Source organism: Seriola dumerili, unplaced genomic scaffold, assembly GCF_002260705.1.
Source record: "Seriola dumerili isolate Sdu_G_001 unplaced genomic scaffold, Sdu_1.0 BDQW01000149.1, whole genome shotgun sequence".
NCBI lineage: Eukaryota > Metazoa > Chordata > Actinopteri > Carangiformes > Carangidae > Seriola > Seriola dumerili.
In genome coordinates this window covers 9273371-9335045 of record NW_019174404.1, presented here as the reverse complement: position 1 = coordinate 9335045, position 61675 = coordinate 9273371, and the positions used below count along the sequence as shown (strand labels likewise).

Here is a 61675-nt window from a genome sequence, read left to right as displayed (position 1 = left end):
CATAGTATAGTAAGGCATAAAAAGTCACTAAAACGTCATAGTATAGTAAGGTATAAAAACGGCCTAGTATAGTAAGGCATAAAAAATCATAAAAACGTCATACTACAGTCAGGCATAAAAAGTCATCAAAACGACATAGTATAGTAAGGTATAAAAACGGCCTAGTATAGTAAGGCATAAAAAATCATAAAAACGTCATACTACAGTCAGGCATAAAAAGTCATCAAAACGACATAGTATAGTAAGGCATAAAAATGGCATAGTATAGTATGGCATAAAAAGTTACGAAAACGTCATAAAAAGTCATTAAAATGACAGTGTAGTAAGGCATTAAAAGTCATCAAAACGACATAGTATAATATAGTAAGGCATAAAAAATCATAAAAACGTCATACTACAGTCAGGCATAAAAAGTCATCAAAACGACATAGTATAGTAAGGCATAAAAATGGCATAGTATAGTATGGCATAAAAAGTTACGAAAACGTCATAAAAAGTCATTAAAATGACAGTGTAGTAAGGCATTAAAAGTCATCAAAACGACATAGTATAATAAGTCATAAAAAGTCACTAAAACGTCATAGTATGGTATGGCATAAAAGTCATCAGAACGACATAGTATAGTATGACATAGTATAGTATGGCATAAAAAGTCATAAAAACGGCATAGTATAGTAAGGCATATAAAGTCATAAAAACGGCATAGTATAGTATGGCATAAAAAGTCATAAAAACGGCATAGTATAGTAAGGCATGAAAAGTCATAAAAACGGCATAGTATAGTAAGGCATAAAAAGTCATCAGAACGACATAGTATAGTATGGCATAAAAAGTCATTAAAACGGCATAGTATAGTAAGGCATAAAAAGTCATAAAAACGGCATAGTATAGTATGGCATAAAAAGTCATAAAAACGGCATAGTATAGTAAGGTATAAAAAGTCATCAGAACGACATATTATAGTATGGCATAAAAAGTCATTAAAACGTCATAGTATACTAAGGCCTAAAAAGTCACAAAAACGGCATAGTTTAGTAAGGCATAAAAATGTCACAGTATAGTAAGGCATAAAAAGTCACTAAAACGATATAGTATAGTAAGGTACAAAAACGGCATAGTATAGTCAGGCACAAAAAGTTACGAAAACATAATACTACAGCAAGGCATAAAAAGTCATTAAAATGACATAGTATAGTAAGGCATAAAAAGTCATGAGAACGACATAGTATAGTAAGGCATAAAAACGGCATAGTATAGTAATGAATAAAAACGGCATAGTATAGTATGGCATAAAAAGTCACTAAAACATCATAGTATAGTAAGGCATAAAAACGGCATAGTATAGTAAGGCATAAAAACGGCATAGTATAGTAAGGCATAAAAACGGCATAGTATAGTAAGGCATAAAAACGGCATAGTATAGTAAGGCATAAAAACGGCATAGTATAGTAAGGCATAAAAACGGCATAGTATAGTAAGGCATAAAAACGGCATAGTATAGTAAGGCATAAAAACGGCATAGTATAGTAAGGCATAAAAACGGCATAGTATAGTAAGGCATAAAAACGGCATAGTATAGTAAGGCATAAAAACGGCATAGTATAGTAAGGCATAAAAACGGCATAGTATAGTAAGGCATAAAAACGGCATAGTATAGTAAGGCATAAAAACGGCATAGTATAGTAAGGCATAAAAACGGCATAGTATAGTAAGGCATAAAAACGGCATAGTATAGTAAGGCATAAAAACGGCATAGTATAGTAAGGCATAAAAACGGCATAGTATAGTAAGGCATAAAAACGGCATAGTATAGTAAGGCATAAAAAGCCATGAGAACGACATAGTATAGTAAGGCATGTGAAGTCATTAAAACGTAATAGCGTAGTAAGGCAGAAAAAGTCATCAAAACGACATAGTATAGTAAGGCATGTAAAGTCATTAAAACGTAATAGCGTAGTAAGGCATAAAAAGTCATCAAAACGACATAGTATAGTAAGGCATAAAAACAGCATAGTATAGTGAGGTATAAAAACGGCATAGTATAGTAAGGCATAAAAACATCATAGTATAAAAAATGTCACAGTAAAGTAAGCCATTAAAAGTCATTAAAAAAGTCATAGTATACTAAGGTATAAAAAGTCAAATAAAAAACGACACAGTATAGTAAGGCATAAAAAGCTATCAAAACAACTTAGTATAGATGTGGTTGAAATTCAATAAAGTTGGTTGAGACCAAGTTATCTTTGGTGGGTTTTATTAAAAGCCTTTGCAAAGGGGTGTCTGAGTAGTAAGACACTGAGCAGGAAAAACATACACAATCCAACCAGTTACATGTGGTCTATAAGGAGTTGTCTATCCCCATTTCACTCAAGTGAACACATTATAGCACAAGCATATGTGACAAGATATACATTTTCCACTACAATATTAAGGCATAAAAAGTCATAAAAACACCATAGTATAGTAAGGTATAAAAAGTCATAAAAACGACATAAGGTATAAGGTATAAAAACTGCATAGTATAGTCAGGCATAAAAAGTCACTGAAACGTCATACTACAGTATTGCATAAAAAGTCATCAAAACGACATAGTATAGTAAGGCATAAAAACGGCATAGTATAGTAAGGCATAAAAACGGCATAGTATAGTAAGGCATAAAAATTAATAAAACAGTCATAGTATAGTAAGGCATAAAAAGTCATAAAAACGACATAGTATAGTAAGGCATAAAAACGTTATAGTATAGTAAGGTATAAAAATCTCATAGTACTGTATTGGATAAAAAAGTTATAGTACAGTAAGGGATAAGATAAGATATTTCTTCATTAGTCCAACATTGGGGAAATTTGCAGTATTACAGCAGTGACACCACAGGAAAGAAAAAACTGTGAAATGTCAGTACCAAGTACAAAAAAAAGATAAATAATATAATAGTGTAATATGTACAATCACACAATAAATGTAACACAACCCAAGACAATAGCAGCAGATAAGTGATTTTGCACATGGTGATTTGTCAGTCTTTGGTATGTTTGTGTATGGTCTACTGTGTGCAGTGTTTGTTGTACAGTCCGACAGTAGCAGGAAGGAAAGAACTGCGGTACTTCTTCTACACACACCGCGGGTGCAGCATCCTGATGCTGAAGGAGTTGCTCAGTGCTGTCAGAGTGCCCTGCCCCATGTTTTCCAACAGGGATGATAGATTAGCCATCATCCTCCTGTCACCCACTACATCCACTGGGTTAAGGGAGCATACCAGGAGGTGCTGGCCTTCCTGATCAGTCTGTTCAGTCTCTTCCCATCAGCAGTGACGACGCTGCTGCCGCCCCAGCAGACCACACCGTAGAAAATGGCTGATGCCACCACAAAGTCATAAAAGGTCCTCAGGAGTACCCCCTGCACTCCAAAAGACCTGAGTCTCCATAGCAGATACAGCCTGTCTGTCCTTTTTTGTAGTGTACACTAGTGTGAGTTCAGTCCAGTTTATTGTTCAGTTGAACACCCAGATATCTGTAAGAGTGGTCCACTATCTCAATGTCCAGTCTCTGGATGTTCACCGGTGTGAGAGGACCATGTTTCGGCCTGCAGAAGTCAACCACCAGCTCCTTGGTCTTCCCAGTGTTGATCTGGAGGCAGTTCCGCTGGTACCAGGCCACAAAGTCCTGGGTCAGTTCTCTGTACTCCCTGTTGTCCTCATCAGTAATGAGGCCAATGATAGCAGAGTCATCAGAGAACTTTTGCAGGTGGCAGTTAGGGGAGTAAAATGTCATAAAAATGTCAGCATAGTAAGGCAAAAAAGATCATATTATAGTAAGGCATAAAAACATCATAGTATAGTAAGGCTTAAAAAGTCATAGTATAGTGATGTATAAAAAAGTCATAGTATAGTAAGACAAAAAAAAAGTCATAGCAAGACATAAAAAGTCATAGTATAGCAAGACATAAAAAGTCATAGTATAGTAAGACATAAAAAGTCATAATATAGCAAAACATAAAAAGTCATAGTATAGTAAGTCATAAAAAGTCATAGTTTAGTAAGTCATAAAAACATCATAGTTTAGTAAGTCTTAAAAATGTAATAGTATAGTAAGGCATAACTTCCAGTCATACTATTCATGGTGATATTTTCATGGGATTTTTTGACAGGAATTCATCTAATACTTTGATATAACAAACATTTTATGTTTTCTTCTGCTAGCAACCTGACTGCTAGCGTACAGAAGCCAGAAGCCAGGGTTAACTTGCTAGTTAATGCTAGCTAACATGGTTAAATAACATCAGTTGACATTTTTCTGGTGACGTTAGCTACCACTGTGATATTCTCACAGCTAGCATTTCAGTCAATCAAATGCTAGCATGCCTAAATCGGTTGTCTTTTAGACGTAGCTTCTTGGAGGGCACATTGGAATTATCTAATATGACTTCACTCCTAACATAATGTGCACGAGTTCACTCAAATATTGGTAGGGACAATTCTGTCCTCCCAAAATCCTGCTAGGGACATGTCCCTACTGTCCATATGCAAATATGAGTCCCCACGAATATAGTAGTAATAGAAGGATGTGTGTTTGTGTGTGTGTGTGAGCCTATTTGAGTGAACTGTGTGTTACTTCACACTCTGATCATATCACTTCTGCAATGCAGCCACAGAACAAGTCAATATTTGTCATCAGACTGAACAGATAAATTTAGCTGTTAGTGTAGTAGGTTTTACAGCAACCAGAAGAAGAAGAAAAAAATCAACCCATTATATCATGATGATGTAACTTCAGATCAGTCAAATGTGATCGAGACTGGTCGCTAGAAACTGGGGTTCAGATTAAATGTTTCAGCATGGCATTGAGGAGGTGACTGAACATGTGAAGACAGGCTAACCTGTTCTCATCCACAGAAAGCTGCAAAACAGGTGGCGGTGCAATTTTCAGGACTTAATTTTCAGTACAAGGTATTTAGATTCAGGATTAGACACATCACAACAGCTTTGATTCAAATTGTACTCCTGACAGACCGTGTGAGTGTGAAGCTCTCCTTTTCACTTCTCTCCATCCAAATGCTGCTTAAATGACAATTTTGGAAAGGATGTTTAGATAATTTGATTCACATTAACTCTTTTTTTAAACGAATTGTTAAATAGAAAATAAAACAATAAATTAATACACCAATATTGAAATAATTTGAGAAATTAGAGGACTGTTTCTACAAATTCCACATCATTGGTTATTGGGCTTTTTCCATACAGTATAAATACCACTAAGCCTAGTATGATTTCTTGGTACAACACTAGTGTACTTCTAAATGGTGTGAATATAATTTTCAATTGATCAGGTTTACAACATTTAAAACACTCATTTCCCCTCCTTTTTCTTGTTGCCAATAGATTGAGTTTTAATGCTTTCCACAGTCTGAAATATGTACATGTAGATGTTACATGTAGAAATTACGAGTTTTTTGTGTTATTAAAGTGAATCCAAATGTGCATGTGTGTGGGACCTCCTGATTATTTGTATGTTTTTGGATATGTGTTTGTCTGTGTGCAACAATGGTACTTACATAGTTTGTAGGACAGCTGTGAGCTGTCAAATAGGTCAAAAGAGGGAGGAGATGTGGGGGAGAATGGGTGCCTGGAAATGGTGATAATGCTGAGCAGCAAGGTGATAAAGGGAGAGAGAAATTGGAGCATCACCCCTCCCCTCCTGCTTTTGCCATCTGATGTTGAGGTTGTGTTGCTAGGGGCAACCATCCGAACAAGAGAAAGGGAGAAAGAGGGAAATGGCAAGACTAGCTGGTAGGAGGGATGGCAACAGAAAGGCTGGGAGAATGGAAAATGAGCCAAATGGCATCAGCCAGGAGGAGAGAGACATGATACTCCTGCATCTCTTGCCTCACTCTGCCTCGCTTGACTGAGCAGAGCTGATCCAAGCAGAGCTCCAGATGATGACGACGGCGACGAAGCAAAACAGTCAAGCAGAGGACACGACAGCCTGCCAGCATCAGCAGCACAGAGGCTAGGCTGCCCAATCATCAGCTGACATGCTCACGATTTCAGCAGCCAATGAGCTGCCAGAAGGCTCCTCCCCAGCCCAACCACTCAGATGCAGAGACAGCACAAGCCTGGGTCGGATCTGCTATTAATGAATGGAACAGTTCCCAGGCTGCATCACTGCACATCTCTGCACTCTCTGCTCGGCTGCTCTCTGCTCTGATAGAGGAAGACAGAGGAAAAACATCAATAGCGACAGGGACAGCAGCATAACAGGAAGAGCTAAACACTGGCCATGAAGGGACGACAAAGAAACACAGACTCCCATGATGAGGACACAACCGAGGATATGGCAGCAGCTATTAAAAACACCGACCCACATCCTGATCTCCACATGCCGGGTTCACCTTCTCCATCATCATCTTCACCCCCTCTTCCATTGACCATGCCACCTTCTACATCTGCCTCTACTCTCCTGGCTCTGGCATCACCTGCCACCAGGCGCTCCATTTCCATGGGAGACTTCCGCAGGGTGACAGGGGCTCTGCTAACTGGTTCTGAGCCTCCATCCACCTCAGCCACGGCCCCCTCCTCCAAGCTCGTCACCCCCAGCTCCAGCATGGAGTTTGAGGCAGCTCGACGGCGCCTCCTGGAGGTGGAAGAACGACAGCGGGTCATCAGAGAGATGGAGCGGCGGCTGGAGGAACTCAGGGAGGTGTTTGTGCGCTCAGAACAGGAGGTGGTGGTTCACGGGGAGCTGGTTTCCAGGATATCTAACGCAGCCCAGCAGGGGGAGCTGTACGTGGCTGAGAACAGCCAACGCCTGAAGAAGGGCCTGAGGTTCAAGAAACACCGACCCACCATCGTCTTCTCCTCCATGCTAGGACTCCGCACGTGCCTCCCCTGGCCTGTGAAGCTCAAATAGGAACAATGAGGCTTGCATTTCCAGCTTTGCTTTAGAAATGTGCTTTACATAAACAGGAGGATTCTTTAGCTATCACTCATTGACACAGCTGCTCTCCAGTTTCAACCTTTCTGCTATTGTATCCTGAGGCTGGTCCTCCAGGTCTTTAGAGTGCCTACAATAATCACAAATGCTAGTAAGGAGTTTCCTGTTGAGTGTGTTTCTGAGGAAATCCTCTGGCTAGAAAACCAGTCAAGCCAGGACCAGTGCAATGTGTACAGGATGTCATTATGTTTTTATTGTTTTCACTGATACTTTGCTGCTTGCAGTTTGCCGTGGTGTTGGACAGAGATAGTTTATTGATATAGAATCCTTGGATGCTAAATGGATGAGTAATAGGTGATGTGGGAGTAGAGGTTCAGACTGTGAGGTAACAGGAGATTTGCTATACTTTACTGTATCTCTTGGCTAATGCAGCAATAGAGAAAAAGCCAATAGGGATTGTGTAATGTGAAACTTTCCAATGGAGAAAAACAGGGAGAAAGAAGGTAAGACAAAAGAGATGAGGACAAAGAGGACAGCGTTGAAACATCTGCCTCTCCTGCCCATTAGAAGAGAAGAGAAGGGCAGTGAATGAGGATGAGAGGTGAAGCTGTGACAGGGATTGCTGCACTGTTACATAAAACCAAGGATGCGGTAAAGAGGCAGGGGATGGAAAAGAGGAGAAGTCTGAAACAGAGAAGATGCACAAATTAATGTATAATTTAGATTTAGCTGAGACATTAACAGAAAACGTGCCTTGGCTTCTTCCATGACAACTCGTCCACTACCACAGCCCCTGTTTTTTTTTGCAGCATTTAACAAGCAAAGAGAGCAGGAGAGGAGTTCACACTGGGACAATTCCACCTGTGGCCTCTTTTCATCCAGTCACCTAGCAACCACTCATTTCTCGGTCCTAAATCTGCTTCGACAAACCTACAGAATGTATCCAGCAGAGCACTGTAACTACAACACTACTAGACAGCTGTAGAGGTCCTCTGAAGGATTTAGGAACTGCTGCATTTATTTAAAAATAAATTAGAACTGGCGGTGTAGTCAAACATATTACTGATACAAGCTTGTTGAACCTGCTCATTTATTTGAAGATTTAGGGTTGCACTTAAAATTAAGCCATGCATGCACAAGTATCACTGGTATCGTCATTCTAATCAGCTTTTTTAGAGACGTGGAAGTTTTCATTCAGGGTTTGTATGTCAAAGCTAAAACAGATTGCTTGGTTAATTTGATAGATCAGTTGATAACTATGTTCGTGCACAAAAGTATCTTTGTCCCATATGCAGTGGATGACCTAATTTCTACATATAGATTACTCTAATTTTTCTGGCCTATATTCTTCTTTTCTTTTCTCTTTGGATTAGGCAATGACGAAGTATCTCTTGTATTCATCTATTCCACCAATCCCTTGCTTCAGCTATATATATGTGTGTGTGTGTGTGTGTGTGTGTGTAGAAGGTACAGCCAATACAACAGAGATATCTATTTTTGGCATTCAAAGGTTATGGTAGAGAGACAGGCATTCAATCTCAAGCATGTATAGCGATGTGAGTGCAAGTTAGTATCCATCTGTGTGTGCCACTTTCCAAGAGAATGAAAAGGGATTTCTGCAAATGCAGAATCCCTGATGGTGCTTCGCTTGCTCTCCTATCATAAATGACCTCACTGAAGAACAAAGGAGCAAGACTGTTTACAAGAGAGGCATGTGCTTTGTCTGTATAACTGCTCACTGTAGGTTTCCATTAAGTCATACTGTGCACTTAGATATTGCAATTTTAATTGCTCCCTAGTTGCAAAGATAGGCATGATCCGGACATGTTACGGCATCATTTGGGATGCATTAGAGATGTCTCTTTGTTTCTGTAAAGGGACCATGCAGGCAAAGTGAGAAGAAAAACATGCATGTGAAATTAGATGTGAAGATTAAAATGCACAGGTTTGGTGATGTACAGTTGGTTGATCCAAATTAGTTAGGGCGAGGCCACAGGTTAGCTTTGGTTATTTTCTAATTTTGATTATAAGGGCTTAAATGATTGTTTTGTCTCAGCTTATTGGGATCACAGTTAAACGGGCACTCCACCGGTTTTACACACAAAGCTCAGTGCAAATAATAATAATAATAATAATGATAATAATAACAATAATAATAATAATAATAATAATAATAATAATAATAATAATAATACAGATGATCTCACAGTGCTGTTGTATCAGCTTGAGCTCAAGGCGCATCATTTTAAACAGAACCCCTACATTACAACTGAGCATGTGTGGTTTAATAGAAGTAGCTATTTAGGACGGATATCTGGAGCTTGACCCCATACAGGTAGTAAAAAAAAATCTGTTGCTTCGATTCAGACCATTCTTTTTAACCATTTAATCTGTTCCCCACTTTTATTGAGGTTCAGTACTAAATCGTTGGAGTACCCCTTTAAGCAACGATAATGTTAGAAATTCAATGTTACTGTTGATGTTCTCAGCTTTCAGATTTCTGACAGCCATGATGACTTTATCACTGAATGTTGACTCACTATAGAAGCATTCCACATAGCCAAGGGAACTACTGCTTTTTGTCTTTGTGCACATCTATACCAAACAATATTCAGCTAAGGTCTTTGTTAGCAGAATGCTTGTGCAGAATAAATAAAGGGGTCTAGTAGGCCTTAAATATGTATTTATGATCCTATGTAAACAGCTAGAGTTATAACTGAATATACAGCTGGCCTATATATTGCTTTTTAATATGCCTTATGCAGTGTTTGTGCATTGGCAGTTACAATTCTGATGGTGATAATACCAATGATGAGGGTGATGGCAAAACAGGTGAACTCATGACCATCACAGCCGTCATCCAGAAACATTGTTATCCGGACAGAAGAAGAAGAAGAAGAAAAAAAAAATCAAAGTCAAACACTGTTGTGGGATTGCACTTTTTGTTTTTCTATGAATGAAAAAGAAGACTACGTTTCCCAAAGATCTGTGGGCCCACTTGCAGAATGAATGTAATGTTAGTTGTTACACAAGTGTTTCTGTTTTTTCCTGAAGACTAAATATTCAGTATAATCACAACTGTTTGAACCTGTGGTTAGCAACAAATTCACTTCCTGTCTACGGAATCATAATTATTCAGACGACTGGTGCGCTGGGAACTCATTACAACTACAGCTCCCACATCTCTTTACTGACACGAATGCTGGTCAACCGCAGGTCCAAAACCACTTTCTGATGTTTATTTATCCTTGTGAATGTTTTAATATGTTGTGTTAGTTTATGTGACGTGTGGTACAGAATGCATTTCTGTTCTGGTGAACAAAGCACAGAACTTTTTGTTTTCCTTAAATCAGGTGTTTCTTACCTTTTATTCACAGTACAATGATATTTTTGTTGATTTGAGAGCTGTATATTCTACTTTAGTATAAATGTTAAGTCGAATTTTACTCAGAAAATGTTATATGCTTAACAGTAACAGCAGGTTTGGAGTCAAATTGCTTTCAATTCTAAATCTGAAATGAAACATCCATTTGCATAATTACATAGCCTTAATGCCAAATCATTTTTTGACAGATTAATGGGTATGAGACCAATGAGACTAATTGAAAATCAGCTGGATAGAAAGTTATTTGTCCCCAAACCTTTCTGATGTGCTAGCACTGTTTCTGAAAAAAGGTTTTTGCTTTCTGCAGTGAAAGAATGTATGTTCTGCTATGTTTTATGCTTAAATTTGCTACGACTTAGTTCATTTTCTTGACATTATCATTTACTTGAGCACAGAGCTACAATGTTTAAGACTAGTAATTATCTAAAAAAATAGATTTCATTTTAAGCATCATCAGGTTTTGTAAGATAAGCTATTATTAGAATAAATGGACTAAATGACTAAAATGTTGCAGAGAACTGATTATTGTTTTTCCTCATCTCAAGCTGGAGAGAAAATCCTAAATAGGCTGCAGGCTCTGTTTTGCTATTCTGTTGGAAACTGCTTGCATTAAGTATTCATTTCTCAGGTGGGATCTCTAGATATTACATCCTTTGCAGTTATGGTGGAGGTCTAGGATCTATTAGGGTCACCTTGCAGCAGCCAACAGCTGCATAGTGCCCAATCAGTAAACTGCTCAGCCACACTGGGCTTATACATTTGGCGTGCATTATTTTCCATCCAGTCATACAGTGTCATTTAGTCATTTGCTTGTCCATTAGAGCCCTTTCTCAGCTGATTATTTAGTCAAATGGAGGTTAGATAACCCTGTGTTCAGATGGAAAGGGCAGAATTACTGGAAATATATCCCATTTCCAAGTCCTCATTATTGCAAGCCAGGATTTGTGAAGTTACATTAAGCTGATGCTTTTGCTGTTGCTCACTTAATGAAAGGCATTACCCATGTAGATGGGTTTTAGATAGGCGGATCTCAGTATCTGGGGTATTAGAAAGTTAGAACATCCTCTATAATATTTTATTTTTAGAGATTAAAGACCCTGATGCAAACAAAGTTGACATACTTGCACAAAAAAAATGGTAATAACGCACCAAAACCACACTTCTCTTCCACCCAGGAATGATATAAATCTAGAGATTAGTGCAGGCTTTACTCTGCATTTCATGGTTTACTATTATATTCCACAGTGTGCTCATTGCATTATTATTTTTGTGCACAGTGTCGGTCTGTGTGTGTATGTGTATGAATACACATAAAATGGATGACAGCATTAGTGAATGAATACATTAACTATACAGTATGTTTTAAAAATAACATTTCACAAAGTGCTTCTTGTATACGCTGTATGCATTAGTACAGGCAGATGGGCCTAATGGGAGGAAGTGTTTGTATGTATGGGCTACTCAGTTGGCAAAGGAGAATAGGCCGTGGCATGCAGCATCATTATCTTGGCTGTTAGAGGTGGCCGGTTATGTAAGTGACAGGTTGGAATTTCATCATCCTGGCTTCGGGACGGAGGGTCAGGGCTAAGTAACATCCGGATGGAGGCGAAATGAGGCTGGAAGGATGGAGAGGTGCAGGGAAGACTGCCAAGAGAGACGGACGGAGAGATTTAGCTTTAGGGAGGCATAAAGGGTAGGAGTTTAAAATAAATGATGTCAGAAATGACAGGGAGAAGTGAAAATGCAACTGTCAAATAAGTTCAATTCCAGAAAGGCCATTTAGCCAGCAAGCCAGCAAGACAGCAATGCTCTTTTTAGCAATCCCCCGTTCAAACTCACATACTTTTAGAATTGAACCAATATATACAGATGGTATAGATGCTATGACTTGGAAAGTCTCTTTTAATTTAATTAAAGCTTGTGAATTAGTTTGAGTCTATGGATTTTGAATTATTGAACTCCAGGTATTAAACACTAGGCAAACTCATCATCATCAATTATCATACAATGCAGCTAAATTTGTCATCCAGAAGTGACAATATTCAGCCATTTGTTTTTCAACATACTGTGCTATACAAGTGTGCAGAAGGAAGTAATAGCCAGTAAACCCCTGTCACATTAGGTGTTACATAACACATTACTAGGAAATAGGTTTTATATGTGCTGACACTGGCTAAATAATTTAAGACTGGTGTGGTTGTATAAAGGACTCAGTACCTTTGGTCTGCATTAGCTCTCTGGCTTAGACACTACATTACTCCATTCAACTCACAACAGAAGTAACGATATCACCTAGTTTACACTATAGAAGACTCTATGACACTTTATCAGACATGTTTAATGTGTATGTTAAAATATACTCACTAAAATGAGCTACGGTACTGTTTACATTTGACTGAGTTCCTACTTACAGTTGTAGTCTAATGCAGTCATCCACTGCCTCACACATCAGACGACTGTCTTGTGATTCCATTTGCTTAATGGTCAACACTGTGACAAGACAATATCAGCAGAAACAGTGACGGGCAAAGAGACTCCTCACCAGTTGGTTTAAACTCAGGAATGATTCAAAGGAAGTGAACGCCTGCTGCCTGACTGCCTTTACTTCTCCCTGTCAGTGTTTGTTTTCAGTTTGGCGAGACTGGATCCTTTCTTAACACCGATTATGCAACTGTGTCCATTCCCTTCTCTTGCTCTGACAGTCATTTAGTTAACTGATTAAACAGAACAGAGGACACATGGCATCAAGTTAGCAACATGAAGTAACACTATCTGTAATGATACAATTGTTTATAATGCATAACAGATTAAAAAACATGATATACACTGTACACATTAGAGGACATTTTTAGACAAGTATGTACAACAAATTGTGTGGAATAGCTGTGAAATGTGTTACACTTGGGTATTTGTTACTGGGTTTTAAAAAGTGGAGCAGTTGCACCTCTCCCACTCCCAACTCTCTTACCTAAAGGTTCCTCACTCCTGGAAGATAATCTGTGTGTACACTAAGTGCAAGTGAGCTTGTGTATATCTGATGTGATACACACGTGCCTACAGTAACTAACTGTGAGTTCAGTGAACAAATGACTGCAGTGGGGTGGTGCTACTAACAAGCCCTCTTTAAGTGCCATTTCCTGGTAGAACAGAGAGTCTTTTTTTTTTCCCTAACACACCGTTGTTATACCAGGTTCTCCAGAGACAGATGCCTGGAGCCAGAAGAAACTGGATCCTCCTCTTTCTTTGTGCAGGCGGTAAGCCTTGCCCAGAGTCAAGATGGCTGAGCTAAAGTTTCAGATCTCTACTCTGGCTGCCCAGACGCCTGGCGTTTTATTGGAGACAGGCTGGCAGGCACAAAGCCATTTTCAGATTCCCAGGGCAGGTTGCAACAGACACTGGGCAGGTTTGAAGCTCACATCCCATCTCTCAGTGTACTGTGATTTAAAAGACTGAACGGTTTCCGTTCAGAACAAAAAGCAGCTATATCCGTATACAGCAGCTGGCTAGGTACACGCTTACAGCTCTGCCAACTCCTCTCAGTGAGTTTAAAGTGCCTTATAGGGTTTTCCCCTGCAGGTAAGTTTTGCCTCTAGGTACTGATCTAGACACCACATTTGCAATATACTGTGTAATTAATGGTTATATGGACATTAGAGCCGTTTCCCAAACCACAAATGAATGTGTACTTAATAATTGTGGTTCTATAGAAACATGTAGCAGTTAGAAAACCAAGGATAGGCCAACGGGATAAAACACTGTCTTTGGAATAAAAGGCTTTATGAACCTTCCCTTGTTAGTTCCCAGGATGATTAAATGTTAACAGGTACAATCCCTAAAACAGTGTCATTTATATCCTCAGGTATCCCATGGCTTCTCTCATCCTCATGAGGAGTTATTCTCAGTTTGCTCAAAAGCTCGAGTTTGAGTTGGATCCAGGAGAATAACACTGTCCTCTCCTGTAGATAAAATCCACTGTGTGATGATAAAGTTCCAGTAAGCATCCGATGCTGGTTCAGTTCCTCTAGTATGTTACTATACAGTACTTTCATATTTCCACGTCCTTCAGTCTGTCAGTTTGTGTACATAGTTGACGGGAAAGGTCCCACTCCTGGATGGTTCCCCCTCTATGTGACCAACCTGTTAGGATAAGGAATAACATATTTATGAAGTGAACACATTTTATATATATATATCTCACTTTACAGGTTCATTTGGAACCCTTCAAATTGCAACTCAGATGGCAAGTGACAGGGGACAGAAATGAAATTAAGTTGTAGTTGCACTTACCCACCAGTGGATGTCATTAGTGGCTGTGACCACTATGATCTCATCCTTGAAAAAAGCAAGCTGCTCTGAACTGACTGCTCGGCAGTCCACCAAAGCCTTGACACGCTTCTGATGTGGCCTGCTGCCAGAAACCTGGAGGAGACATGTAATATATTTCTCAGTGTGCCCCCAGCAAATTTATATTGACTGTGAAATCTCACAGGCCTTTTCTGATTCTCCAGAGAAAAGAAAAAGTCCTCTGAAATGGAAGACTCTGACATGGAGGACTTAAACTGGCTGAATGTAATACAAAGAGGATTCTATGTGGCCGTACCATAGCGTTCCTGCGGGGTCGAGGGGCACAGGTCACGGTAGGTGATGATGACGGGGCTGGAGCAGGAGCAGGAGCAGGGGTGAGGGCCGAACTATTCCCCAATAAACTGCAGTACAGCTCCTCCTGGCTGCCCACACAGCTCTGAGACAACACACTACATTTCCCCTGGTTACCTCCGCCACTGCTGGTCCGACGATACGATGTGGTCTTCTCTGAACTGGAAAATGACGCAGAAGTATAATGAAATTACACTGATCAAAGAAGTTATCATGTGGAGTTATTTAAATAAACGGATAGATCAAAACTGAGCAGAGTTGGATAATCATTTTCATCTGCATAGTATTAAAGCTTGTCCTACAGATACAAGATAGTTTTATTTCAAGTATTATTTTTAGACATTTAGCCTTATCTTGAATTGCATCCTCTCAGTGGCCCTATTTAAACCCAACACTATCATGTTTAAAAAAAATGTGTCAAGACAAATGTGTAAACCGGTTGTAGCAGTGCTGTCTTACCTGACAGGTCCTATGTGATTCTGAGAGGATGTTGACGTGACACTGCTTTGAGACCCAGAACTAGCACCAGCTTGGTTCTCGCAGGTCTGCCTCTGTCCCCTGAGCAGACCTCCATGTCCGAGGGGAGACCTAGGGGGTCTCCCACCTTGGCCTAGGTTCTCTGTGTTGGGTGAGGGAGGGCTGTGTCTCGCCTGTGTCTGGGGACTTGAGGAGTGGGAGGGTGGGTTAGAGCAACGTCTTGGAATGGGGTTTCCTTCCTGTGTTGTGACCGAAATCTGGGGGTCTGAGCGACCTGTGGAGGGGAAGAAAATGAAGTCAAAAAGTAGAACAAGAGGAACACTGTCCATTTAATCTGTTTATGAAACCAACGATAATTAAGTTATACATTCATTCAAAAACAAGTGTGGTATGCTGCCAAGATCTAAAATTAAGCTTTAAATCTGTTATCCGAAGTGGTTCTAAGCAATGGCTGAAGAAACAAGTTATCTTTAGGATTATTATGGAAAATGATTATGGAAAATTTCAATTGACGCAATCATTCGAAGGCTTAAACAAACCCTTATTTATTCAGTTTGGCAGCAGTGAACTTAACAAAATTGAACTGAAAGCAACTTTATGAATCCACTCAGTAAAACAACATATCAACTGGCAAAATCTTACGTATAATGTTTTTTTTAACTTGAATTGTGCAATTTTATTATAGGCAACAGCAGAGTCAGTAAACTGCACAGAACAGAGACTGTGGGGTTTAATGTGGAAAATATGACTTGATCTGGCATTCAGTATAATATATTCCTTGGTGGCAGTGCTCCACAGAGATGAACACAGCTGTTTAACATGTGAGATGGGTAGTGTGACTGAGTTGAAGGATAATTAATCAATCCCTGTTTTCCCTCAATTTAGTGTATTCCATAACTATTAATATTAACTTTAACATTTGCATCGTCAATACCTGATTTCTTAGTACTAAGTTATTTCCTTGTCGTCATTCTTGGTAAATATGACGTTTTCAGAGTTGAAATGAGTATTTAGGGCATTTTCTAAAATGCAGACAAACCTTATACAGTAGCTCACCTCTTTGGATGGATTTAGCTGGCAGTGGTGGTGGTCCTAATGCTCCAGAGGGGGCACTGTTGGCAGGAGGATTTCTGTACAGGAAGTCCAGATTTTCATAAGTCTGACAGGGCCTGCTGCCTATACAAGCATTAGCCACACTCCAGCGGGCAAAGGACGATCCACCACCTCCATTGGAGGGCAATGGAGAGCGGTTTTTGGGCAATGGGCTCACCTGGAAGAAAGTTGAAAGGAGCACAAGGTTAATTACTATCGTTTCTTCTCAACTCTTTTTGATTAATTTCTTTTCAGTCATCTTTTCTACATTCATTGAGGACAGCGCAGTGGAAAACCCCAATAATGTTCTTCTCCAAACTTTGTCAAGGCTTTTTTGGCAGAAGGACAAAGTCAGTAATGAGTTTGCCCAGGTGGGGGTGTGTGCTGTTTACCCTCTCATCCAGGTCATCCTCACTGTCATAGAACTCCTGAGACTGAGTCTCCCACATGAACTCCACATGGATCTGAGAGTTAAACTTCCCACTCTGGGCCAGCTCCAACTAAAACACACACACAGAAACACAAACGCTCAGAATACTCATGCACTTCTCCAGTAAAAGACACATAAAAGTTGGGTACAGCTAAGATGTGGTAACTGTGTACTTTCCTCTATCAACCCAACCATATTTCAACTTCTTTTCTGGTTTAGTTTCTGCCTCTTGGCCGTTGGGTTGCAATTTTTTAGTTTTGAGGCATGGGTAAGTACATCATTTTCTGGACTTTAAGTTTCTGTACCGGCAGTAAGAGGTTTCGAGATTAATATAAAAAAATCTATGAAAACTGAAAATAACAGGTAAAAAAGGACGGAAAGGGCAGAAGACAGGAGTATAAACGATGTCAACACATGCTGTCACACACCCCTGTGCAGTTTTATGGAAATCCCTCTTGAGTCTGTGTATATCAGTGCATTCAGCAGATGTTTCAGATAGTGAAAATAAAAGACAATAAGGAAAGACCTAAGAGGGTTAAATGAAATAATTGATCTAAATGCAGATTCCCGATCAAAAAAGAGATCACCTCAACACAACTAGATATTAATACAGCCAATGAGTAAAAGGAGAGCATTTTCAGGCACTTTTCCTATGTAACCTTTTTTTGATTTTTAAACAGAAAGCCTTCAAAACAAGGCTGTGCACAATCAAACAGGATATTACACAAGGCAGGTCTGATTCAGCAGGGCAGATGTCCGGTAAGAAAATAAAACCAGTTTATAAATGATACGCAGTGGGACCTGATGAGGATAAGATTCTTTGTCCTGGGACTGAGTCCTTAGCTGAGCTTTGCTGCACAGGGAGTTATTTTAAGGTAGTATTTCCAGCTGTGGAAGTTGTCTCGTTTTGTTTCTGAGGTTGGCTTTCTATTAGGTATTTTAATGTTGCAACTTGATTCCTCAGTTGAACCTAACCTCCTCACTGTGTGTGTTCTTTGAAAATATGAATTAAAACCATAAAGGTATAATATATAACTTTTCTGCATTAAAATGTCTAAAAACCACTGGACTATATGGACCCTATATGTGTCAGCATTGTCACTGTCTGCCAGAAGTGGTCAAAATTTACTTTTTATCCAGTTTTAAGTCACATTTTTATGATACACATTTTAGATCTTGGACATTTTTAACTATATGTTTTAACCAGATAAAGGATTTTAGTTATCAGATGTCTGGATCACAAGTTATCAGAGAAACAAGCTGAGCAAACATTAGTGGCAGCTCGGCTCACAGCCCCTCCGGGATGATTTTTAATTTGAAACTGCTTTATTCAGTGTGTTCACCGGTTTTCTTTACCCGGTCTCTCTGTTATGGCGAGGAGGACACCCTCTGCGGATCGACTGACAATGAAAAAATCCTAACTGGGAGACACTGACTCCAAAGACAGCAATAACAACTCCAAGGATTCCACGCTACTTCACGCATTACCAAATGGCATCTTTTGTTATTGTTTAGATTGAGAGACCCTTTGTGGCAAGTTACATACTGTGTGTTTAAGTCAGATTAAAAGAGAGAGGAGTGAGGTCTTACCAGATCGACACATTTTGTGTGCTGCAGCCTCCTGGCGATATCGAGGGCAGTCTCTCCTGCTGAGTTCACTGTAGGAGACATAAAAAAAAATGGTTTAAGGATTCACTGATTGCACGAGTGGAAAGAAAAATAAATACAGCAAAATGTACCTGTGTGTAGTGCTGCCTTTGCTTTTAGCAGTAACTTGAGAGACTCAGGCTTGTAATGCAGGACACTGTAATGAAGAGCTGTGTTTCCCTCTGCCGTTCTTTTCTCCAGACAGTTGCTGTAGAGTGATCATAGAGCACAGACAGATGGTGTTAAACATTACCATCTTTCATCGCAAGTCTAACAAAACTGACCAACAGCTTAATCCTCTTCATACTACGGAGATACAAATCATACTTCACTATTTACTATTTTTCAGTGTCTGACCTGTTCTGGCAGAGGAAATCGACCAGCGCCAGAGAGCTTCTTTCCTCCAGACGCACAGCAAGATGAAGAGCTGTCTCTCTGATCCCCTTATAAGGAAAGAAATTAGTACAAATTAGGCCATATTGTTGACCCTCAAAAGATTTTACAGCTGCACAGAACTTTTTGCCAAGTTTGCTGTCAGTCAGTGGCATCAAGTTGCTGCATTTTGCATCTGACAATCCGGTCTAGAGACATGATAGAAGAATAGGAGTGTCAAGATACCAGAATTTTGGTAGTCGGTACCAATACCAATTAAAGTCCAATACCAAATTCAATACCACAGCAGAGTTCAGAATTTTCAAAATCAATTTGGTATGAAATATCGGTTCGCATGACATCCCTAATTCTTATAGAAGAACACCAGTAAAGCTAATGTCAGAGACTGTAACAAGTCATTTGTGTCTGTGTGTTAAAAAGAGAAAATATTCCTTCAGCTTTAAGGATTATTTGTTTATGAGAAGTGCAGAAGGAGGGGGATAAGGAAGACGGAGAGGTGCGTGTGTAAATCATGGAGTTTGTCTCACTTGTTAACAGACGTGAGCTCTGACCTAAAAGCTGAAACAATAAACGAGGGCCAACCAACACAAACAAACTCTCTCTCTCTCTCTCTCTCTCTCTCTCTCTGTCTGTCTGTCTCTGTCTCTCTCTCTCTCTCTCTCTCTCTCTCTCTCTCTCTCTCTCTCTCTGCTGAGCAGGAAGTAGATGACAGTAGGGTATATGTGATTAAAGACCAGAAAAGCAGGCGTTGGAGAGAGACAGCAGAGGCAGGGAAAACAAGATGAGAGGATGAGGAGACAAAAAGGGAGGGAAAGATTGGATTAGAGGCCAAAAGAGATGGGAGGGTCTCCGACTACCCACCCACATGATCCATGCACACAAGAGGACAATTAACACATGCTTCACATACTGTAACTATCCACACACCTCCTACACACTGTATGTCGTGACTTTTTTTTTCAACACTAGAGGGTTGGGTGATTCTATTTTTATCCAGTTCAGTCATAACTCCAAAGTGACAGGGACAAGTAAGTAACTTTTTGAAGCATCTCACAAATGTGTGTGCAACTTTAAGCAAGCAGGGTGGGCGGCCTTGTCAGGATGTTGCTGTCATTCTCCCTAAATGCATGACATCTGTGGGAATGCTCAGAGTCTCAATTTGTCATAAGATTAAATGTGTTTATAATGTTCTTTGCCACCCTCACAGGATAGATTTCAGGAAGAAATGCCAGTGTGAAAATCCACTCATGGCTGTAAATTATCTTCACCTGTCCATCGGGCAGTGTGAGTGGATTGACCAGGTCTGCTCCCTCAGCGTAGAGCTGCAGAAGAGAAGTGAGGTCCCGACTCCTCACGGCGTCATACAGCCGTCCGGGATCTGCTTCTTCTCTACGTAGGACGTACCGCCGCTCAGCGTATTTTGCCACAATGTACTCCTTTCTGGCATTCCTGGTTGTAAAGGATGCACCATTTAATGAAAAACAAAATACAACAAATTAAAAAAATGTCTCTTTAACAATCAGATTTTTGATTAAAATGAAATCAGGGACTCACATGTCACTTTGTGGCAGTGGTTTGACAGCATCATTTGGAAGGCCAGCCTCCATGATGTCATTGAATCTGGTGTTGCCAATACTGACAGCCAACTGCAGTAAAACACAATGCAGCCACAAAGATGTGACACAGAGGCATTTGAATGAGAGGCAGGCGGTTACATAATGTCTGCAATTAGGAAATCCTGACAACAGAAAATCCACCAGGATTGTTTCTGTTTTTGCGTGTACTGTGTGTTTCCATGTGTGCATTTAGTACCAGGAGCTCTGATGTGCTCAGTAGGTCCAGAGTGAGAGACTGGATCCTGGAGTAGTGGACACCCAGCTCTCTGTGGATCCCAGAGCACTCGATACAGGTCAGAATACCAAGATTGGTTGACAGCCAAGTTGGATCTGAGATACACAGAGCAAAAAAAACAATCATGAATCATTTCATGCTCAGAACATAAATTTCCACATTTACTTCTGCAATTATCATCAACGTCAATAACTGTCTGACCTGGAGCCCCACAGTCAGCACAGGCCTCGTTGCCGGGCATGTGTCGAAGCTCAGCGATGATGGCTCGGGAAAGTTCCTGGAGCCCGCTGTCCTGGAGGTGGAGCTGGTCTCCTCCCAGTGCTGTGTTCAGGGCCTCCTCCTTACTGTTCTGCAGCACTGACACCCAACTAAAGTACAGACACACACACACACACACACACACACATATATATATATATAGAACACAGCGTTTACACATAATGTCACACCAAGGGAAACTAAAGAACTGATCATTTCAGTCTTTCCTCTGAAGATCAAAAGTATTCCACCATGTGTTTTGCATGTGTTTTCTGCTCAGTTGTCTAACGATAAGTCATCACTCTCACTTTCTCAGTTTCGTGAGTTCTCTACCATCCAGACTCATACTGAACCTCATGTCTTTCATTTCTGAAGCTCTGGTACTTTTCCCTTTCAAACCGTTTCCATTCCCCTCTGTCCCTAAACTCACACAGCACATCACATCAAAGAATCTGCCTGGAGGCCCACACACAAGGGAAGGGCAGGGGACAGAAAGCCCCACATGAAACCCCATCCAACACCACATCACAACACAAAAAGTTCCCTTGCTTGCTATCTGTGGCTAGTAAGAGAAGTCCCACCCAACACCAGCTGGGCTGGGGGGGTCCTCGCGGACAGCTTTCCTTTAGTGTCGCTCCCTTTTTCTCCATTGTCAGCCTTGCTTGCTCTTCACTGCAAACAGGATCAGACTGTATACTCTTTATAGCACTTAACTACACAACCTTTATCTTTCTACTGGACTCCTCCCTTTTAGTACACCTCCCATTGTTCTAAATGCAGGCTTATTTCCAATACAGACCTAATCTTGAATAATAGTTGCATGATATGTCACAACTTGCTTACACAATGAAAAAATACATGAGATAAGGAAGTGAATAAAGCTAACATGCAGCGTACAGTAGTTTCAATGCTTACATCAGACATTCCTGCTCATCTTCTGCCTGAAAATGGTAGGTCCGATTATCTAGGAGAAGAAGAAACGGTAATTAGATACTGTCGGCTGATCTTGAAAAACCTAACAGTAGTTGGAGTGAAGAGGGTTTCAAAGTTGAAACACAACAGTGGAAACAAAATTTGCATAAAACAAACATGAAACTCAACTTGTCGTCACAACAGTGTAGATTAATCACAAGGAATCTCTGGTGTTTATCCCAAATAAAATCTGTTTTGATCTCAGTTTCTATGAATGTGGGGACCAAACAGGCATACTTCCACACAGCTGTGCTGCAGATGATTCTTCAGAGTCTTTAATGATGATATGTCGAGGGTAAAAGTGTAAAGGTCAAAGCTTAGGAATGAACGTACGAGTGACCAGGTCAAAGATCCTCCTGTCCTCTGGGTCTGGTCGCACCTGACAGGTCAGTAGGTTCAATTTGGCAGGCGGTCGATTAATCTGAAGACAGACACACACACCTATGTCAGCATGTGTTGAAAAAATTGGACATAATTCAATTGACAGATGCTTGGTAACAGTTGTCGTTTGTCCACGTGTCCTCACCGTGCTGTGGGAAATGGTCAGGCAGCCAAATTTGACTCCGCACTTTCTCTTCTGCCACACCTTCCGGATGCTGAAGAGTCAACAAAAAATGCACAATTGGAGAAAAAAATAACACAAATAGATTTCATACACATCATCACTATTAATATAATAATATTGACCAGATGGTTTCTATGCAGTTTATCAACATGCACCCTTGGTTTGAGTAATAATGATCTATACACTATGCTGGCTCAGCTTACTTCTGTTCACAGTGTTTCAGTGTTGCTTTCATTATCTTGACTGAATCAAGTAAAATGTCAGGGAACTTTTTCCATTTTGTGTCAGTGGCCTGAGGAAAGTTTACTCTCCTCCTGTCTCACATTCGCCCTACTGAACCACATCCCCTCTCCTTATCACACAGTAATCTAGCACTGTGTGTGTGTGTGTGTGTATGTGTATGCGAGTGTGTGCATGACGCAAAAGTTGGATCTGCTCCGTTAGCCAGTCTGCCAATAAGTTCCACAGGAGGGGCCCCTGCTTGAATCTTCATCTCACAATAATGAAGACCAGCTGGGGTAGACAAAGTCTGAGTTCCCCTTTCTCTCTCCGTGCCTTGCTGGCTTACTTTTTTACCAAGCTCTGACCGCGCTTGCAATCAACAGTGAGAAGTGTTTTTCGCTTTAAAAATATTACAATTTTCTGTATGTGAACAGCTAAAATTTTGTATAGATTTTGTATAGCTAGAACACGTTAAATGGCAAATTTTAATAAGTTATGCTTTTACACACCCATCACTCTTCTTGAGCAGAAAGCCAGATTTCTCTGTCCCATACTTTTTGTTGCCCTGTGGTTGGTGGATGCTGTACCCATTGCCAGAGTTCTTCCTGTTCATATACTCCTGGGACACAAACAGGGATTTAGGACATTAGCTCAAAGGTTCCAAGCCAGCTCTGCAGATCATGACATTTAAAACAATATAAAACACAAAGTAATCTGATACCATCAACCACCAATTAAAGCCATCTGCTGCTGGACTTTTTAGAGCACAAATGTTTATACACTGGCTGAAGATCTGCAGGATTCTGGTTATATATGAGTATAATAATGATAATAGGAATAAGCATACCTCTTTCCCCTCCACTTGGAGAAGTAATCTGAGAGAATCCCTCAATTGAGTGAGTTGTTTTACTTCCTCATCCTGGTCCAGACGCACCTATAGCACACACACACACACACACACACGGATACATACACACATACACACACACACACCATAAAAGTCAGTTTATTCAATTGCAGTAATAAAAAACAATCTAATTAGTTCAAAGAACAACATGTTTTTTTGTGTTCTCTCGTGTTCATTAGCTCATATGCAATGTCTGCAATGTTTTTTTGATTTGTTCCCAGAATTGGGTGTGGAATGACAATAAATCAGAGCTTTGTGTAATGGCCTAAATAATGCAGAACAGAGCTCAGTACTGGGGTGTGTAGTCCTAGGAGGTTGTGTTTTTTATATTAAGAAGCAGAGTGAACAGTCTTGTTCATTTAACTGAAATATTTGAGCAATTTTCCAGGGAACCAAACAGAGATTCTGTCTGAATTTCCTTCTCGAGGCTGACGGCTGGCATGTCTGAGCGGGTCTGTGTTCTGCCCATGAAGAACCAGAAAAACCTCTAACGTTCCTAGTATCACAGTTAACAGTCTGTTTCCAGTGCTCTATCCAGAGAAGGGAAGAAGTCAAATTTTGTGCAGACTGGAAACCTGTCAGAGTGGTCAGAGAAATAGGTGTGCAGCAGGGAAAGAATGAAAATGACGGATGCTTTCTTTTTCATCTAACAGGGGAAAGCATTTCTGGGAATAGACTCCAATAACAGTCTCAGCCTGTGGGTTCAGCTGGGGGGACGCTTCAGGGGAGAGGGAGGCTGAGGTTTTGCCTGTTGGGAAAGAGTGAAATAGTGCTATAGGAGGTACTAAAACACTGTGTGATTTACAGCGACAGTTTTACTGTAAGTGACTTCCTTGGACACAGATTTACCTGTTGTTGTGACTAAGCAATGTATGACAAATGGAGAAAAGCTCTGTGTGTGGGTGGATTGGGGGTATGATAACATCAAAATGCTTTTTTTTTACCCCTATAAACACTGACTGTTATAATGCGGGAGGACAGAGAAACCAGCAGCAGCAGTTTCTGTGATTACCGTGTGCACAGAAGCAGCAAGCTTCTCGATAAAGGGAGAGAGATTCTCTGCAGCTTTCAGCCCATCCTGAAAGAAACTGAGATCAGAAAAAAGAACAAATGCTGAGTCATGATGGAACTTGAGTCCAAACATCCTAGTTTGCACCAACCAAAACATCACATGCTGAGGCTGTATAAGCAACTCCGTTCCCACATAAAACCTTCAGTAAGATTAAAACGAGTAAATGGTTAACAGAAATAATAGCTTGTAAAAGGAAGTGAAAACCAAAGAACCTCAACTATTATGAAAATTCCCTCTCTAAACCCTGAGGTAGAAATCAAATCCAGATGCTTTTTATGCCAGGAAAAACTTTCTTATTCTTATTTCACACCTAGAACAAAATGGCTATGACACAAAATAAGGTGGTGTTGGCTGAGACTGACCTGAGCTGGGCCTGGAAATACTTGATGAGGCTCTGGAGAAGATCAGGGCCCTGACGCACCTTCAGCTCCTGGATCTTCAAAAGATACTGAAAGCATAAACACAGAAAGTTAACAAAAAACTCCAGAAACAGCAGCTGTCCCATAGAAAGGCCAGATGGATCCACAAAAACATGAAGCCTGAATATGAAAATGAGGCATCAAGTAAAGCTACCATTTTTCAGTTCCAATAATTTAAGGCTCATCCTGGGCGACACATCTTTTATATCCTGTTCTGAGCATGTTTTCTAGTATGTGGCTGCTCGCTTTCTAGGACACTGCTCCATATTATCTTAAAGGTCATGTGCCTTATTTCAAAACTCCAGTCAGTCAGTGAACCTTGCAGACAGAAACCGGAAAAGTCTCCATTCATATAGTATAAAAAACACAGGCACATATTGAAAGCTTTATTGCAAATAATTTCAGGCCTGTCCTCGGTCTAAATTCATGTTTTAAAGGAAAAAAAACTTTAATGGCAAACTACAGTGCTTTTAAAGAGTTTTTGTATGTTTGCAGGAGGAAAGAAAGGCAGACAGACCAAGAGACAGACGAGCGGAGAGACTTGCAACGTGTGGAAATTCCATTTTACCTGCCTCCTTTTTGTCTCAACAGCTGGTCTCAGTCAGGGTTAGACCTTTTTTTTTTCCTCAGGGTTTTCTCCAGCTACATGTGTGCTAGCAACTGAGACTACACAACCCTTTCAGGTGTGGGGTCATGAAGCAGTTTCATCTGCCTTTGAACTGCCGTCTAATGCATATGACCCAGCACTCCTGCAAGAGGCAGCCAATTAAACTGACTTTTTGAAGTGTATTTTATTTCCATTGAGGAATTACTGGAGAGACACAAAAGGGATCGACCCGGGACATCCTGTCCACCATGGATGGAATATGGAATCCACAAGGCAGACCACCCATGTGAACTAAATCAAGCCCTACTCAGGTATGTGAAAGGTGTCTGTGTCTTGTGTTTTGGCTGGCACCGATTCCCCCACCTCACACATTTGCAGCTGAAAGGACCTCCTCTCTCTCTCCATGTCCTCCCCGCCGTCAGATCCCTCCGTCCTGATCAGCCCCAGCTGCCTGGTCTTCTCCTTCCTCTCCTTCTCTAGCTTTCCTCTGTCAGGCGGAGGGAGAGAAAGAAAGAAAAGAGAAAAAGCAATAAAAAATGTTATCCAGAGTCTGTCACAATTCTTTAACCATCTGTCTGATCAATTCTCTCTCTGTAATGATTAACTAATCAAGCATTTTAAGTGAGCTGCTTTTTTCCGCCACAAACTGAGGGACTTTTTCCACTAACTCATTCACCTTCCTCATAAAGAGAGAGAGAGGGGGGAGGGGAGTTTGGACAAAAGACAATAAGGGAGAGGTGAAATCTCTTTACAACATTATAAAACACTTTAAACCACCATCAGAATGAGATCAAATGATGTCTGCAAAGTGCAAGTGCCTCAGTTTTACTTCATAGCAATGTAATGGAGATTGACCACAGGGAATGAACTATTATCACATTAACCTCTGCTGAAGTTACACCAACTTCTATGACCCAGAAAAAGCCAGAAAAGGAAGAGCAAGAATTTTAAATGTGTGACGTGAGTCTCCTTAGACAATAACATCTATCTCAGGCTTCAGTTTCCTGTCTCTTGTGAAAGCAATGAGGTTTAAACATGAAGAACTGGACTAATCACACACTATGCACCAATTTGATTGTGAAGTAACAAACAAAGTGTACGAATATGGTTAATTACATTTTTATGTCGTACTCCTTCCAGCTCTTCTCCATCTGTTTCTTGAGCTCCTGAATATGAGAGAGAAGAAGAAAAGAGTAGATATTTTTCATGTCACCTCAGGAAGGTTGCTGTATATGTTCCTATAGCCAGACAGTAGTGTTTACATGATCAATAAAATACCCCCACAAGAGGTTAATAGTATGCATATAGTCAGGTAAAGCAGCATTGTACAGTGTGGATTTACTGGTAATTACCTGAGTGGGTAGGGCCAGACAGTTGATGGACAGAGACGTGACAACTCACATTAAGGTAACTAGTCTGCAAATCTGGCTGAACAGGATTTCAGTAGCACTTAGCCTTCCTTCACAGTTACAGTGAAGCAATGTTCAGCTGTTGAATCAGATGTTTAAAAGACAGGGCAGTGACAGGAGCTTACAGAGGCATTAGCCTGTTATTACTCACTAGTCTGTTGGCATGGCAAATCAAAAAGTCAAATGCTGGCCAAGACAGATCGGTTCAGTATTGGAGCGTAGCTCAGTCTTACTCATTAATCTGCAGAAACAGCCTCATCTTATCCAATATCTTAAAAGGCTCAGCTGTGTCTACAACACAGACAGACAGTATTATCTGCTTAAAGGGGAAATCCTGTCATTTTAGACAGTGAAGTCAACATTTACAAACACAGGTATCTGTCTTCCTGAGCTGCATATCACATGTCACATCTTGACCATATCATATCATCATATGACCCTGTTTGTTGCCTCCTACAAATTAATGAGTGCCCGACTATACAATTTTGTGTCTTATTACATCTGAATTGTGTTGATTTGAATGTGGGGCTTTAAAAAGTATTGATATAATATCATATAAGACTAGATGCGGTTATGTTGTCATAATTCTGGGATCCCTTTAGTATTACCTCTTCTCATCACTCTGACCACAATAAAGTAAGTTGACACAATTTGCTGATATTATTGGACTGTATCTAAGTAAATCTCTACTTGACCATTATATTCATATTATGTCTGTTTATTAATTCATTACATAGGTTTATTAAATTTTTCTTGTGTGTAAATGTATTCTTAGAGCAAATATATCCTACTTCAAAATATTGTCGCTTTATCAACATATTTTTTTGCCAAATATTATTATATAATTTTTTTTCCAATATCACCCAGCCCTATTGAAAACTACAAGCTGTTCAAGTTCAAAACTGAACTGTATGATGTCATGGAGTTGGACAACTTTATAAAAATAAGTATTTTAGGATTTTCAGCTTAAATCAGGAACAGTCTAAACAAGTAAATGACAACAAGTCATCACAATATGAATATCAGCTTAGCCAGCAGAGGTTGAATCAGTATTTAATAAATCTGTGAAAAACAAAATTTAGACTCACTAGTCTGCTGTCCCGGAGCTCTGACTTCAGTACATTTTCCAAAGGAAACGCCATGATGTTATTGAGGTTTTGTACCTGAAACACATAAAAGCAGAGGAAATGAGTAAGAAAAGAAAAAATGATTCCATATAACATTACAGACAGCCCTTATCTCCTGCAGTATAAGCAAACAGTCACATACACACACAGTTCTACAGACTCTTACCGTATCTCCCTATGGACTTTCATTTCTGGGAATGAGTTGTGGATAATCCTAAAAACATGGTGATTCAGTCACTTTGAAGTAGTGAGTCATCAAAAGAAAACACTGGACAATAATATGTACCAAGATTTTTGGATCCAAGTTGGAGCATGATGCAATGACTTTAATGAAGTGTTTGTGTACACTAAAGTGGAAGTTGAGATTAATTTGAGGTTTGTATGGAGTTGAGATTAACTCTATCATGTATGTGGTGAGAATGAATCACACAACAACCAGCCTGACCCCAGTAGGTTGCACTTTAGAGTAAGACATCATTACCACCAGTTCCCCCAAGAAAGTGCATCACATCTTTATCTTGGCATGCTGCATAGTTACATACATTATTGTCCACATGTGTCCAGTTGATCACTTTTCAAGTCTGTTTATAGTCACTGCAGCCTTTCCATAGATCCTGGTGGGTTACAATTAAGCTACACTCTTCTCTTCACATAAATAATGTCCAGCCACTTCCATGAGCTGACTGCTTGCATGAGCTGACCTTGATATATTGACACAAAGGCCTGGAGAGTGGTGGAATTGTTTTGGTTGGCATCCAGAAGCTGGGGTAGCTAATGGGTAAATACATGGAGTTCTGACACAGGGGAATACCAACTTCATCAACACATGTACAAGTGACACAGATCAATGCATGCATGCCTAAAAGCACACAATGAGACAGTGGGACAAGAATGTGGCATTAAGGGACACGGTCAGGTTGATTTAGCAGTACAACTTTAAATCACTCTTTTGTTTTGGGGCTTTTGGACCCACTTCCTTTTCACATCTGTAAGGTCCAGTCTCCCCTGTGAAGCCTTGATTGACACATGGGAGGGAGTGTGTCAGACGGTGTGGGGGTGTGTGTGTGTGTGTGTGTGTGTGTGTGTGTTTATTCACACATGGAGGTCTGGGATGAATTATCATCTCCATAGAAACTATCAGTGGGAGGGTTCCGGACTGCGCCATATTTTGCAGTCCAAATGCACAAGCATGCAGCTCTTTAAAAAACCTATTTCCTCCATGCATTCATGCATGCACACGCACACAATGAACACAAACATACACCCAATAGAATAGATTTGGAGTTCTGCTGCCTGCTGCCATTTCACATAATTTAAATTCAAATTTATCTGATTTATTGCCATTCTTTAGGGGTTTTCGAGACATGTAGGAGACCAGCTTCTCTTTCCTCTTTTTATTTTCCACCTAGGTTTTGCGTGTGTGGTTTGAACCTTCAAGTAAAGGACAGCTAATTTGAGGAAACCTCCCCTTCCTGTTCTCCTTTTCTTCCACACTCTTCTCCCCTTTCCTCACCAGATTTTTGAAGAGGGCTGTGACCTCTCTGGTGAACACAGCCAGGTTGAGGAAACCTGTGGAGACTTCGTTGTTGTCCTGGGTCAGGTGACTATTCCCCAGGTTCTCCAGCACCTCGATATACAGCTCCTTGTTGTCCACATGGGCTGAAAAGAATCACACATGTACACAGAATGAGTAAAGACATAGACTGGTAAAATGACTCAGACTTAAGTTACATGTGCAGAAAATCTGAAGAGGGCTGATTCACTTGCTCTGTTGCAGTGAGAGTATTTTAACGAGACAAGCATGTGGGACAAATTAGTGCTGGTTTCCACCCATCCATGCTTTTCTCGGGCTTATAGGTCAATGTGTAATGTTATAGGTCACTTTTCCAAGGGTCATGACCTTAGTGGGCTCTCAGTCTGTTGAATTTATGTGGAAAAAGGCTGATGGAAAAGAATCTGAGCTCTGACTGGCACCACTTTGGTTTACATTGCACTAAACAAGGTTTTATCCTAGAGCTATTTGAAAGTGAGGTTTAGATGAGGACATCAACTAAACACAAGTCAAAATCCGAGCCATGGAAGTCATCATTTTCAAAGATGGGCACCTGATGAACAATTACAACCAAATGTCTGTTCATCACAGTCATATAGAAACTTTTGCAAACCCCCACATTAGTGTAAAAATGAAACCATTTGTTGGTGGCTGTAGACTGACAGGACCAGGCATCTGCAGAAGTGTCCAGAGCAGACTAAACAGACAAAAGCAGAAATAAGCAGAAAGAGTATCATAAGTTCATCTCTTCTGCTCCAGTTTCCATGTATAAAATATAAAATGGTAAACTGACAGTAGCTGGGAGACAGACTGACATAGCTGTACTAACTGACTGTAAAGCAAACATGGAAAATTTTTTATGAATGAGCAAAATTTGGAAATTAAGGAAAGAATGCAGACAAACTGCAGGACGGACAAGACAGAATCGAGGGGAGCAGGAAAACTGAGCGGTTGTGGCTGCATGGTTGTTAAAAAGGTATTATAACAAACAACATACGTGCATCTATCAAACAACAAACAGCTGAGTCACAGAGTAGCTCAGAGGATGATTTTCATGCTGACCTTTTAGTACCAGATACCAGCAGAGCAACTCAACTCTTCACTCCTCTGCCAGAACACACACAGACTCACAGGCCTCAGCGTCTTGGCAGAAAAATGGTACTTAGCGGTTTATGGGAATAGAGAACTAAAGAAGAGAACATCTCACCATGTGTGCATGTGTTTTTTTGTATGTGTGACACAGAAAAGGGGCCATCAGACCAACATGGGGGAGATGTGGGCGTGTGACTTAATGAGTCAGACTGTCAGTCCACAGTTACTATCAGGAAAGTTTAGGTGGTTCAACATAATGAGAGAAATTCTCTTTGTCACATTATTGTAACCAACCCCCATGATTAGACTTTGATACAGAGGAAGAAATAGAATAGGAGAGTGAATAGGGAATGATCATGGACGACTTCTCTGCATCTAGTTGCCTAATTCTGAGCAGCTGCCTCGCTGACTCATTTTTACTAAAAACTATGAGTTGAAGTCTTGAAATGGGAAACAGGCTTGTAAGCAAGTTCAGAAAAACAACTTCAGTTCTTCTCTTTCTCCCGCGGAATTTTTGAGGTGAACACTCACATCTTATGTATGTCGAATCACATCCAATTCTGAGGGAGCAATGGCAACTTATGGTAACATAGACCTGTATGACACACACTCACAAAACATTAACTTGGTGACCCCGTGCAGCTGTTAGGCCACTGTGAAGTGAGCACCTTGTTGTTTGCCGAAACCACACATACCATTAACCTTAACACAGACACACACACATACACCACAAAAGCATACACTCTGTATGGATATAAACACAATCACCCAACATCCTACGCACTCTGGTCCCATAACAAGGGGCCTCACTCATAAACACCACTGCCCACACGAGCCTGATGATGTCATCCGAACCAGGCTTGTACGATGAATTATGTGGAGGCCCCCAATGCAATGAATAGCTCATCCTGCCATAATAGAGGCTGACCTTTATCTGAAAACTCACTGCTGAGCTAACATACTTTGGAACAAGACATCCTTCAACATGGATTGGAAAGTGGTAAAACACATTTGTGCAGATCTCCCTACTGGTCCTGTCACTTTCCTATGACCTTGATTGAAAATCTTAAGTTTGAGAAAAAAAATCCCAACATAAATTACACTTTTTTTCAGGTGCTTCCTACCATATCACACAGTCCACCCGCTGATGAAAGCTCTGGAAAGAGCTAGATAATGGACCTTGAGTTCTTGCCAAACTACTATTTCCAAAGTCAAGAATGGACTTGAATCGAAGACAACACTGATGAGAAGTCCTCAAAGTGCTATGGATGAAATTATAATAGCTGCTGAGCACAGACTCATCTCCATGACAGCTTAGGGTGTGATATGGTTGAAAGCTCTGAAAAAACCGGCAGTCAGACTTTTAGCTGAGGTCATTTACTCACACTAGTAATGCAATGTGTGAGTGAGACTATACTGTGTGTGACATATTGACACTTACAGAGTCCAGATGTGTGTATAGCTTTGATCATCTTCTTCATCCTCTGCAGAGTTGTGTGATCCATCTCCAGAGACTGCAGTAAAACAGAGACAGAAATGGGTGTGTGAAATTATAAATCAAGAATAACACTTGACAACATCTACATCCTAAGGGTGGTCTATATGAATCAAGTCCGGCACAACTCGACTCGATTCTACTTGTTTTTGGTACCAGGTAGTTCTTTTTCCACTTCAGATAGTACCCCTTCAATTCAGTAGCGACGCTGCATGAAGCTATGGAGACGTTATCTTCAATATGACACACGCACACACAGGAACAATAGAGGATATCGAAGGGATGCTGTTCTCGATTCCCAGATTGTGGCTGTTTGTCACATCAAGGAGACAGATTTTGTTCCAGAAGAGGCTGAAGGCAGCAAGACAAAAGACTGCTGAAGAAAAAAAAAAACAAAAAAAACAAAAACAGGAGAGCTTGGGAAACACTTCATCAGAATTCAGATGATGTAGTGATAGTGACTCTCTCTGACTAATCATTAGTCTGCAGTTTTCATGTCACCTTTTGGTATTGCCTCCATTGTTCCAAGCGAGTTGAAGGGAAAAGTACCAGGTGCCAGGTGCCAAAATCACAAAAGGCGAGTAGAGTTGAGTTGAGCCAGTACCATGCAGTAATAAAGGGTCATAAATTAATATTGTGATATTGACATACTATATTGCACGTTTTCTGGAAGTCTACTTGAGAAAAACCGGTGAAATAAATAACTAAATAACTGAATTTAAGCAAGAAACGTTGCATTGCATTGATGCACAAATCCTATAAATACAATATTGCCATACTGTAAACCTGCTTGTTGGTTTGCAACATTGCCTCAAACGACCTAATTAGACACCGAGAGATTTTTAGGGGACATCAGTTTCAGCAGTACAGAAGAAATCTCTGACAAATTTCTAGTTTCATCCTTTTATTAGCCAACTCCACACAAGACTTTACGCTCCCCAATGACCAGATTAGGGGTTACAATCTTTCATGATCATAAAAATTAGTACTCAGTAGTGCTCCCTCTTTCTTTTTTAGGTTTACAGTAGGAGGTAGGTTTGTGTGTGTTTAGTTAGTTTGATTTTCTCACGGTATGTGACTAAGGTTAACAGCTGAGTCAGCAATTGCCAGCAAAACAATCATGTCTTGCGCTTTCATGTAGTCCCCCGAATGATGTCACTCATTCACTTCCCCTGTCTGTCTGACTGTCACTTTTCAGGTTGAAACACTTCCCCACATTAAAACCAGACTAGGTTTTTTTTTGCAGGAAAGAAAGCTTTCATGGAACTATGACACATGATGTAGACTAGATGCAAATAGTCAATTGGCTTCATTTGGACAACCAATCTCTTCTAAACCAACAAGGTTTGAACCACATCTTGTTTATTCTCCTTAAACAGGCCACTTCTTTCACCACGTTAGACACATGGTACTCCACCTTCATGCCACCACCAGAAATAGCTTTAGTGAGCCAGTAATGTAGACTTAACAGAGACTCTGTCTTGTTAGATTGTGTTGTTTACTCGCCCCAGTCTTTCCCAGTCAAGTCCACTCCCTAAGTGTTACTTCACTAATTAAAAGGTGGTGTGGGTGTTGTGTAATGTGGTTCTGAAGACAATGAATGGGAAAGTAATTTCGTGGAGACTGGAGATGGGAGTTGCTTGTTGCTGCTGCCGCTGCTGCTGCTGCTGCTGCTGCTGTGGTTTCCTCTGCTTGGTAAGTCGGTTGGCAGACGGGGGATAAACAGTGGAAACTGTTGGTGCAGGTCAATGAAATAGGATGCGTTTGTTTAATTTTGTGAAATAAATCAGGGTACACAGACACACAAACAGAAAGATGACGCATCCGTCAATCGAGACAGACAAACTATAAAAGAACAACACACATATCCCTTCTGGAGCAGGTATGGAGCTCCACCCATAGGTGTTAAGAAACTACAATGTCTTTTGCAGTGCCTTTTTGTGGCCCAAAACAGGACTGTGTACACCTGCTGTCAGGGTGTATGTGCAACTGCTAGCAGCAGAGCTTAATATTTCATGACTAACTGATACTTGATCCCTATTTACCACATTAACTTGGCATGATGACAGACTTCACTACAATATTCAATTTTAACATGTTAACCATAGGAGAAAACTTTAGATCTGTTCTTCAAAAAAAAATGTTGGGAATGAACAAAGCCCCCTATAGCTTATAGCTTTAGGAAACTAAACTGTTCCATCCCCGTCTTTCCCCTTTTATCGTTGCCTCTAATCAGGAGTAATAAGCAACAAGCAGCTTAGTGTGTGGGGGTAAAAGGTGTCTCTGTCTCTCTGTCTCTCTGCCACAAACCACACACATGCCCACACATTACCCTAGCCATTAATCAAGCTTGTCCCTGCTGAGCAGACTAAACATAATAACCATAGATCTATCTATAAAGGGACTATTGCATCTGTGTGTGTCTGCCAGCCTGCCTGTCTGTCTGTCCGTCTGTCTGCCTGTCTGTCTGCACATGTGTAGGATTCCAGCATGATCCTCCCCAGAGCAGCTATTCCAGCTATGTATTTTCCAGTGTGTCATGGCCATAAATAAGGACATAAGGCCAAGATAAATACATCAGACAGCTGTCTAAAACTGCTGTTTATAAACCCTGGACTCTGCTGTCTCAGTCTCTCTTCAATTGTCACACTTTCAATAAAGTCTTAATGAAGACCTTTCAATTCACATAGACCTTTTAAGACCCCCTGCATTAATGGGTAATGTATCCATTTGATTCCATCATTTAATATCAGTGAATTATTAGGATATTTAAATTGAATTATTGCTGAGTGAATTGCTGCTGTCAAATAACCACTGCAAAAGGAAACTATATCATTTTTCCACATTATGTATTTTAGAAAAAATATCCTCAGTTTGGTGATGCAAACTAATGTGAGCTCTGACTGAAAACAGAACTCCGGCTTGGGTTACAGTGAACCATGTTTTGTCACAAGGAGACATACAAGGAAGGAAAAACTTGTGTGCACATTTGGATTATTTGTTTTATGGCAGAGTTCATGGCAGTCTCCCTCTGTTTCCTCCTTTGCCCGAGGAGCTTCGGGAGAACAGATTTCAAACAAACACACACAACCTCAAACAAGCCTTAAGCCATAGTACCAGTTCAAACAGACAAAATGATCAAACTGGCCTTCACTTCACCGACAGGCTCGCAAAAGCATGGTCAAACATGTGTATGCACACTTTCACACTACAAAACAATCCCTTATTCTGTCAAAGGGCCACCCTCTTGTCTGGCATGTCTGCTGTGTCATGTGTGTGTGTTCTGTGTGTGTATTGTCTCAGACAGGGCAAAGTAAACCTTCTGTATGCTGTATTACCTCATATAACCTTTACACATCTGCTGAACCAGGCCAGTCTGCCTTGAATGCTACCACGAACCCTGTAAAGACTGTACTAGTGCAGCACCCAGAACATACACACACACGCAAGCAGTACAAAAGCCATACACCATGTCTCAGCCTTAATAAAAGTGGTCAAAAAACTTATGGACTGTGATATTGTTCAGTTCAGTACCAGATACTTAACACCATCTTCTAACGGATGTTAAGTGCACCCAGGTCACCCCAAAATCACCACACCAGAGACACACATTTCTTTACAAAAAGATGTTGCCCCAACACCAGTTGCACTTGCCCCTTTGTAAATAATCCCGTTGCTGTTAGCATTAGGTGCCTATTACAGCTGGTGGAATGACATTAGCCTATTTTATCAGGTTTTACCAGGAGCAGTGCATGCTCACTGCATGTTTGTCTCAGACAGCTGTGCTCACCTGGACACAAAGTTGAACAACTTCAAAGAAACTACTTAACGATGTATAACCAGTTTATCTTAACAGTGCCGTAAAAACCAAACAACTGTCAGAAAAGAGAAAACTAATCTAGCTAGTCGCAGCTACAGGTAAGCGTGGAACCCTTCTTCAGCTATATGCTATATTGACAGGTAAACAACAAACAAAGGTGCACGTCTCTGTGTGTCTCCTTCCTTCAGCCCCTCACCTCCTCCACGGTTGAAACCGTGTTCCTACAGTCGCTCATTTTGGACTGAAAACTTGAAGTCCCCGGCGAAGACAAATCCTCGTTAGTCAGGACCACGAAGTCCGAAATGCTTATTCGCTCCGGCATGTTTCGAGCGAAGAAGGTCCCAGAGTCACTGAGGAGAAAAGTGAGCCAAAGTTTCACGCGCGCATGTAATTCCCATTTGAAGAAAAAAATAAATAAGTTTACTCCTCCAGTGTTTGCAAGATGACAACTGAAGTGAGACCGTATTCCTCACAGTGGTAGTGCCCCAAAAAGCGTCGTTGAGGTGGAAAGTTTTCCAAAACTAGACCCGAGTCCTGACCGATTTTAGACTCCGCTCAGTGAATCTGTGCGCGTGGAGGTGAACCAGCGCGCTATTGTGCGGTTCAGTGAGGGAGGGAGCAAACTCCATCATCACGTGGGAATGTTTGTGCGTTTGTGCTGCTCTGCACACTGCATAGAGAGAGAAAAGAGTGTGTCTGTGTGTATATGTGCGCGCGCGCGCGCTCGCTCGCCCTCCTCTCTTTCATTCTTACTTCTCATTTCTATGCAAACTCTAGAGAATCCGCACTGTGGTCGCCATGGATATGCAGAATGCCTCATTCAAAGACTAAACTGAAGGAGAGGAATTTCAATGGATGAGGTGCATATTGCTGGGGGAAAAAACTGCTGAGAGCCAGAGGCATACAGTTCATCTCTGCACTTATAGATGAAAAGAACAATTTTATGTTAAGTACTCTATGCATTTGCACAAAACACAACTTAAACAGATGCAGCATTTGCACATATTCACCATATCTCAAGCAATGCGCAATGCTTTGCAACAAAAAGGAAAGAAGGTGGTTTCATCTGCACTGCTCTTTAATCATTAGTTTGGAGGTATAACGTCTCATTGGATCTTTGCACCTTGATCTGCTTGGCTGAGGCTCCAAAGCTCCTGCTTCCTTTTCATCTTATGAAAAGGAGGCATTTTTTATTGAGGGGGAGGATTTCTGAAGTCTTTCCCCACTAACAAAATGAAAGCAAAGGAAAGAGTGCATCAGAGAGATGGGGGAAAAAAACTACAGTAGTTGTGCATAGAACATAACTCCTGCATGCCTGGCATTGTCAAGTTTGTCAACTCAAAGAAGAGGTGTATCACCGTACCATGCCTCAGGGAGAGCAGTGATACAATACATTATGAAGTGCAGATGGGTGGTTTTAGAAGTGGCGTCAATACAGTGGCTCCCTTTGGTTCTACCACAAAACCACATATTTCCCTACATTAGCTCTATAAAGGGAAAATTAGTCCCAGCTCTATAGGCAACTTGAGGTTATTTTAACCATATTCATGATCCAAGAAAAAATAGCCTCACTTTGTGGTAAAAGGGTTTTATCTGTTCTTTGTAACTACTTATTACTGCCACTCTGAATAGTGCAGAGCTGAGCTGTGTGCACACTCACAGTGGTGCTGTGTTTATATTCACAAAGATAGACAAACTCCTTTTTGTGTCGCAAGTCTCTGCGCTTAGCAAAAAACTCATACACACCAAATGACTTTAAAAGAGTGGTTATGGGATGTGACCCTCTGAAAGCAAAAGTGAAAATTCACTGGAGACTACACAAAATCCCTCTCATGTTCTTACAAGTTTAGACAACAATAAAATTAAAAAGATGTGCACTAAAGTCTCCAGAAGAGAAGCTGGAAAACTCTCTCTTCGCCCTATTGATCATGAAGAAACAATGCCTACTCTTATGAGGAAGTGAAGGCACGCGACGAACTCCAAACAGTGCAGAGCCACATAAATAGGCTTGGTGACCCAATTTAACAGGGCCTCACTCATTGTTTCGGTTGCATGCCTGTATGTATGATACAAGAACACTGGTGAGGGGAAGAGAAAAACTGATGAGAATGAATGCAAACAGTTTGCATGGATACATGTAGGTGTCTATTATTGTATATATTGATATATGTGCAACATATGAGTGTCTGCATGCTCATTTTGCATGAATGTCTGGGCTGATGTAATGCAGAGGCTTGCTGTGTCCCAACAATACCCTCCTTCAGTTTCTTTGCGGCCCCTAGTAAAGAAGCAGAGCCTTTGTGCGTCTGCCAGCCTTCAAGCCTGTTGTCCTGTTGTAAAACTCAGCAAACCGGTCTGCTTAGGCAGTGAACTAACATATAGTGGAGAACACAAGTCCAAGGACGGGGGGTGGGGGGTGGGGGTGGGTGTTGGAGGTGGTGGAGGGGAGAAACGGGGAATCGACAAAGGGAAATAGTTTTGGAAGGTGGAGTGAGTGTGGGAGATGTGCTGCACAGGGAGGAAGACAAAGGTGAAATGACAAGAGGAAAGGAGAAAACGATAGAGAGAAACTTCATTGTCCGAGATCACAAACTGTAGTGACTCACTCAATGTTTTCCTCCTTGTCTCCACCCTTTTCCTTCCTAAACACCACATACTGTACCTACTCTCTGCTACTGCTAATGGCAATTTCACTCTTTATTTCCATCATGAACATGGGCTATACTCCTTTTTTTCTTCACACCAAGTCTCCACATAGCCTGTGAGCAGTTGAAGTTTTGGCTGTCTGGAAGTGAAGTACACCAAATGCAGCTTCTCTCTTTCTCTCTGACGCACACACACCCGCAGCAAGAGAGGTCGTGGCGACATCTTCCAGTAAAGATTGCAGCTGCCAGGATTTCCTTGCTGCTTCCCAGCAGCCCAGAGGAGTAGCATAATGTCTACTAACAACTTTACTGAAAAATCTCCCTCTCCCTCTCCCTCTCCACTCTGCATGTTGACTCAGCTCCACTGGTTCTGCTATCAATTTACTACCCCTGTCAAGCCATGAGGCCCAGGCTTACCGTAAAATACCCCCTCTTCTGGTCAACGCGGTTGACTGAAAATGGGAGGACTGGAGAGAGAAAGAAAGAAAGGGGGGGGGGGGTTGATTTATTGTCTAACATTGTGATTCAAGTTTCCCACTGGAATAATTATGAAGTGTCTTGAACAGGATAGGCCCTCGATTGAAAGCTATTGACCTCAGGAACCTGTGCAATTGCACCAAGAGTATGTGCTAGAAAACACCTTTGATGGTGGTTTGCATCAGATTTAGTGACAGATTTAGTGATCATCCTTGACTCACTGACTGAGGCGTATCAGTCCAGTGTCATGCATTACCTCTCGCCTCTTGCCTGCCAACATATCTGCCCATGAACCCCACCCTCAGAAAGACGTCCTCTCCAGCATGCCCTGTCGTCACACTTGGTATGGCAACAAGAACATTTTCCAGACAGGGACCAGGTAGTCAAACCTGTTTGTGATTCATAGTCCATTATAAAGGCAGAGTTACATAGGATTCACAACGTCACAGTGTCAATCAAGACATTTACTAATAATTCTGAGGAAAAATTTAATTCACATTTTCCTAGAACCATTCCAACAATCTGTTGAATAACTTCAATTTATTCATTGAATATCTGTTGAATAGATAACTAAGTGCTTTTATACCTCCAAGAAGAAAAAAAATGATTTAGAAATGGCCTGTTTAGACCTGCTTAGACGTCATACTTTACCAGAGTCGGTTCAAGGCTTTCAGTGGCTCTAAGTGAGATTGTGTGTGCACCTAAAAGCACCAACTATAGTCACTAAATTGTTCCCACTCTTAATGAAAATAATGTGTCCAGCAGCCTTAAACAATGACATGCAGTGTTTTGGCCACAGGTTGGTGCTGCGCATTGACGAGCTGTCACCTTATTTATGCGATGGCAGCAGCACACAGAAACCCATTGAAGTCTTTTGGCAAATTAAGCATTCAGCTAACAATATTTACTTCAGTCTCTTGTTGTCACAGCAGCTGGTCTGAAGGTGTGACGTAACATAACTGAGGTGCTCTGTTGTTTAGATAGCATGTAAACCACACAGTCGAAGGCTATGTGTGTGTATGTGGTGTCTGACACTTCAGTTTGTGACCTCTTGTTAAACACATGAGCTGTTGTGCGCAACATCTGTTAATAGACACTTAACACTAATACACACCTGATGTTGGCTCAGAAACAGGCACATGCCAGAGTTAGCAAAAAAAAAAACTGGCACAGTGGACCATGTGCAAGCAGAGACAGTCCACTTGCACAAGCTCAAGCCTTTTTTTTCCCTCTTAAGCTCTGCTGACAACATTTGAATGTTCGTCTGTTGTGAGCATACAATAAATGCGTGTTTCCTGTCTTCATACACGTCCTTTAGAGTATAGGGTCCATAAACTTTTGATCGTATATTAAATTACTTTCAATTTATTTGAAATCAAAGCTTTCCAAGACGTTTCCAGACATCTCCCCACTGTGTGATAAATGCACTATCGCAGAGGCGAATGTCCTCCATGGCGTCGTTCTGTGTCCCAGGATAGAGAGATATTGGACAAAAACTTTTAAATCATTCTCTCATATTCTTAATATCCACATTGAACCTGATCCTGTCCTACTCTGAGAGCTGCAAACCTCCATTAGTGGAGGGGCTGAAGCACAAGAGACTCCTTTTACCTCATCCTGTCTTAATTGTACTGGGAAATTCTGATTCCACATCTGTATTAAACAGAGCACAGCCGCAACTTCTCTCCTGTATGTTCTGATTACAGTGAAAAAAATCATTTTGACATTCTGCCAGAAGAAGGAAGTTAACTGTGGCTAAGTGATTTGGCCAATAAACTTCACCTCAAAAGAATAAGGTTCTCTCTGAAGAATAGAGTCACAATAACAATAACATCTGGCTGACCCTTGTCTGGTAACTAAGGAACAACCCACACTGAACACTCCTCGTGTATTCGACTGTCCATTATTACATTTCAGCTTTTTTTTTTTTAATCATTTTCCATTATTCCATTTTAGTCATTCTCAAAGAGAAGTAACACGCAACACTATACACACATATATTAACTAGCAAATCTGTGCTATATTTCCATGCAAATGTATTTCCCCCAGAATGCATTAACCCCATTCCACACTGACCCACTGAACTTTGACCTCCTGCCTGCCCCCTGCCTTTTGTGAGCTTGTTTCCAAAGCAACCAACTCACAAAGAATGATGGGTGGGTTTTGTCTACCTGTCGGAACATGTTTATAGCTCATTCAGTGTCTTTGTCACTCTTCATGTCGGCCCATTCTGCCTCCTCTGGGAATGTCAATTCTTATTAGATCAATATCCTCAGTGGCCATACCCTTGCTGTTTTTAGGCACAGGACTCCATATTTTGATTTGAGCCAGTGAAATGCAATGAGCCCTTATATCAATGGATTTTTCCAGTAAGAGTCAGGTCAGATAAAGGATGACATTGCAGAAGCTAGAAGATTTATTGATGGCGAGCCTAGATGAAAAAAAGAAAAGTTCAGTGAGAAGAAGTGAGAACTAAATTAAAAAAAAATGCAATAGAAACTACAGGTTTCTGACATGGAAAGTGATTAAAATAAAAATGGATCATAATTCCAAGTGTAAACCATGGCTTTAGTATTTATTTAATAATTTCAAACAGACCACACAATATTACAAAATATTAAGTGCTGCATGTCATACAAAAAACAGTCGTGCCCTCTGCAGAAAGGCCAGTATCAACTTCCAAAAAATTTCAGAAAAAAATAGGTATAAATACAAAACAAATTATGTACAAATACCAGAAAAATAATGCTCATCAAAAAAAAAAAAAACTACAAATTCTGAATTCACATTCTCTAATCTACACTGTAAAAACACACACACAAACACACCATGACACCCATTTCCCAAGCTATCAAATACACACACACACAAGCACACGGTTTCAAGTTTTGTTAGGACAGGACAGTTAGCTTATCTCTGCAATGTAGAGGGAAAGCCAAAAATACATCAGCATGAAATTCAAATTTCCAAATGTCTAGAATGCTTTAAAAAAAAAAAAAAAAAAAAACTTTAACAGATAAAAGTTGCAACCGCTCTGATCTCAGGTGCACGTCTCTGACATTGAAAAAAGGGTTGCACCATAACATGAGGGAGAGCATTCATGGGCCTAAATTCTGAACAGTTAAGATCAAATCCTCATTGTTTCTTTTGCTGTTTAATCAACAGACTTCATTCATTTCAGAACAAGCAGAGGAAAAAGAAAACGTTCCTCTTATTAAACCTTAATTACATTAATTAACTGACCTTCCACCACACCTGCAACACAGATGTTGGATTTCATTCTTTTGGGTTATTTCCTCAGAAATACAATAGTAGTTTTACACAAGCAAATAAAAGAAAATCATCAATTAAAATTCCGCTATCAATTGGGGAGAAAACTGGATTTGAAACCAAAGCTGCTAAACCTACAAGACAGAGCGTGTGATCCTCTTGTTCTGCCACCATTATCGGTCACTTAACTCTGGCTGTGGGTCCAGTATCGGGTGTCTCAACCTGCATAGATTGGCACACAGCGCAGCACCAAACAGGTACAAGGCCTGACGTAAAGCTTAAGGCAGGAAAGAGCAAACTTGATTAGACAGACGCAACATCAGCACTTTCAAAATCAGTTGTATGTCTAATTTCTATGCTCAGATTTCACACGATACTGCATGTTCAAGCTGTAGATGCAAGCGGATCTACAAGGCTGGTGTTAAACAAGTGATTCACAGCTTCATTTGGTCCGTGTTGAAGACACTAGGACTCCTACAAAAACACCCTGTGAATGGTTCTTCATGGCTTTAGCTTTCTCACATCCAGTGATTGAATCCTGTAAAGCTGCACGGCAGTTAAAGCTGACATAATACAAGGCTGCCCCCTACGGGCCAAAGACTGGCACAAACATTTAGACTTTGGAAACAAGGAAGAAAAAGAAAAAATAAAAGTTCCTGAGATGTCACACCGTAAACACCGCCTGATACCCAAATGTTATCAGGTCTTTCGCTGTTGCTGTGATATGCATAATAACTCCTGTGTTTGTATGACGTTACAAATGTTTATCTTCGTAGCACAATCTGAAAATGTGACAGAAAGTCCAAAACAATCCCTGCTTTTTAAACAGTGTTTCCGTATGGTTGGAGGTTACACCAATCAGTGTTGATCTCAGTCTTACCCATCCTCCCTGTCTGGGCATTTTTTTTTTTTACAATTATATTTACAATTGTTATTTTTACTTTATTAAAATTAATTAAAGGGGGTAAACCACCCTTTTGGAATCATTGACATTAAAACAGGCATGGCAAAAACAAAGAGTGATGGCTTCATAGTGTAATATTTCCTACTTCGAGAAGGCATTCAATTCAATATTTCCCCCTCTTCCTCTTAAATTTTTTCCCCCACCTCCTTCATCTGGACCTCAGCTGGACAACAAATCTCCAAGATCATAGGTGTCGAAGAAATCTGACACTCCCTCGCCATCCTCCAGGCTCCAGAGGTAATCGTTGTGGTCCAAGGGTGGAGAGAAACTGACAAAGGGTGTGTTGGGATCTGGGGTGAATGAGGTGCCAGGAAGCTGGTCCTCTGTGATCTGCAGCAGGCTCGGGGGCAAACCCAACAGGCCCTCTACGTCCAGCAGAGAGGAACTGGAGGCTGCAGCTGAGGAGGTGGCTGGAGCTGCTGTAGACATGGCGCCTGTGTTTTGAGGAAAGGACAGAGCAGGGGAGAGGCTGAAGTTTAGTTCTGTGTGGCTGAGTGTGGGGTTCTACTGCGCAACTCTACAGTTTAACAGCATGTGACCACAAAATGTCATGTCTACTGAGCTTTAGAGGTTCCGTTGAGCACATGTTTGAACTCGGGACTGAGTCTAGCTGTTCACCTCTGCTTCCAGTCTTAATTTTAAGCTAGGCTAATTCTCTCCTGGCTCCAGCTCCTCAGCTTACAGGCAGACACTGATATTCTCAACTACTGCAACACAGCAAGAAAGAAATACTAAGAGTATAAATGTCAAAATTATTATTATTTTAATCTTTGGAGTGCATGACTAAAAACCTGTGCCTCCTCAATCTGGACAGTTAGTGCTAAAGTCAGAATCCTACAGTGCGGTACGTGACCCTTCAGAGACTCCAGCTTACATTCGACAGGCTCCTCTTTGATGGTGTAACTTGGTGGTGCCACTGGTGTTACAGTTGGAGGGCAGAGGGGCTGAGGGAACTCCTTTTTAGGGGTGACAGCGCTCTTCACTGGGCTAGCATCTTCAAGACCCTCCTCTGGACACAGGTAGACTTCAATGGGGCCGTTCTTACTCTTTAAATAGATCTGTAATGACCCCTGCTGTAAGGAGAAAGGGACACAGATTGCTATTTAGCACATCAGACACACTAGTTTACTAGTTACTAGTTTCCTTGCTTGTATTTCATTTAGCTTTCTTTTAGTTTTAACCAACAAAAAATGTGTTTGTACAATCATTAATGATCTGGGTTACTCAATGTTCCTGCCAAACTAATTTGTCTTAAAACTTTTTACAAGACTAACATCCATCTGACAGCAATATCGACACATTATAAAAAATTCACATTGAGTGCAGAGGCCTACAAACTGAAAGAGGTGAGAAGGAGGAAACAAGCAGAACACAGTGTAAAATTCAAACAAAGATGCGCTCTCACCCCCGCTGTGTCTGGCACCTCCAGCTTGGTCTCAGCTGGGGCCTTGACGGCAATGACTGTCTGGTCTCGGAGACTGCCGATGGAGCGGATGTCCTGGTATGTCACATAGCCAAACGTGCAGTGCGGGGTCAAGGGTAACAACAGCAACAGATATTAGGTGGATGTACGCTTTGTAACCAAACACAGGAGAGTTGCAGCGGGAATGTAATCAAACACCGAGACGTATGTAAAGGATATCTCTGATTGTCTTTATATTCAGTGAGTTGTTTGAGCTGTGTGGTGCTGGAGTGAATCAGTTCATCCAGAGATCTCTCTGCTCGCTCCAGGTCTCCCAGCTCTTTCCTCAGGGCACAAGCCTTCTCTCCTCCACCTGCACCGCCCTCGAATACATCTCCAACCCTGCAGGACCACACATAAGCATAGAAATAAGCAAAACAAAAAGCATGTTTGATGATTTGATTTGATTGCATTGAAATGAGTAACAGTGCAGATGGTGTAACAGATAGTAAGCTTTCTAAATGGTGGTGATTCAGCGTTGTCTAAAGATGTTCTAATGTCTAGTTACAGCCACTAGGTGGCAGATGTGTGAGCAGGAATCCATACACTGAGTTGCTGCTATGCAATCCAACACAACAGCTCTTCAATAAACACAACCTTTGTGGAATGTGGTTTCACTTTAGTTGTGACTGTGTCAGAGAGCTGTTGATCATTTGGAGACTGTAGTTTATGGTGTTGTACTGCTGGGTTGCTTTTTTTTTTATTGAAATCTTCAGAAGTTCTTGCATCAAATGCTGATAAAACTGTGTTGTTGACAGATTTATTAACAAGAGCCATGATCTGACCAGAGACAGTGAATGCATCTAAATGTCTGACCCATTTCCCTCCAACTATGTCTTCTATTAGCTGGAATTTCAGATTATTCTCATTCTGGTTATTAAATCTCTGCTGATCCATTTCGACTCACAGCCATTGGATGTTATTCTTTGATTTTTTTCTGATCAGCTGGACTCCCTCGAGGACGTTGGTGATGTCATAGATGCGTCTCTTCTGGACCTCCAGAACCTCGGTGGCCCAGTTCAGGTCAAGAACTCCATCAGGAGACTCAGCAATCAGACCCACAAATTTCTTAGTCAGCAGGCCCAAGGAGGTGTCGTAGCGCGTCCGCTCACCTGGAGACTTTGGAGCTGAGGGGCGAAGATGCAGACAAATGGAACGTGAGGGGAGAACGGTGTGAAGCAGAGCAGATATTTAAGCATGTACTTGAGGTGCACATATATCCTGTTTTTCTGAACTAATTTGAGTACTTCATTCAGTTGATCAGCTGATGTGGAGTACTGATTCAGATACTTACATTAGTCATTCAAGCTTTTGTCAACAGTATACCATGAAAACAAACTCTTTTATGAATGTGTCTTTCTTCCTGTCTGACTCATTTTGCATTCTGTTTGATATCTCATTCATAGATAAATCATTTTATTCTATTGTGCATGGTATTTGAAATAGAAAAATGAATAATAATCCCTGATGGTACTGTCTGCTGTGTGCAATGCTGAACTGTCCCCATCTCCCACGAGAGGACACTGTGCCATTGTATCATGTGCCAAAACTTTGTCTAAAACCAAGTTTTCATTTTCTAATCCGTCATAATAATGGGTCTAATAATTTGACAAACTTTAGTTTCTGGGGCTCCTGAGTTCCTGGGACATTTAGTCCATGTGCTGCTTTTCTCTCTGGTTAAAAGAGCTTCCATCCTTTAAGATAACGTCTCCACAACCCATCAAGCTGCCCTCTTTGAGCATTTCCCCCATACAGTCTCCCAAAGTGCCCCGTCCACTTACCCTTAACACCTAGTTCCATCCCCTTAACAGCCCCTTTTGGATTGTGACCATTGTAAAGAACTGTAATTATACTACTTCCTGACTTATCTCTTTTGTACAGTATTTTATTGTCTTTTTTCACATGATTTTGTTGTCATTGCTATTTCCTGTTTTAATAATCCTATTGTGTCTCCAGCTCTCTCTTTGAATGACCTCTACCTTTTTCTACTGTAAAATAAAAAATAGAAGCTTTGACAAGAATAGAAGGACTTCTAACTCAGCATAGATACCAACACTAGTATTAGTGCACCTCTCGTATGTACCAGGAAAATCCACTACATTACACTTCCTCCCCTCACATCTGATCCACGCCGTGTACTCACTCCTTGGACTTGGTACCCTGGTTGTGATGATGCCTTTGCCTTTTGGCGTGCGGAACTCTGGGAGATAAAGAGGGTCCTCTAGATCCAGCTTCCTTTTAGCCTAGAGAGCAGAGAGTTTACATCCGTTATAAAAAAAAAAAAAACAGGAACATTTAAGAGCCAAGAGCAAAGAGTAACCATTTGGTCATCATAAAAATATACCAAGTGTGAATAAGGTTCCTCGTTTGACTTCCTTGCCAGTCTATAGTCTGCTGGAAACAATCTGCCATGCTTCCTACTTAACAAACCTCACTGACTTTCCATAAGGACAAGTTAAATTGTTAAAATGTATTGTGTAGGGTCAGTCCAGCCCTTCCATGAAACTGTGACATCAATGCTGGCCAAAGTGCTAAATAGGGGGGAGGGTGGGGTGTTGAAAAGTGCTGTGTCGTAAATGTGCCAACAGCCCTCAAGTGCAGAAACAAAGCACTCACACTTTCCCAAGCACTTCAAGAAGGGCTGATTTTGTGTGTGTGTGTGTGTGTGTGTGTGTGTGTGTGTGTAGGGGGGGTTTCAAGTCTCAACCCACTGCCTACAAAACTCCAGGAAATCCCTGGAATCACTCAATGACCTCTCCTCCCCCTCTCGAGCCTCCCTACATCGCCTTTCTTCTACAGCTTAACACACAAACACGATTACCTGACTATAACTGTAATGCATCATGCATTCCAAGGCCTGTAGCCTCAACTGAAATCTCTCTCTCTCACACACACACACACACACACACCCTTTGGACCCCAATATAAACTAATGTGACCATTAGTTTTTGCAATGACCTACATAACAAAAGTGAAAGTCACAAGGACACAGCCTCCCTCTTGAAGGATTAAGAAATGACCAACTGTCTGAAAAATGCCAACTTGCGCAAATTGGCGACACCCGAACACGCAGCATTCCTGCCAGTGAATTGTTAACACCAACAAACGTTGACAGTGGACAGGAAAGTTTGCAGTCAATCAGTATGTCATTCCTCCTTCACGCAAGACGCACACTCAAAAACACACTGGTGACTGAGCTCATGAAGCGTGGGATTTCAGCTTGGCGTTACTGAGGCTGCTGGGTAATTTGTAGCATCTGGTTAGGACCTCACCTTTTCTGTATTCTCCTTTCCTCCAAGTCTCTTAACAAACACAACTACAATTCCCTTTTTTTTTTGTCACTGCAGTGAATAAGAAGCCAGTGAGCTGCTTTGCCTAATCGGTTTAGGCAACTGACAACAGTTTTCAGAGATGGAAAAAGTGGCGCATTGACTTAACCACGTGTGGATGCGCCCGAGCGAGTGTGGGGATAATAAAGGCAGCCATTGTCCCAGTGTGCTCCCTGACATGTCCACCTGTTGACTGGCGACATCTGGAGCAAGTACAGCAAGTGTACGTGCTGTTGGCAGGGCGGCTTTTAATCCCCACAGCACACAGGCAGCCGCACGGACACTTCAGCAGGACACAAAGAGACACAGGACCGGACAGTGACCAGCTACTTTGTAACAAAATGGTAGCTGTTAACACTTGTGGGATTAAAACCTGTGTTGTTTGTTTGTTTGTTTGACAATAGCTGTCAAACACAAAGGGCTCACAGAGGGGAATTAGGAACAGTGTCTACAAAGTGACGGCTGTGGTTTAAAGTTCTTTCTGGTTCAATCACAAAAACCTTGACATTTAATAAAGTGGAGCTTCATAACTTCCGCAACCTAGATGTGCAGATCAAACTGCACCACATCTACATTTTTCAGGCTCGCAGGTCTGCGCTTTAGAAGTCACAGCCACAGGCACGGTGACATGTTGTAAGAGGGAACCAACGGTTTCACCCTGCAGCTGTACGGGTTAAGGTGGGGGCTTGGGTGCTCCTTTTTTGCATGATGGATTTCTCTGGTGAGTCAACCATATTACGCAAACACAACTTCATTTAAGTAGAAAGCCAGGGTGTGCTTCTTTCAGTATAGATATATATGAGAGAAAAATGCAGTTATTACAAATGGTAATTTAAGGTCAAACACGCAGGCATGTTGCCTGAAACACAGTCATTTCAGGACACACAAAAGGTCATGAAAGAATAACCTGATGAATCTGATCATCAGGTTAGTCTTAGAGAGACAGCTGGACATTGTGTGCATCATAATTAATATAATAAGCATGTTATTCTATTTTAAACTCCCGAGTTACTGTGCAGCAGGCCACTCCTGTGAGAGGCCTGAGTCAACTAGCCTCCTACTACCTCTTTATCTCACAAACCCGGCAGTATCACCCCACTCACGTTTGCTATAACCTCACCCTGCTTGCCTGCCCAGTTACACCCAAGCACTGCACATGGCAGTCTCTGTTTGTTGTACATTCTTTGGCTGATTCCCGCTGTCTCTGCCACTGTGGTGAAATCTTCCACATTGGTATTTCACACACAAAGTCAGAGTCACGTGAAGGACTTCTGCTGCCGGGCCTCTCCTCAAACCAACAAACCTTGTCAGTCGAGCTGCATGGGACTCAGATTCCATCCAAGTCAAGGGCAAGTTACAGTATGCCTGCAAAGAGCTACTCCTTCCTTACACAAACCCCTCACTACCACACCCTTGGGTAGTCAATAGAAAAACAATGGCTACATTGCTGAAAATGTCAATGTGTCCCTCAAGGGAAGAAAGAGAAGGGTGGATCTGCCCATTTGGGTTGCCGGTGCAGGGGGTAGGGGGTAGTGGGCTGCTTTGAAATGCAAACTCCCCCAATTGAGGACATTATGCTCCAGGGCCAGCGCTGGCCTGAGGCGGCGGTAAAACAAGGTGAAGGATAATTTTGGGTGAATGCATACAATTGGCAATGTGGCCAATGTCACACCCAGGCGACATCAGTGTCAACGGGGGCTAACTACATGGGTTCCAAGAAGGACGGATCCAGGAGGTGATTCAAGGCAGCACTGAAGGTTATAGGAAAACCTCACAGAAGAGCTGTGTGCTCCTACCTAGTGGCAGAAAGAGTAATTCATGAAAATGATTTGAATGCTTATGCAGTTTTGCAGATTGTGAACATTCCGTGAAAATCTGGGAACACGCACACGTGACATAAAGCAGGGAATAAGTGGGACATTGTCTCCGGCGATCGACATAATGCAGATGCATCTTCTGGCCAAACTGGCACTCGGCTGTAGTAAACATTACTTGCTGTATCTGAAACAGACAAATTCATTCATCTGTGTTGCTGCAGAGCACTGAGGATGAGGTCTGATGTGAAAGCAGCTGTCAAATCCAGACAGCCCCTGGACTTTGGAGGGAGGACTGAACACATTTACATCACTATCAAGCTGAAAGGAAACAGAGCAACGCAACATTATCAACCGTTAATATACCCTGGTTAAGACTCACATGACAATCAGTAACACATTGCCTTTTACTACACTTAGCATGATTAACAATTATAGGCAGAATCTCTTCAGCTGAAGTCAAACATTAACTTTTTTTTGGGAGTGTTTTTGAAAGCACGTGCCCCGTGAGCAAGCTTTCAAGTGTAGGATCACACATGAATGATGCATAGCCTTGTTTAGTTATGTTTGTACTTAAAGGAACTCAGGTTCTAACACTGAGCCAAGCATCCTGTACCACAGTCAAAAAAAGCTCAAAAGAAAGTGGTAATTATGCTGTTTAATTTGAAGGAAGTGAGCTGCACATGAACAGGCGACACTTCCTGTAAACATAAGACCCATGACTGAACACGCACTCAAGCTGCTGTGTCAGCAAGCACTTATGTATCATATCAAATGTATGTTGCATAATAGCTGCCCTTAGTCATGACAACACATAAAACCACATGCCAAATAATTATTCAGAAACATTACTATGTATTTACTCTTTTTTATCCCTTTAATTATCATAATGATGACGCATTTGCATTGTTTGATAGTCATGTACTGTTAGTGCACACATCACTGAACCTAACACAGCCACTTCATGTCCAAATGAATAAAGTGACTACAAATTAAGTCTCTGCCTTTTATAGTTCGTAAAGAGAAAGACAAAAAAGATCACTCTCAGCTCTGTGGCTGAAAGCTGAAGCCCACCTTCATTTGGATACTGCTCTGTGCATCTAAATCTCAGTATTTAGGGAACCGGCAGTAGAGACAATATGTTCTAGTATTCGAGAAACGACCCTGAATGACTCAACTTTGTGTGCGCTGCCATCAGTACTTTAGAAATGCAGGTCTGTATCAGAGAACGATAAGATCCCAAAAAAATGTTAGACCAAAAAAGAGGAAGCGGTGAGATGATCATCAGTGGGACACCAACCCTTGTGTCGCTGTCGTTTTTAGATATAGGAATTAAATGGGCATCACTAGCCTTGATGTTCCTTTACTCTTTTTTTTTTTTTGCTCTGAACGAGACATATATTAAAAAGTTTCACCCAATCAACTACTCATAGTATAATACGTCTACAAGACACACACACACACACACACACACACACACACACACACACACACACACACACACACACACACACACACACACACACACACACACCGGAAAGTTTACCTAATTCACTGAAAAGTGCTGGGGAAGTTTCATAATTATGGGACTTTGGGACTTTTGAAACCTGCTGTGTAATTTCAAAAGTGCATTGCTCTTTCTCACCTCAATGAAGCTCTCATTGTGGTGATCAATGATTTTTTTTTTCCACCAGCTGTCATGTACACCTGTGTACACCAGCCCTGCAAGTCACTTAAAAATCGAAGTTAATATGTTCACGATAAATCCAAACACACTGAGTGTATTGGATGTATGGCAGAGAGGAAGAATAGACAACACAATTATCAGTGTGAAAACACCCTGTCCATTGTGGCTTCTTATCTTCAATTCATCTACATCATCAACCCTGTCAGCCCACATTCTATATTAGTCTGGGTCAAACTATCTGTCACATGAAATGGTCTTAATGCTGGATTAAAAGAGGGGATAACATTTTTATGTATCATTCTACCATGTGACATGTACAAATCCATGAATACATACAGGCATGAATCGCAATTAAGTTCACCTTAGCATATGATAAGCCAGGTGGCAGCCTATTTCTTTACTTACGTCCAACTAATCCTCTTGAAGGGCCTATTAGTAAATACAGGCGTAAGGGCTAGGGGGTTAACATGAGATTTGGACCCGCTGCACACACTCTAACCCCTAACCCCCTTTAGCTTTACTGCAATTCACTAAATCTAAAAGGACTTCAGGGCTGGCGAGAAAGGAGGAGACCAATATAACAAACAACAGCAGGTGTGGAGCACTAACAAGTCTCTGAGTGCGATCCAATCCTCTCAGATCATCAAGCTTTTCAAATAATCCTTCAGCAATAAGAAGCATACTGCCTGTAAAATGGCTGGAATACAGTTCTCATTTCATTTTTCCTACATAAACAATTCACTTGATGTACATGAAGCTTTTTAGTGTTTCTAAGAGAACTTTCCACCTGAGCATACACACGTCAGTTCCCAGGAAAACATGCCAGTTGTCCGGTTATGACCTCTGACCTCCAGCTCCTTCCTACAGTGAGATGAACAGGTTACACAGGTCCTGTGTTGCCTTAATGACAGGTGCAGTAGGAGCAGCTGTCATGTAGGTGTGATCACAAAAAAAACTGTCCAAATAAGAGTGTGAGCTACAGCTCGGGAATATTTCTTCTCAAATTAGATCTGATTTTCAGTTCCCAAAATGGTTAAAAGAAGATAAGAGACGAGTGTAAAATACTGTGTTTACATTAGTGTCATCTGCTTGGTCACCCCCCAGCATTGTTTGATTGTGTACCCCTGCTGCCCCAGCTATCTCCCACTGCGGGGGCCACTCATCCTTCCTTTTCATAAGAGAGGGGCCCCACCACTATCAACTACCCCCCTCCTCCCTATCAAACACACACACACAGCGTTTGGTCTTGTCTAGCTACAGCTGGACTGCGGGAAAAGATGTCACACAACTTAACATGGCAGCCAAAGGGAACACACCAATTCATACACATCCAGCAGCAGACACAGTGGCTCCTCTGTGTCTTATCACGTCAAAACATATTTGAATGTGCCCCAAACGTTGCTAAAACGCGCATACCAATGGAAATTATGAATTATTCCGCCCACACACAGGCACAGAGATCACTGTGCTGGACACTGAATCAATGATTCGTTATTAAAATGTGTGTAAATGTAGTGGAAGCTTGTACTCGTAGTGTGTGTTTGGTTCTTTACCGGCAATCGCCCGGAGGATGATCTGATGGGTTTAGCCTCTGGTCCGTGGGGGGTTGAATACAGGCTGTTGGCTCTTTGTTCGGCCGCGGTGGTGTTGCAGATCTGGGTGAAATAGCCAACCGGTACCGTGTTCATCGGCGGGCTGGACAGTACGGTGCCGAGCAACTCTGCCTTGGACAAAACCTTTACCTTCTGCTGAGGGCAAGACAGACCCACTGCTGGCCGACAAGATGCCGGAGAGACGCCTTTTGGCATTCGCATCATTTTCCTGAGTGAACTAAATTTAACCGGATCGGTCAGGCGGAGGGGGAAGTGTGCTGTTGGCTTAGCACACTGATCAATGCTCTGCTAAATCGTTCCCTATTACCGGCGACCTGCTGCACTTACAGGCTTCCTATGAAAATATATTTCTAATATAACGAAGGAGCCAAGAGCAACTCACACAGCTGAAACCAGCCTATTCAATTCGAAATGCACGAATTAAACATGCAATCCAGGCGTATTTAGTAGTAATAATCGTTAGTACATACAGCCGACTGGTCGGTGTTGTTATCCTTTGTCCGGTAACAAAGTGCAGAGGAAACTTTCCTTACAAGTTATTGTTAAAAATCGCTGCCTAAATAAGTGAACAGTGTCATCGATCCAGTATTTTAAAGTCCAGATACCAGAGGTCTTCCAGGTCTCAGTGAGCTCAGGTTGCAGTTTGAGATTTACAACTTATTGTGACCCCCCCTCTGATGCAGAATCCGACCCGGTCTGTGATTCCTGTTCGTCCACCTCAGAGCTCCGCTCTCCATACAAGAGGACAAGAGCTGGCGAAGAACAGCTTTTTTACCGCCAAACTTCGTCCCGCGAAATTTAGATCTCCCGCGGTTAGAACTCGTATCTGATTGGCTCACGGCACGTTCTGCGTGTCACATTTGCATAAAACAGTTGTTGAGGGACGAAGCTCGTCCTCTTAAAGGGACAGTAGCACAAGTTTGGGACATAATGTTCCTTTATTACAAGGGTTAAATTGGAGACAATGACCACTTATTAGTTTGAATATGAATGACTCCAGTGTATATAATCAGACATATAAATAGACAGCTGTCGCTTCTCTGCTAGCACACTTTTTGTGGTTGTTATATAAAGATATTGTAAGATTTATTGTATCATTATAAGATATTGTTATAAGATATGGTAAGCAAGAATTTGACCCACATCTAGCATCATAGTCCACCTTAAACTGCAATTTCCATGCTTAGCCATAAACACAAAACCCTGTTGTTTTGTGGGCATGTTGTTTTTAAATCATCAGAACTTTATTCTGTATTCTAGATCACAGATTTTACATATGAAAAATTGCGTCAAAACATGTATAATTTCTTTGATGTAATGATGCATCCACAAATTTGGATCGTTATATTTGAATATCTAACTGATGAGTTAGGTCTAAGTGGAACAATCATGAAAATGTGTATTAATAATGAGTTAGGTCTAGCCTCATTCAAGAAGTGGAACAATCAGATAGAGTGCATATAACTTTCAAAAAGTGGGGAATTTATTTATTTAGTTATCAATACACAATAAAATACTTATATTAGAAATTAGACACATAGACTTTTAAGGCCAATGTTGGGAACAATAAATATAAATATAAATCTAAATAGATATGAATAATATGTAATTATGTATAGAAATGGTTTTCCTGGATCATCTTTATATAGTAAGAAAGAAGCTTTCATTCTTTATATGGGAATCAATATTCTATCTGATGAAAGTGTATAGTGGCCTAGTGCAAGGTGTTCCTGGGGATAGTTTGTAGATGATAATTGGATTCATTCAGTAGCACTCTTGCTTATTGGCTCAGAGGAGATATTGAAAGAAAACAACCCCTCCCCCATCCACAGCTACCACCCAAGCCATATGACTTGACACCCATTGGCCAAGGCAAAGAGGACTCCCAGCCAAAGCAAGCCTATTGTCATGCCTCTATTTGAACTATATTTCAAATTATTTCAAATCAAATTCAAATATACTGTGCTAGATAAGTTCATTATATTGTATTCACTCAAGATAGTTCATGATGACTGTAAAGCATATACAAAAGGCTAAGGGGAGGGGGAGAGAAAAAGCTGACACAGTGAGCTGCTTATTACACTTAGATAAGATAGTTTTTTATTGTCTGTTGGTTAAGAAATTTGCCTTGTAGACATTGCAACATTAAGCAGATGGTAGAGACTAGAAATACTAACAGAACTGTCACAGTGATCTCCACATAATGCAATTCACACCATCTCCACCCCCTGTCTCATCCTCTTTTGAACTACACTACGAAATGCAGTACAACTCATTAGTGGTGTTTGCACAATCCATAGAAAGTTAGGGGTGTTCACACTTTCTCCCAATTCTGTGATCCCTTTTTGCAATCTCTCTGTACACTGCACCTGTCCTGAGTTATTTCAGTGTTATCCCATATTAATTTCCCTGCTAAAGTAGCACACGGAAGTTAATGGCATGAATTATTTTGGTTGGATTTAAAGTTCTACTGTTAAAAAAAAAATCTGTCTCACATGTTAAGTTATGTGGTGAAGTTTTTAATGCATGTTTTCCTTGTCTACTTAAAGAGACTGGGCTGGTCAGGAGCAAGTGCTGATATAGGCCTCCGTATAAATAAGTTTGACCTAAGTGATCCTCATGACACCTGTTGGGCCAAAATATAAGTAGATCAGTACAGTTTTGACACAATTTTTTATATTCATATAATTATAATTATTATTAATTGAATGCTGTTTTCTAAACTGAAAAAAACTTTAATCGAGTTCACATTGGATTTAAATGGTGCAAAATAAATGTCTTGTGTGTTTAAAGTCATTGTAAGTATAGTGTGAATTACCTCACACTGGGGCTAGACAAATGTGCTGTCACATCAACACATATACGTAATGTCTATAGTAATGCAGCTTCTTGTTTGAGACATGCCAACATTTGTTCATGGTATGGCCGCACTGATTCTGAGCTAATTGTATGTAGCTCATGTGACTGATGAAATCCTTGGATTACATTTTAGCCTGAGTTGCTTTGTTCTTCACTTCATGCTTACTAATCACTGTGTGGTATCAAACCAATTTGGATTTGTAGCATGGCCAAAGCTTAGTGCTTACATCCTGGGATGTCATGAGAACAGAGTTGTTGCATCCTCGTCCAACACTCCCATCTTGTGGTGTAGACTGGTAGCTCTTCTGCATTACTTTGGCCTCAACCATCATTACTGGTTCATCTTTATACTGTTTAAAAAAAACATAAATGATGCAGCCTGTTGTTTTAAGTCAGTCAAATTATATTCTAACAAAATGTGTGAAGTAGATAGAAAATAATGAACATGTGTTTAATTTGGTCGAATACAATAACCATGCGAAAAATAAAAATATATAATATAATGTTTATTATTGATTAATAATAGATTTCACCCTATGCTATTGTCTGTAATTGTAATATAAATTTGGGTGTTCATGATATATTGTCATCTCAATTACATTCTTAGGGTGAGTTCAAGATTTCTTAACAGTCTTAACAATAAATTAATAAATGAATAAAAAAACAACTAAGTAATTATATAAAATATAGTCCACAGAGGTAGTATCTATTGCAAAGTGATATGATAGAGTTCACACCTTATCTTAATATCTGTGTGAATGTACAGTAAGTTTGAACTTTCATTGAGTCAATAATCTATTTTTGCCACTAGATGGAGTTGTAACCTCATTATTTCCAGTACGCTGAAGGTTAGAATTGGGTCAACTGTTTGACAATTCAACATATTATTGTTTGGTTTGTTGTCTGTAAATAACAAGACAGGCTATAAAACCACAAAACATTTCTCTATTGTTGCTGATTAACCAGATGAGGCACTGGTCATATGTGCCAACATTTAATGCCTGAAATCCCAGATGGATCCACAAGGTGGAGTAGTTTGTTCAACTTTTGAGACCAGCTAAGTACAGTAACATTAATTTCCAAAACTGTTAATTTATCATTAGACAGTTAACGTATGATTCCATGACTGAGGCTTCAAAATAGCTTCACTCCTACACATATTAGGCCTATAACAAGGTCTAGAAAAAGTATCCTTACAAGTAAAGTTGCATGAATGCTGCATTACAGATGGTGCTCCTCTGCTTCCAAGGTCAAGACACCATATTAATCCACATACTGCTCTGGTTTCATGGACGTTGAAGTGAATTAGCCTAGGAAATCATGGTTTTTAAGATTTATGAATGATCAGAAAGGTTGGTTTGTTGGTTTATGATCACGTAATATCCTCTACTCTATACACCATTTAGGAAGTTCAGCTGCTTTAAACTGCTGGTAACTTACTCTTTGGAAAAATAGAAGCTCTCACAGGAAACTCCCTTCGTTTGATTTCCAACCACTCAACCTCAAGATTCATCTGAAAACATCCTGTTGTATCAGCATTTCACCGTCATCCAAAGCCAAAAAGTCACGTCAGCATCACTTTTACCTTCTGAAGACGAGTAAGAGTTCATACTCATTCATTATTTCATATCAAATATACCATATCCGCCAAACTGTTTCACATCTTTTTTTTTTTATTTCATTACATAAGAACATACATACAAAGCAAACTTTATAATAAAGAGTTTATGAAACTCACATCACATTGTCTGTAGAAATAACACAATCCCTACAAACTTTTACAATTAACTCTAGTATAGAGTTCTGATTATACCAAATTGACTCACACCTTACATACCCACAGCAGATATGTACACATTCGGATGAAGTTGTAACAGTCTCCAGATCATTGGAAAACAGATTTTTTTTTTTGGGGGGGGTATGGGGGTTGTGGGGGGTTTGGTGGGAATAATGCAGGGAAAATTATGTGAGATGATGTGAATGGGTTCAGGTTGGGTGTGAGTTTAACCCACGTAAAGTTTGTTTGGAATGCAACACAAAAAATAAAAGAAAATAAAACAACAATGTACCAATATTTCTACTTCTATCTATAGGGAATCCCAGGTTTCGTTGAGGAGGGCATACAAAGCCGCTTGCTTTCAGTTTCCAATCCTGGCTTCTGCTTTGGTGTGTTGATTTGTCTGTCCAGGGGCCAAAGAATGAGTCTCTGTTTTCTTGCTCATGCACTACTGTTGATCCCCACTCATCTAGGAAACAGTCCACTTTTTTCTGTCTTTTCTTTCTTTCTTTAAACCCTCCACCTCCCTCCTCCTCCTTCTTCTTCTTTTTCTTCTTCTCCTTCTCTCCCAAATACCTATCCCACCCTTTCTGCCCCTCTTGTCCTCTTGCCCGGAGTGAAGTGGAGACATGTGTTTCCCTGCACCTGCATGGAGAGAAAGGAAGAAAAGTGAAGTCAGATCTCTCCCTCTCACCCTCCCTCCCTCCCTGCAGAGGGGAGCAGACAGACTGGCGCCTAGCATGGAACTTTCATTAACCCCAGGCAGATAGCAATGAATCCGCTACACATTCACTGGCCTGTCTAATTGGCAACCGTGCTGAATGTGGAGAGTAAGGAGACCTTCATGTCCCAGCACATCAATGCTCACACTATTCTCCCTGGTATTTAAGTTTATTTTTAATTTATTTCGTTTTGAAAGTCAAAACAAGACACTGTTGTAATCTGTTCTAAACCGTTAGAAGATGGGTCCTTCGAAGCACATTCATCTCGTGATTTTATTCATTTATGAAGATATTTAGATTGATCAGAAAAGGATAAATATGTACCATAATCTGTCATCCTCGTCCTAGTGGCACAACCGTCCTTCTTCTTTGGAGAAATTGCGAGCAAGGTCCGCAGTCTGAATGGAGAGCAGAGAGGAGAGAAGCAGTTTTAGACGCTGGCAACACCATTATTCTCATTGCATATAATCAGGAATAAGTGTCTGTGTGGGGGTGTAACATGGTTTCCCACGACATAACATATCAGACAAACATTATCTGCCACTGCAGCACAATATTCTACAATATCACTGACATACATCCGAGCGCTGACGGTGTTTCAAAGCTTGAGTGGAATAAACTTTACAAAAATCCCCAGAACCAGACTTTAACTTTAGGTCAGCGTGAGGATCTGTAGCGCAAAGATCCACAGAAGAATCGCTGCTAGTTCGTGTCAGTGTGTGACGACAAGCATCAGTCCACCGCGCAGCAGGCATCTCCACCTCACCTTTATTGACAACACCATCTCCGGCGTGGCTGTGTCCTCCGCCTCCAGCGCGATCTGCAGGTCGAAGATGTAGTCGATGACATGCTGCAGGATCTCCACCTGGCTGACCGACTTGTTTTGCGGGATGCTCGGCACCAGCTCCTTCAGCTTGGAGTAGCAGTCGTTCATGTCGCACAGGGCGCTCACCGGCTCCTCCAGACACGAGTGTTTATTCCGGCTGATGGCGAGACTCTGCTCCGAAATACAGCACACGGCCTTGTAGCAGCTCCTCACCGAGCGGACGGGACTGATGGCTTTCATGGTGGAAACGGACGCGGAACAACAACAACAACAACAACAACAAAAAAGACTCGGCTTGACGTTTGAGTAGGAGTTTGGCGATGGGTTTTCTTCCTTGTTTCGATCTTCCTCTCGCTGTCCTGGAAAGCTACAGTGCTCAACTGTGACAGCAGCGTAGCCTACAGTTAGGTTTTTATACACTGCGCGCCTGCTGACGCCCCCTTTCTCGCATCTCTCTCTGATTGGCCAGTGTAAAGAGCACGCCCATTCCCATTGGCTGATATCACCTTGTGGACGGGCTGGAAAGAATGAGGAAATTGGAATGGGATGCCTGAAGGGGATTGTCAATCAATTAGTTACCTCTTTCAGGTTGTTTTTATTTATGTGAAATAAATAGCAAAAGCCATTTGAAAGTAGAGCACAATTCAAGTTGCTGAAAATCCCCAGTTAAAAAAAGATGAATAAGTTTAGTTCACAACAAGGAGAAACTAGGAGAGAATGAACTTTCTGTTGTTTCTATTCCACTTCTACTTTCACAAATAGGCTAGTTATAAATCAAGAAGATCACAACAATAAAAGTCTTCCACAGATAGATCACGTGACACTCTTCTCATAAAGCTGTCTCATTTGAAAAATGTCTCTTTTTATTAGTTATCAATTATTGTATATCCATATGTCTGTCTGTGTCAACCCTTTGAAAACCTGTCATCAAACTGAATCTCTTCAACACAAACGCAACCCAGACCATATTATTTATTCCTATGAGCCTTTTTCACATTGCACAGCAGTGTGTGTTCTTATTTTAGGACACACTACCCAGAAACATGTACATACAAAAATAACAATATTGAAAATATGATATTTGTATAATATAGGTAAAAGGTCAGTGAGTAACCAAGTTATTACTACATGAATTTAATCACCAAAAACATGTTATTATAATGATCAGTCAGTGGATATGTGTAAACTGACTGGTCATTTATGCTTTGGTCGCTTATATGTCTACACTAACAGCTTCAGTGCCTACGTGTAATATAGCTAATTTAAAATGTCTCTAACTCGCATAAGACTAAAGCTGTAAAGTCACTTTCTACCATTCTTTAACCTCCTCGGATGAAAGTGTTTTATGAAAATTATATTTCAACATTTCCAAAAGTTGCTGCCTTTTAGTTTACATCAAAGCACGTCCCGTTCTGCTCCTATTTGGGTCTTATTTTCCCCTTTTCTCACAATCCTGTTTTGTGGAGGAATGCAGGCCTGAGCCAGCTGTGTGTCCTATCCCGGCCCAGCTGTGTTGATCTAACGCGCCAGTCCCAGACATGCTGGCGCCAGCCTCCCGACGTCATCCATTCACCCCGACGCGCACTCCTCTCTTTGGCAGACGGCCCGCCCTCCCCCGTCCACCACCAGAGGGGAGAGAAGCAGAGGCGCTCGGCGATCCCATTGGTTGTCCGGCTCTGTCACTCACGGTCACGGATCTACGCCCCCCACGCTTCCCTCCTCCCGTCTGCAGTTGTACTCAGAGAAACCTTTCCAAATACTCCTCAACTTGTGTAATGACGAATAAACCAACATGACCCGGAGACGAATGTCTTCATGAACAGTGACAGGAGAGCGGTTTACAGTGACTCTC

At 41.0% G+C, this 61675-nt stretch overlaps 3 protein-coding genes across 7 annotated transcripts; all 3 read right to left on the bottom strand.

Annotated features, from left to right (window-relative positions):
- Positions 1 to 11422: 11422 nt before the first annotated feature.
- LOC111225443 (arf-GAP with SH3 domain, ANK repeat and PH domain-containing protein 1-like) lies at positions 11423 to 36941 on the bottom strand. 5 transcript variants are annotated; one of them, XM_022750321.1, is made up of 26 exons: positions 36575 to 36941; positions 32505 to 32577; positions 29933 to 30078; positions 28381 to 28455; positions 27000 to 27049; positions 26247 to 26370; positions 25220 to 25305; positions 24798 to 24873; positions 23726 to 23812; positions 23388 to 23497; positions 22618 to 22687; positions 22425 to 22512; positions 22035 to 22083; positions 21063 to 21229; positions 20823 to 20956; positions 20565 to 20656; positions 20279 to 20459; positions 18975 to 19060; positions 18710 to 18825; positions 18561 to 18628; positions 16933 to 17040; positions 16505 to 16718; positions 15431 to 15722; positions 14916 to 15132; positions 14603 to 14734; positions 11423 to 14452 (listed from the first exon to the last, which is right to left on the bottom strand). In XM_022750321.1, exons 1-26 carry the CDS (start codon positions 36698 to 36700, stop codon positions 14378 to 14380), a joined length of 3042 nt encoding a protein of 1013 aa, XP_022606042.1. In that variant the 5' UTR covers positions 36701 to 36941; the 3' UTR covers positions 11423 to 14377. The 5 variants fall into 5 exon arrangements, with proteins under 5 accessions (XP_022606042.1, XP_022606040.1, XP_022606039.1 ...); XM_022750319.1 differs by having other exon boundaries at positions 22425 to 22687; positions 36575 to 36728; positions 36852 to 36912; XM_022750318.1 differs by having other exon boundaries at positions 22425 to 22687.
- Positions 36942 to 42496: 5555 nt separating this feature from the next.
- Positions 42497 to 54361, bottom strand: e2f2 (E2F transcription factor 2). The gene is made up of 7 exons (XM_022750562.1): positions 53580 to 54361; positions 47340 to 47439; positions 46104 to 46323; positions 45377 to 45538; positions 45140 to 45254; positions 44609 to 44807; positions 42497 to 44168 (listed from the first exon to the last, which is right to left on the bottom strand). The coding sequence occupies exons 1-7, from the start codon at positions 53841 to 53843 to the stop codon at positions 43894 to 43896; spliced, it is 1335 nt and encodes a 444-aa protein (XP_022606283.1). The 5' UTR covers positions 53844 to 54361; the 3' UTR covers positions 42497 to 43893.
- Positions 54362 to 58409: 4048 nt separating this feature from the next.
- On the bottom strand, positions 58410 to 60195 carry id3 (inhibitor of DNA binding 3, HLH protein). The gene is made up of 3 exons (XM_022750458.1): positions 59764 to 60195; positions 59322 to 59395; positions 58410 to 58920 (listed from the first exon to the last, which is right to left on the bottom strand). The coding sequence occupies exons 1-2, from the start codon at positions 60061 to 60063 to the stop codon at positions 59342 to 59344; spliced, it is 354 nt and encodes a 117-aa protein (XP_022606179.1). The 5' UTR covers positions 60064 to 60195; the 3' UTR covers positions 58410 to 58920; positions 59322 to 59341.
- Between the last annotated feature and the right edge of the window lie 1480 nt (positions 60196 to 61675).

Excerpts from the sequence above, each read along its gene's own strand:
- LOC111225443 (XM_022750318.1), bottom strand. The coding sequence starts at position 36,700 with ATGCCGGAGCGAATAAGCATTTCGGACTTCGTGGTCCTGACTAACGAG. Across the intron at positions 28,456-29,932 it reads CAGCCCTCTTCAAAAATCTG|GTACAAAACCTCAATAACAT; the intron begins GTGAGGAAAGGG and ends TATGTGTTTCAG. Across the intron at positions 14,453-14,602 it reads CTAATGACATCCACTGGTGG|GTTGGTCACATAGAGGGGGA; the intron begins GTAAGTGCAACT and ends TTATCCTAACAG.
- e2f2 (XM_022750562.1), bottom strand. The coding sequence starts at position 53,843 with ATGATGCGAATGCCAAAAGGCGTCTCTCCGGCATCTTGTCGGCCAGCA. Across the intron at positions 46,324-47,339 it reads CAGGGTACCAAGTCCAAGGA|CTCCAAAGTCTCCAGGTGAG; the intron begins GTGAGTACACGG and ends TTCGCCCCTCAG. Across the intron at positions 44,808-45,139 it reads AGGTGCCAGACACAGCGGGG|CAGGGGTCATTACAGATCTA; the intron begins GTGAGAGCGCAT and ends TTCTCCTTACAG.
- id3 (XM_022750458.1), bottom strand. The coding sequence starts at position 60,063 with ATGAAAGCCATCAGTCCCGTCCGCTCGGTGAGGAGCTGCTACAAGGCC. Across the intron at positions 59,396-59,763 it reads AGATGGTGTTGTCAATAAAG|ACTGCGGACCTTGCTCGCAA; the intron begins GTGAGGTGGAGA and ends CTCTCCATTCAG.